The sequence below is a fragment of the Culex quinquefasciatus genome, chromosome 1, assembly GCF_015732765.1.
Source record: "Culex quinquefasciatus strain JHB chromosome 1, VPISU_Cqui_1.0_pri_paternal, whole genome shotgun sequence".
Lineage (NCBI taxonomy): Eukaryota > Metazoa > Arthropoda > Insecta > Diptera > Culicidae > Culex > Culex quinquefasciatus.
This window is the reverse complement of record NC_051861.1, coordinates 110,566,535-110,627,482: the sequence shown is the minus strand read 5'-3', so window position 1 is coordinate 110,627,482 and position 60,948 is coordinate 110,566,535. Positions and strand designations below refer to the sequence as shown.

Here is a 60,948-nt window from a genome sequence, read left to right as displayed (position 1 = left end):
TCCATACAAAAATGATGTATGAAAATTCAACAATCTGTATCTTTTGAAGGAATTTTTTGATCGATTTGGTGTCTTCGGCAAAGTTGTAGGTATGGGTACGGACTACACTGGAAAAAAATAATACACGGTAAAAAAAATTTGGTGATTTTTTTATTTAACTTTTTAACACTAAAACTTGATTTGCAAAAAAACACTATTTTTAATTTTTTTTATTTTTTGATATGTTTTAGAGGAAATACAATGCCAACTTTTCAGAAATTTCCAGGTTGTGCAAAAAATTGTTGACCGAGTTATGAATTTTTTAATCAATACTAATTTTTTAAAAAAATCGAAATTTTGGTCGCAAAAATTTTTCAACTTCATTTTTAGATGTAAAATTGAATTTGCAATCAAAAAGTACTTTAGTGAAATTTTGATAGAGTGCACCGTTTTCAAGTTATAGCCATTTTTATGTAACTTTTTTCAAAATAGTCGCAGTTTTTCATTTTTTTAAATTAGTGCACATGTTTGTCCACTTTTGAAAAAAATATGTTTGAAAAGCTGAGAAAATTCTCTATATTTTGCTTCATCGGACTTTGTTGATACGACCTTTAGTTGCTGAGATATTGACATGCAAAGGTTTAAAAACAGGAAAATTGATGTTTTCTAAGTCTCACCCAAACAGCCCACCATTTTTCAATGTCGATATCTCAGCAACTAATGGTCCGATTTTCAATGTTAATATATGAAACATTTGTGAAATTTTCCGATCTTTTCGAAAACAATATTTTCAAAATTTTCAAATCAAGACTAACATTTCAAAAAGGCCAAACATTGAATATTACGCCCTTTTAAAATGTTAGTCTTGATTTGAAAATTTTGAAAATATTGTTTTCGAAAAGATCGGAAAATTTCACAAATGTTTCATATTTTAACATTGAAAATCGGACCATTAGTTGCTGAGATATCGACATTGAAAAATGGTGGGCTGTTTGGGTGAGACTTAGAAAACATCAATTTTCCTGTTTTTAAACCTTTTCATTGCAATATCTCAGCAACTAAAGGTCGTATCAACAAAGTCCGAAGAAGCGAAATATAGAAAATTTTCTCAGCTTTTCAAAAATATTTTTTTCAAAAGTGAACAAACATGTGCACTAATTTTAAAAAATGAAAAACTGCGACTATTTTGAAAAAAGTTACATAAAAATGGCTATAACTTGAAAACGGTGCACTTTATCAAAATTTCACTAAAGTACTTTTTGATTGCAAATTCAATTTTACATCTAAAATGAAGTTGAAAATTTTTGCGACCAAAATTTCGATTTTTGAAAAATCAGTATTGATTAAAAATTCATAACTCGGTCAATGATTTTTGCACAACCTGGAAATTTCTGAAAAGTTGGCATTTTATGTCCTCTAAAACATATCAAAAAATAAAAAAATTAAAAATAGTGTTTTTTTGCAAATCAAGTTTTAGTGTTAAAAAGTTAAATAAAAAAATCACCAAATTTTTTTTACCGTGTATTATTTTTTTCCAGTGTAGTCCGTACCCATACCTACAACTTTGCCGAAGACACCAAATCGATCAAAAAATACCTTCAAAAGATACAGATTTTTGAATTTTCATACATCATTTTTGTATGGACAGCTGCCAAATTTGTATGGAAAATTTTATGGACAAACTAATGATGCAAAATGGCTTCTTTGGGCATACCGAAGGCACCAAAAAAGTTTCAGTCGGATTAAAAAATACAAAAAAAAATCGAATGACCGAAATCCTAGAGAACTGCTCAAGTATGGATGACGACTACAGAAAAAGTTTCACTGATTTTTTTTGTTACCAATTTATATCTTCGACCAAGCCATTATTTTTGAAAAAAAAAAGATATTTAGTTTTATTTTATAATGTAACCCCTCCCCCCTGCTTTACAAAATCTCCTTACAAAATGTAACTACTTTACATAATAAAAGAACGCTCCCTTCACCCAAATTTGCAATTACAAAGTATTTCAGTAAAAGTTTGATAAAGTGCACCGTTATCAAGTTCTAGTTTTTTTTAAAGATCCTATACACATATGAAACACAATAGCTTATAGGACCCTTAAAAAAGAGCTCTAGAGTTGTAGCAAAAGTAGTAAAAGGGTATTTTATATAAAAAAAAACATATTTGAAAAAAACGAATTGCCGGGAAAATTCCCTACATCTAGCTTTTTTAATGTATTCGATAGGGCAAAGATAAAAAAAATAGGAAAAATATATTTTCTCAGTGTTGCCCAATTAGCCAATTTTTTTTTGTATCACCGATACTTTGGGAAATGGTCCATTTTTCAATGTTAAAAAGGAATTATTTATAAAATTTTCTGCTCCTTCATTAAAAATAAATTAGATATTTTATAATTAAGAATAACTTTTTTAAGAGGCTAAAATATTTATTTTTTAAATACTAGGATTGATTGAAAGTTTCAGAATAATTTATTTACTTACCGAGGAATCAGCGATAAAAAAACGAGGGCCATATCTCAGCTTCAAAAGGCCGTATCAACAAAGTTTATATATAATAGAGTAAACCTAGGCCAGAGTGCGCACCAGTCTTTTCTGGCCTTAACTGCAATGAAAATTTCCAATATTTGGCTGGTGAATGTGTCTATGGGTATGCTATTTGTGCGTCGAAAAAAAGTTGAAAAAAATTAAATCGTTTTATTTTTTACGGGTAAAAATCATTTTTTCGCTATACAAGGTTTACAAAACCTTGTAACCAAATCAAAAAACCTAGTTTGCAGCTTGATAACTGTGGTTATTACGAGTAAAATTGTGTATAGATTTTATTTACTTTGTTCAAAAAAGTACTACGACCTTTTCAAAAAAAAATGTGTACGGGGCAAGTGTACGTACGCACTTAAATTTCCCATACAATTTTATATGGAGAAAACATAAAAGTTCCTTACATTGATTGATTTATAACAAAAACATGTTTCAATTATTTTTTATCTATCGTCGGAGTTGTTGTATTTTGATTGAAAAACAACCCCCTAAACTAAAATAGGGGAAATAGTTCATTAGCAAATTAGAATGCGCACTTAAAAAAAAACGCACAAAAAAATCATTCAAATGTAAATTGAATGGCTTGCAATTTAAATTTTAATATATTTTCTATTTCGTCGCCTTTTGCAAAAAACACATTTTTCAACAAAAAATCTTAGCTCCGCTCCGTTTCAACCGATGTTTAGCAGGGACTTAAAAAAATAGCTTGAAGTTTCAAATGTCTAGCCTAATATTTAAAAAAATCATAAATTTAAAATAATTCGGAATCAAAGTGACTATGTTTTAAATTTTTGTCGAATTGAATTCGAATTCCGAGGAAATTTTACATAGCAGGTCAAAAAAGCTTAAAAGTTTCATCAATAGGATTCCGAGGTAAATATATATTATTTTAAAAAAATCTGGGTTTTTCGACGCGTCGCAAATTCGCGAAAAATTAGACCATTTGGTTCGTACTATTGATTGTGTCGAAACATTGTCAAGTGTTAAATTCATAAACAACTTTGTCGAAGACCGCAACACGATTCGAGTTTACCTTGGAAAAATGTTGGCGATTCAATAGCGAACTTTTTTCTATAAAAATATTGTTTTTACAAACATTGACGCTCAGCAGTCACCCCTAAAATTTTGGCTCGATTTGGCTCATACTTAGCAGAAATACTTCGAGCAATGTTGTGTATGAGTAATTTTTTGTTGCCACCCTAAAGAATAATCATTAGTTTCTGAAGTCTAATTATAAAAATCATTATTTTCAATTTTTTTAAAGATCATATAAATAAAGTATTGGATTCTCTAAGTTTATAGGACCTTTGAAACTCTAGATTTGCCTTAAAATTTCCTGACATTACATTTATAGTACAAATTTGCATTTTTGCAAAGGTTCAGTAAACCCAAATTAAAGTTTTTGATTTTTGAAAACTCCCACAAAGCTAAACTCAATAATTTTGTTTCTTGGACTTTGAAAAAAAACGATAATTTGACACTTTTACCCAATTCGAAGGTAAGATTCAGATTCAGCGAAAAAAATCACATGGAAAAACATGAGTTGGACAATTTTCGAATTTCGTTAGGGTGGTCCCATACACTTTTCCCTTAAAAAATAAGACATTTTATAATTTGTTTGTAGGTTTTTTTTCTTGAACTTTTTCCTACTTGTGATTAGCCTTTAGAATAACCAATTGTGTCGAAAGACAAATTTATCAACACATAGCTGAAAGGACCTCCAAATCTCTATTAGGTTTAATTGCAAAGAAAATTGTGAATTGATTATTTACTTAATAAAAACTGAATTGAATTGAAAATTTTATAATTTAGATACTTCCAGTGTAAGGAATTGTTACTAGCCATGCACTTAGTTGATTATACTACCACATAACCACTATAACGACGTAAACGCTACAGGACACTAGATTGATTGTTGTTTATTCAAATCCTTTGTTTTCTTATAACATTTGTAAAGCACAAAATAAGGCTTAGGATTCGTTTTTAAGTTCAAAGTAACTTTAACTCTTACGTCCTATTTTTTTTCAGAGCTGAAAATGTGAATATCACTTTTCTGATGTCCAACTTAACTCTGAATTCCTACGTTCAAAAACATATTTTTGAGGGTTTCTCTGATGCTATCGACAAAACTAGTCGTAAAAGGCGTGGATTATGAGATAAAGTTTTGATGTCTTCGACAAAGTTGCTTGGATTGGCATGTTCAACAAAATGCTAAAAGAATAAAAAATCTCAAAAATATTCCTGGAAAGTTGTTTTTTTTCAGAAACACCAAAATCGTGAACCATCCTAATTTTGCCCCTTACTACTTGCAACAACTATTTAGAAATTAGCAAAGCTCCAAAACTTTCCCATTTTTCGGAAAATCTATTTTCCACTTAATTTAGCGATCTCGATTTTTGACGATCCGTGTCTTCGGCAAGTTTCATGTTGCTCGTGGTTGCATTCGAAAGGTAATTTTCTATAATATGGCCACAAATATTAATATTAGGGCCAGGTGACCTTCCCGATCCCGAAGTCCGGAGCATCCAAAAAGCTAATTTTTTATTGTTTTTCACGTATCATTTCACGATCGTTGAAATTGACCCATAAAACTTACCTAAAACATAAAATACGTTTGCCAAAATCACTCAGGAGTGCTAGTAGGTAGTTCCGGATAGTTTGGAACCTTTTCCCGGATACACAATGAACGACGCTTGACATTTTATTTTTATGAAACCCCATCATGTTGGTAATCATATTTCATGAGATTGAAGGATATGACAATTTATGGTGATGCCGTTCTTTGCTGACCCATCCTGACCACTCTAGAACCGGTTACCGGTGGCCCCTTGGGGACACTTCCGGAAGTAGCAAGATAACATATCATCCGACATATCAAACTTCATGAAATTGAAAAACATGATAATTTATGTTTACGCTGTTGTTCGCAAACCCATTCTGGCCTCTCTGGGACTGTAATATGCTAAAAATCATATCATCCGACATATCTAACTTCAAAAATAAAAAATAAAGTTTGGTCCAGTGATCTTCTATTTGCTCTTTCTCAGCATTTTTTGATAAATTGCAGCAAAATTTTAATTTTAAGCAGTTAGAAATATATACTCTCTGAATAGTTTTTTAAAATACTTAAATGAGAGCTCATACCTTCACATAGAAATAAAAATAAAACAGATTCAGAACACAATGTAATTGTAGGACAGAAAATGTATCAAATAAACTCAATTTCAACAATGTGTCAAAAACTATTAGTTTCACTCTAAGCCTTCAACGAATCATTAAACATTCAACCACTCAAATGGTTTGCCACGTGGCTTGTTCAAAATCGTAACCGAACCGACAGTGGTGGCGTGCACCAACTGGAGCTTTCCCACACGTGTTATTCAAATATGAATTTGTTATCACGTGTAACTCTTTCTTAAGTTTGTACATATTTAATTTTGGTACGATTTCTTCAAAACTCTTTGTTAAGGTTTTCTTTTCGTCTATTTTATTATTTCAAGATCACTATTTTCACAACTTTTTAATCTGGTTGAATTGGAATGCCCACAATAGCCGTTGTCACACGCACAAGAGTCATAATCTAATCTTGTGCAGTGGTCAGCAGCTGCAATGAGATTCAGGACCTTTTTGCGTAGATCGAACTCCACACACGTCCATCCTGCCGAGCCGCGTTCCGGTCATCAAATGGTGGCCGCCGCGTCCGAACTCCTGTGCCGGTTCGAACCCCGTCATAATTGAATTATTGATACCGGGAAGAAAGAACATCTGCGTGAATCGATCCGAATGACCTGGATCCCTTTCTTCGGCGTTGGTTTTTAAATATGCAAAATAACCGCCGACGAGGTGACTCCTCCTCACACTACTTGGCACCACCGGGGATCACCACAAACAAACTTTGCTAATAGACACTCTTGTTCCGCACACTGTTGAGGAGTCTTCAATTTTTAAACGAGTTTCCTTTCCATGAAGAGTCGCCCTTTGTTCGGCGTCCTTCCGACGCAACGGTTCCCGGTCGAATGACACTCGCTGCAGGCAGGTCGTCGAGGTTGCCACAGGCGGCCCTTCAACCCGGGGACACGTCCGAACCTCCACTGGGTATTCAAATCCCGTGGTAGCTTCTTTTTATAATTGCATGCAGGGAAAACATACAAAGTTTTTGTTTCTCCCCCAGCGCGGGAGTCCTTCCTTCCGTCCTCGGCTCGTCTATTGCATTCTAGAACACACACCTGAGGAAGCCCCCAAAAAGCTGACGCGTTCGGAGACATATGATCCGTAACCTGGGGGGGAAACAGAGACAGGACGTGAAAGTCGGAACCGAACGTGAAAATTAGACACACACACTAGCACACACTCACACGCGGACGACGGTCGATGGAAACCCTTAATTTAATATCGGTAATACGCGGGTGTCCTCGGTGTCTTCTCCGTCCAAGTCCAAGAAAGGGGAGGGGTGAGAGGTGAGGACTGTTGGCTTTTTTAATGTTTCAAACTGGAATAGTGATGATGGTGGGGGTGGAAGAAATTAGGGTGACCAGCATAAAAGTTTCAGTAAAACAAGTTATATTTTTTCCTAATTTCGCTGCCGGCCAGTGGGTATTCGGTTGATAGCACACACACAAACACTTGGGTAAAAAAACATTTTTTTTGCATTTTTGAAAAAAAAAAATAGTTACACAAAATTTCCCCTTTTTTACTTTAAAAAAAGTGATTGCGCAAAAAAAAATTAATCTCATCATAAGTTTTTCAAAATTCATTCGGAACTGTTACTAGTTTATCAAAAAACATGACAAAAAAAAACAATTAATTATTCTGATTTGTTTTTGTTTTATTGTAGAGACTTTACACCATTGTGCAGTCATCTCTTAAGGTGGATAGTGGAAGAGTAAATATTACAGAGTTTTAAATCACTTGTATGGCTATATTTTAATAATTACTACCATGCCTTTTTTCAAAAAAAATGTGGAAGTCGTCTTTCTTATAGAAATGCTCAAATTTGAATAAATTCACGCAGAAAAATATTTTGTAGAATCAGCCTGTACGAGGTTTGATTCAACAAAATTTTTGTTGAATATAATCAACGCCGATTTCGCGTTGAAACAAACCTTGATTTTCTCAATTCCACAAAAATCTTTTGGATTGGTGCGCTGGAAGTGGGGACGCGAAGTCGTGATTATGCAGGTTAATTTTTTTTGGTGTGCTTTTGTGTCGCTATTCGTTTGGGGTGAGTGATTGTGGTTATCAAATAATAGCATGCCTTACTGAATTATTTGTGTCTTGAGCGTTATTTTCGTTGAGTAATTGGTGTTTCATTTTTATTTTTTTTGTGATCTTAATTAATTGTTTTGTGATTTTCAAAGCCCTTCCTATATCATCGTTGATCGGAAGGCACGGCGTCGGGTAATTGGTATATAATTTTTTCGAATAAGGTTTTATTTTTTATGGTGAAAAAGCCATTTCTATATAATGATCGAAAGACGCACTGACATTTTGGATTAATTAATAGTGAAGTGAAATAATTGTGAGTGAGTGATTTTGTGTGTTAACCAGAAAGACCTTCCCATAGCATCGTTGCTCGGAAGGCTCGCCGACGGGTCTGTTATGAAAGTCCTCCCCATAGCATCGTAGCTCGGGAGGCATCGAAAAGCCAATACCTTGTCCTACTAACCCAAAAAAATAATAATCACGTGATGCTTGAAGGAGATGCTGTGGATTCAACGGTCTCAAGCGGTATCAACAAGTATATAGCGAAAAACTATGTGCTTGATGAGTCTGCAACTTCAACTATCGGACTAACATTCCTCCCTTTCGTTGAACTGCAGGCTTCTTGGGAGGGCGCCGGTATTGACTAATAAAGTAGGGATCTTCAGCATGAGCATGAGCATGAGCATGAGAGACCACCCATGGTTGTCCTTCTCCGTTGCTGAACAGGACCGTAATATCCCATCAGCACAACCGGTCACACGCTTCAACGATCAAATGATGTTTCCCTTATCAACAGCATGCATGAATGCGCTGAAAAGATAAAACATCATGATCATCAAAACTAGAGTCGGTGCGAACAGGAAACAGTCGTTGGCCACCAACGGCGCCCGCCATGTCAGTTTGTAGATCTCGAGGGGATGGGACGGGAATGTTAGTTAGCACAGGCTGCTACCAAGGGTGGGTTCTATACGATATCCACACCCCCGCGTGTGCCGGAAAACTACTTCTACTTGGGATTTTGTTAGTGGGGAAGGGTAATGACCAGGATTCATCATAGAGGATGATGATGTGGCCCAATAATCAATGAATTTCGTTAAATAAGGTGATGTATTATGTATTCTCAAGGCAAACAATGCGGATGAGACCATTCCCGGTTATTTGGTGTTGAGTTTAGCATAAATGATTCAATCTTAGACAGCCGACTGTGGAAAGATATAATCAAAATTATGTGTGTTTAAAAGGTGAAATATTAAACTCAGCGTTACATATTTACGTAGAGTTGACCTGAGACTATTTATACTTTTAAATTATTATAATATGAGCGACCAATAAATGACTGATGTGTTATGATGTTATCTGAAGGACTTGAACAATCGCGTTGAAACAATATTTGTCGCCGCGATTCGCGGGAAACGAATAGTCGAATTGAATGATAATTTTTATTTGGCTAACGCAATTTAAAACGAATCTTCCCGTGAAACAATTACAAATCATAGAACAAAGAAACCCGGCTGTGACGTGTATCAAATACATGACTAACGAGAAAAACACACTGACGACGATTATTGCGGGGAATCGGATAACCTCTTTTCAGCAGAGTGGACCAGTTTTACTTGGTAACTAACAGCTAAAAGCTAATGTTTATTATTAATTCATTGTTCATAATATTGTTTAGGTTTAACTTACATTTGGTTTCCTGATTTGCCTTTTTGATTAACCAACTACGTTCGCGATTCCAAATGCAGAAACTGTAGGTAAGTAATTTCCTAATTTAGCTCAATTCATTTTGCTTTTCTAACCTAACATTTGTAAACAAATACTAACTTGATATTTTCTCTCGTTTCAGGATTTTCCCAGCCCTACTGGAAGTCTACGCCGATCGCCTTTGCCGATCTCCTTCAGCCGCTGCCAACAACACGCTTCCAAACAAGCTAAATTTCAATAATTAGTATAAATTCTCACCATCGCGTTACTTTTTACCTTCGCGCAAGAAATCTAACTTTACGTTCTTCTCCCTTTGCAATGTTTACATTCGCCCATTCCGCCCTGTCAGTCATACATACGCATAGCATGCCTGACCGTTACCCACTTTTGGGTTCGGCCCGTACGAGGGGTGTTCGTACGAGGTATTTCAACCGAGCGCGACGTCTCAACATACCCCGACCCGTTAAGATGGTCCGGCACTTCCGGTCCAGGCTTACACGCCTAATCCCAAAGCGCGCTCGTTGTGCAGCTCGTGGAATCCGTTCCACTCTTTCCGATGCCGACTCCATGAACACATCCACAGGAAAATGCGCCCACAGCTCATGCAGCAAGTGATCGTCCTGCCCCTCGAAGATCTGGATCCTACTTGGCCATTCCGCCGGCGCAAGCTTCAATGTGCAGCTCCTCCGGAGTCTCTCGTTCTCCGCCATCTGCTGCGACCCGTCACAACAAAATGCGTAAATCGTTGCCAAACTGTTGTTCTTGCGAGTGCCGTATTCCTCCGCCTTCGACACGTTCCTACCTTGCGTAGGGTCAATCACCTCCGGCTCTAAAGCAGCTTCTTCTTCTTCCAGCGTCCGTAGTCCTAACTGCTGCCGATCCGATTCCGGCACGTACTCGTACTTTTGCTTACAGCGTCGATGCAGCAACTTTTCGTACCAGTCCCACACCGTGCTGCCACGACCTGCTACAGGCCCTATCTTTCTCCATCCATCGGTGTACCTCCACCCAACTGTTTCGCGCCACGGATTGCTTCGACGAGTTTTGTTGTGAGTGACGCTGGTTTCCTACCCATCATCAACCACCGCTCTTTCAGCAGCAAACTCCTTTCGCGCTCATCCGTGCGCACGATCAGCTTCTTCTTTTCGCTTTCAACCAGACCACCTTCTTCGCTGCACCTGAATATCCACACCTTCGACTGGTGTCGACAAACGCGCTGTCGATCTGTGTCTGGCCAAAGCGATTGATTTCTTCCTTCACTGTCGTTCCACAGCTCAGAAGTTGCCTAGATCCTTTTTCGGTCGTCGTGAGTCTGTCTTCTCCGGAATCTTGCAACGCATTGCTCTGCAACGGCTGACACGTAGGCTTCTGTGGAAGTTGTCGCGGCTGGTCTACAGCTTGTTGCCCTGAAGAAGTCCTCTGTAGTAGCGTTCCTTTTCCTTGCCCTACGAGTTCTTCTTCCTTCAACTTTAGCCGTCCTGATTTCAACCGAAACTCGTCCACATCCTCATCATGTCCGTCCAGCAATATGCACGATTCCTCTTGTTCCGGACAGCAGGAGTCTTTTGGCTTTTGCAGTGAAGCGTCCTGATACACCAGATCGTTCGCAAATGAATTCCCGGAAATGCCATTCGGGAAAATTGGTATCTCCGCAGGTAGAGCGTTTGGGGAAGATTCAAGTTTGAGTCCACTTCCAGATCCTGGTTGTACTGTCGCTTCTACCCAGTGAACTTCCAACGGGAGCTCCTCAGAATCGAAATGTCGAGAAAAACCGGCCAACGCGCGATCTGAACCAAATTTGCCAGCTGGTAGCTCCGTATCGTCCACCCCAGCGCATGATTCTGATGCCGTCACGAAAAGTTTTTCCGAAACAACGTTCATCGTCTCCGTCAGTTTCACCATCGTACTGCCGACCTCGTACCCTCGTACCCGATCTCGCAACTCATCCTTCCTGCTCTCCTCTTCCTGCTCCTCTTCTGCCTTGGTACTGTTCCCGGCCACGCCTTCGTAGCGCATCTCCCACCTCATCTGCAACTTTCTGCGATCCTGCTCAATCTGAGCCTGCAAATCGTTGAGCTCCTGCCGCTTCTTGAGCAAAGCTTCCTGCACAGCCAGTTTCTGCTGTCGTAGTCTAGCCAGACGTCCGCTGGAACTTATGTTGGTCACACCAGGGTTTTCCTTGGGAAGTTGATGTCCGCCCGGGCCCGCCGGAGGCTGCTCCGATCGCTCGTCTTCAACGCATTTGACGATCAACCCCGACCGGTATAGATAGTCATCCAACTGCTTGAAAAGATCTCCTCTAGAGCATCTTCGCCTGGTGGTGCTTGGCATCATAATTGGACAAATCTTTTAGATTATATTGCGGGGAATCGGATAACCTCTTTTCAGCAGAGTGGACCAGTTTTACTTGGTAACTAACAGCTAAAAGCTAATGTTTATTATTAATTCATTGTTCATAATATTGTTTAGGTTTAACTTACATTTGGTTTCCTGATTTGCCTTTTTGATTAACCAACTACGTTCGCGATTCCAAATGCAGAAACTGTAGGTAAGTAATTTCCTAATTTAGCTCAATTCATTTTGCTTTTCTAACCTAACATTTGTAAACAAATACTAACTTGATATTTTCTCTCGTTTCAGGATTTTTCCCAGCCCTACTGGAAGTCTACGCCGATCGCCTTTGCCGATCTCCTTCAGCCGCTGCCAACAACACGCTTCCAAACAAGCTAAATTTCAATAATTAGTATAAATTCTCACCATCGCGTTACTTTTTACCTTCGCGCAAGAAATCTAACTTTACGTTCTTCTCCCTTTGCAATGTTTACATTCGCCCATTCCGCCCTGTCAGTCATACATACGCATAGCATGCCTGACCGTTACCCACTTTTGGGTTCGGCCCGTACGAGGGGTGTTCGTACGAGGTATTTCAACCGAGCGCGACGTCTCAACAACGATCGACGAAAACGGAACACGAAAAAAAAAAAAAATGCGTCCCGACGGACAGGAACCACGAAACGGACTGGCTCAGCTCTGCTGTCATCGTGACAACCAGAGCTAGCCGCACACACACTCACGCACTCACCCGAAATACACACCGACGACGATCGACGAAAACGGAACGCGAAAAAAATGCGTCCCGACGGACAGGAATCGCGAAACGGACTGGCTCAGCTCTGCTGTCATCGTGACAACCAGAGCTAGCCGCACACACACTCACGCACTCACCCGAAATACACACCGACGACGATCGACGAAAACGGAACGCGAAAAAATGCGTCCCGACGGACAGGAATCGCGAAACGGACTGGCTCAGCTCTGCTGTCATCGTGACAACCAGAGCTAGCCGCACACACACTCACGCACTCACCCGAAATACACACCGACGACGATCGACGAAAACGGAACGCGAAAAAATGCGTCCCGACGGACAGGAATCGCGAAACGGACTGGCTCAGCTCTGCTGTCATCGTGACAACCAGAGCTAGCCGCACACACACTCACGCACTCACCCGAAATACACACCGACGACGATCGACGAAAACGGAACACGAAAAAAAAAATGCGTCCCGACGGACAGGCACCGCGAAACGGACTCTGACTAATAAAGTAGGGATCTTCAGAGGTTAAACAGTGAACGGATGGTTGGCTCCCACTGATCATTTTTGATTCATTGTTTAACTTCAGCTGATCTGTCAATAACGGAGTAGCAGCTCATTGGCAGTCAACCATGCTCATGCTCATGCTCATTTTGTTGTTTTGAAAAAGTTGCTTTGACGTTTAGCGTTGATTCAACAAAAATCTTGATTTTCAAATCAACAAAACATTTTGTTGATTCAAATATGCCTTATTTTTCTGCGTGTTGGAAAGGGAACATCCATAAACCCCGTGGACACTTTAGGGGGTGGTATGGCAAAAAGTTTTTTTTTGTATGGATAAATGTCCACGAAGGGGGGGAGGGTAAAAGATTCCCAAAAAAGTGTCCACGTGGTTTATGGACGGTCCCAAAACTGAATAGAAGAATTGGTTGCTTTAAGGGTACACAGCAACCAAGGAAGTTGTTGTCTTCTTGTTTTAAAATTGTTGAACTTACGGACCCAATCCTGAAATAATTTGATTATAAAAATTGACAAATTTTGTTGTAAATCGTTATGGAAATGGTAGCTTAGGGGATGAATAAAAAATTATATTGATATTTCCCGTAGTTTTGAAGATACCAAAATGTCTGTAACAAAAATCTGAGTGCAAAAGCTCTGGTTGATGTGCACCGTTAAGAACAATATTTTTTTTAGAAATCGCATTTTTTTAAAGAACTGCTCATGTTTGAAATAATTATCCCATTATTTCAAACATGATATTACACAATATTATTACAAAAAAATATTACAAGCGCTAATATTTTTTTAGGGAATGGAAAACATCTTCAAAATGGTTTGGAAGTTATTTTGCTTATTTGAAAAAAAAAAATCATTTCTAAAAGGATGGATAAATTCACAAAAAATCGGATTTGTTTGTAAGAAAACATTTTTTTCAAGAATATTTTAGAAGTTTATAATTATTATGATCTGTTTTATTATTTCACATTCGATCTTTTGTCTTTCCAACGTTTTGTTCATTCGACTTTTTTGTCCATTCGACCTTTTGTCGCACATCCATATTTATCGTGACTAGAAAATTCAAGGCTTTTTCGAGATGTACAGAAAACCTCGTTTTTATTGCGTATTTTTTCAGAGGCTTCATCTCAACAACCATTGGTCCAATCTTTTTTTTTTTAGCAAATTGACAAGAAATTTTCTATTCTCTTAGAAACAAATCTGGTGCTTTTTTTGAAAAAGTCCAATAAACCAAATTTCCAGTTTTTGCTTTTTGGGTGTTTTTGAAACCGCCTTGAGTCAGAGGTATTAAAAACACCCAAAAAGTAAAAACTGAACATTTGGTTTATTGAATCTTTTCAAAAAAAAAAAAAAAAAACTCCAGAAATCATGATTTTTAAAGGTAAAAAAGGCACGTTATGAAACAAAAAATCTATTTTAGTTTGATAAAACTCAAAAACGGTGCATGATATCTTTTCGTTTAAAAATTTGATTTTAGAGCTAAAAATAATGTCAAATTTTTTTTTTAATTTTTGACTCTAAAAATCATGATTTTTTTGAAACAATGGCAGCGCTGCCAAATAAATTTTGGCTAGCTTATGCCCTAGTTCATAAAAAATACATTTTTATTATCAAAAAATTCAAAATATTTAATTTTCATAAATGGTTATTTTGCGCAACCCTTAATTTCGTGTGAAAAGTGAAATTAAAAAAAAAGTTTTTTAAAGTTTAGTTTTTTTTCTGAGAGGCACTAAGCAATACCTGCCGCTTTGCCCAAGTCACCAAATCGCAATTCGCAATTCGCAATTTTCAGTGTAAGAACGGGCCTTGACCGATCTTATGCACCAGGTTCCCGACGAACACGCACTGCCCTTACACCTACATCTCACCCTTGCTCTGAGTCAGTACGAGCAACACGCTAGAACACGCTTTGAGTGTTCGTGCCAGGCATGCACACCTTCTTTTCCGGTTACGCATTTTAACTCGGCCGGGGGTGGTACATTACGTAGGGTTTGATGTAAGTATAAGCGCCTAACCATTTATAGTGTGCCTATCAATTTTCAGTAAAGCAAAAAACTGTTTAATTTTTAGTTTGAATTCAAAAACTAATTGTTATTTTACTGTGTATTGTTTTCTCCTGAAATCTTTCCTAGTGTTGAGTCGTGTTTCTCTGTTGCTATTTCTTCTGTCGCGGTGTTTTGTTACAATGTTTTGAACCTAAGCATGTTATTAAAAAGTTTACCAAAAGTACAATAACGTTGTGTGTGACTTTGATCATTCAATATATTGAGTAAGGACTCAAACCTTACTTGTTTGAAGAAAAGGGCGTAGATTAAAACAATAGACAATAAAGGAAAGCAAACTACATAAAGTTCGATACTGAAAGAATAAGTGTATGTTGAAGGAAAGAAGAGTAAAAGCTGTATGAAGTAGATTAAAAATATAGGCAATAATTTATGAAAAAGCTATCTGATAAAGGATAAATAATATCATATAAGCTTAGATAGCATTAATGACAACTTCAGGAGCCGATTGGGGATGTTAGGGAAAACACATAGCAGTTAAAACTGGCAAATAAAGTAGAGGAGACTTGACAGATAAGTGAAACAGGACTAAAGTAGTTGGAGATAAGAAGAAGAGATACTCCGAGTTGCGATGTTCTAGGTACATCCACAACAGTTCGTTCAACATGCTGTGGATCAAAACAATACCTTCTACAATCACAAATTACTTCCCTTTCCCACATTGCCGCTTATGATGTAGTCCATGCTCTGCAAAGAAAGGGATGTTAGTAAAATATAAACACTATAAAATATCGATACAGTTACTTTCGTGAACCTGAGTGACATCAGGGTTTCTTATGTTGTTGCTGTTGTCTCCAGTGTGATAATATCACTCCAAAGTGGTTGTCGTGGTGCAATCGTTCTCCAACCGCAGGCCCAGACACGACATGAAAATGGAAACAAACAAAAACAAAACAAAACAAAAAGATGCATTAGTATAAGAAAATAAGAGAAACGAAAGATTATGCAATCAAAATAAAATGGTGGATAGTAAACAGAAGCAGAATTAGAAAATCAGTTATACATAATAAAGAAATAGAAGATAGATAGTAGCTGAAAGTGGAAAGAAGAGAAACCCCGTATTGCGATGTATCAGGTACATCCACAACAGTTAACTCAACATGCTGTGAATCAAAACAATACCGTCTACAATCTTCCCTTCCCACATTGCGCATCCCTTTCTTTTGGCCGTCTCTACTCTGACCCTCGCTGGTCAAAGGTTTACGAGTTCGTTTCCACAGGCCACCAGCAAGGTCACGTGTTGTCATCATGATGACGAAACCAAGCCAACGTGGAGGTAAGAAAATGGGTAACTTGCAAGGAACCAGAGCAGCTGTTTTGACCAAGGTCTAGGTCAGCTAACAGCACTACGGGTGTAGTTCCGCTCCTTCCAGGATGTTCCTCACCGGGTGTCAACCGAAAAGGTATCATTTCACCCTTGGCCTGCGCTTTGCCCAAGTCACCAAATCGATCAGAAAATCCGTTCTTAAGATACAGACTTTTGAAAAAAAAAATCTAGCCTTTTTGTAAAGACACCTGCCAAAATTGCATGAAAATTTGAATTTACGAACGATGTGAAACTTCTTTGGTCGTAGAAACAGCACACTCAAAGTTTAATTCAAATAAAAAAAAAATATTTAAATTAAACTTCCAAGAAAAAATGTTCATGAAAACATGCTTTCTATTAGAATTATTAATTTATAATATGTAACTTTTATAACTTTGACAAACTTTATGCTTATCGATTTTTTTCTTCAATTTTTTTTATGTTTAAGTTGAGTGAAAGTGCCCTTAAATTGTCTTATGCCTCTAAAATATTTTTTTTTTCAGAATTTTCAAACATGATTAACATTTCAAAAAAGTGTCATAAAAAGTTTAAAGTTTGTTAAGGATGAGAAAATTCAATAAAGATTTTATTTTTCGACATTGAAGATCGGATCAATAGTTTCCGTAATCGTCGATGATAAAATAGAAAATTGTAGAGAACTTGTCACCTCCCATTTCCAGGGAAAGTGCGAGCATGAGACAAGATGGAGGACTATTGAATAGCAGGAGTACTATTTCCTGCACAGATGCAAAAGAACACAGCAAACAATAAAAATGGGTCGAATTCCAACAGAATCCCAGATAATCAACCAGCCCTCCCAAGACAAGGATAAATTCAACCTACACAGAAATAAAAGAGGGATTTTAGCGTACTTACATCTATATTGACGAATTAAACCTAGTTGGCGTCCTTAAAACTAGAGTTGCGGGTGTAAACCTGTGTGTGTGTGTGACCCCGTGTATCCCTCGACGATCCGGAACAACGTTGCTGCCCGGGCAGAACCCAGCTTGGTCACCGGCGAGAACGCCGGCCATCCGGTGCATTAGCCCCGCCGTCCAGTCGGCAGGAATGCACAGCAGCGCACTGCTCCACACCACGGCTCCAGCCATGATGGAATTCAGCTTGTGAAACAGGAAATGAAGGCCTGCACAATGGCAGACAATAGAAATTAGCACACATTTCAGGGACGAAGCACATTTTGGGACTTATTTTAGAGACGGTTTAGCAGCTTTTTCTTACCGATCTCAAGTACTCCTATCTACTCCAGCATGGCCATGCTTTCCATGCTGATCGTAGACGCCACCTCACTAGCACACAAAAAGTACAAAAACTCAAATTAACACCAATTAAGCACACGAGGGAGGGTCGCCACTCTACCTCTCCACCACGACCAATTTACGGTGTCGCGGCACCTCGCACTCCAGTGCGGTTATTATTCCACGCCTTGTTCTTCCTCCTAGGCGAAACAATCAAAATTACATTTAAATTTACGCTCACATCACAAAATCCGCAAAAAATTACACTGGTGAGACGGTTTTCACCACAGAAATTCCTCGAACTAAACTTCTTCTTCAGGTCGATCGTCTGGCGGAAAATATATCGGGTTGACGATCGACGCGGTCTCCTTTACGATAAACCAGTGACTGATGATGATCCGCGGGCGACGATCGGCTATATTGCCTGACCGATCGCGCCTCGCTTTATCACTCACGGCTCTAGTTGGCGTCGGCCGATAAGAGATTGGAGAGTGAGTACCGGGGCGTCGCCAGGGTGGCTGCTCGACTTGATTTCCCCAACGGGAAATTAGTTTGATGCTGGCATGGTTGATGTCGGTCCGGTATGTTGATGTGATGATGAGCATAAACATAATCGGTGGATGTGCATGTTGTGTTTTGTGCTAGGGTAATCATCCAACGATCGGCCTTCGGTTTTGAAATTGCCCAATATCTAGTGCATACGTGCCTTATGTGCGTACGGTTAGCTGGGAGATCACGCACTCGCGAGAGTAAGCGCGCAATCGGCATCGATCGGCTGCTGGGAAGCCGCGATCGATGATGATGATGGTTCTTGGCTTCTTGTTTGTGTTGTAAGTGTAGTGGTTTTATAAAAATTCTAGAAGACAAAAGATTAAATTTTGCCCTGATTGGGATGGCTTAGGGCATTCTTCTTGTTATTCGCAGACTCCTACTGTTGCGATGGTAAACTGCAGCAGGCAGGTTACAATACCCCCACACCAGACAGAAATATGGGATTAGTATCAACCAAAGGAAGATATCTAAGACCAGTATTGCTGTGGTCGCTAGACACTCCTCGTAACCCACTCTCCCACAACAGACAAGCGGAATCCAATTTAATAAACTCACAGTTAAAACAATCCCAGTGTCTTATTATGATACCGTTCTTTTCTTTTTGATAGTCCATTTGTTCATTGATCATAAATTGGATTCTTGATTCAGTACATTCAATTAGGTTTCGATAAATACATTCTTGGTACACACAGTCTTTCAAAAATTCCTAGGTAAAATTGAATTCATCCCATTCATTCAAAGTCGTTCATGCAACACTTTAAAATAATAAATTAAACTTTCACACACTTTAAAATCAACACTAAATCACTTCAATCATTTTTATCCAATCACTCTCACTATCAAACAATCTCACTCATTAATTGGGTGGCCAACCCTCATTTATACTATCAATCATCCTACATCACACTAATTTCACTTAAATAAATAATCACAACACATTAAAATTGAAACCTAATCAGTTAGTACGAATCTATGCGGGTATTAAATCCTGAGCAGCAAAAATACCAATATTTCTTCCTTCTTCATCGGCTAGCTCATAAGATGAAGCGCCTTTTCTCCCAATCACTTTACATGGAACATAAACTGGGCCCAATTTAGCTGCATAATTATCTGGGGCACTTGAAATTTTGAAGTTCTTCTTATACACTTTTTGACCAACACTAAATCCCTGCGGTACAGTTTTATGTTTGCTATCATAACTCTTTTTGTATTTATCAAATTGTTTTCTGTTATTTTCAATCACTTTTTCATACAACGGACCAAGCACTGCCCTTCTCTGCTGGACAAATCGGTCAGGTGATGGGTCAGAAGTTTGACCACCTTGATGATGATCTCTCCCATCTAGAACCGACTCAAAACCATGCGCTAAGAAGAAAGGTGTAAATCCGGTTGAATAATGTTTTGTATTGTTAATTGCAAATTCTATTTCTGATAAGCGACTATCCCACACTCGGTGATCTTCCTGGCAGTACGTTCTAATACAAGCTAATATAACTCTGTTGACGCGTTCTACAGGGTTGTTTTGACAATGTCTCCGACTATTTTTAAAATGATGAACATGATATTTTTGTAATAAATCTTGAAATTTGTTGCCTAGAAACGTCACAGCATTATCCGATATCACAACTTGCGGAGAACCGTATTTTAAAAACCATTCTTTTTCTATAATTTCAGTTAAACTCTCAACACTTATCTTTCTCACAGGAAATAATCTGACAAACTTTGTAAAAATATCTAAACAAACTAACAAATCCATATTACCATGTTTACTACGAACAAAACCACTTATGTAATCTAACGCGATCATTTGAAAAGGACGAGTAGCATTTTTATGCTCCCCATCGGCGGTACAGTTGCAACAGTTGGATATTTTGCTTGTTTACATTTAGCACATTTAGACAAAATTCGTTTCACATCTGATTTCATTTTTGGCCAGTAATATTTTAATTTGATTCTTTCTAACGTTTTATCAGTTCCTAGGTGCATTAGTTGCTCATGTTGTTCTATGACTAACTGTGTGACTTTGTCTGGTGGAACAACTAACTTCCACTCAAACCGGTTACCTTCAAAGTCTGATCTTGCCGCGATGAATTTGTGTAAATCTCCATTCTCAATTTTGAAATTCGGGTAGTCTTCGGGGTTGCTAGTTACTTTTTGTTTCAAATTTGTGAACCAAGCTGACGTGGAATCAGTGAAGATAGCACATACCGCTCGGCTCAAAGTATCACAGACAATATTCTCCTTACCTTTCCTATGCTTAATGGTCATCGCATGGCCTTGCAGTTGCACTGACCAGCGAGACAACCGTGACCCTGGCCTCCACTTAGAATCTCGAATGTATGTTACCGCTGAGCAGTCTGTAATCAATTCAAAATGTGAACCCTCAACATATGTTCTAAAATGATCAATTGATTCAAGTGCAGCTAATCCTTCCTTTTCTGTCGCAGCATATTTTTTCTCACACGACCTCAACTTCCTGGAAAAATAGGCAATAATATGTTCCTTCCCCTCAACCTCTTGCGTTAAAATACCTGCAATGGCAAGATCACTTGCATCAGTTTGAATTTTAAATTCTTTCGACCAATCGGGATTAGCGAGAACAGGTTCAGACATGAGACATTCTTTTAGTTTAATAAAAGCATGCTCAGCCTGATCGTTCCACTGAACCTTCTTGGGTTTACCTTTGAGCAAATCTGAGATTGGGGCCGAAATCCCGCCAAAATTTGGAATAAAATTACGATAATATCCTGCCATTCCCAAAATCTGCGAATCTCCTTTGGAGTTTGCGGTCTAACAAACTTGGAGATCGCTGCTACTCTCTCAGGGTTGGGTTGATAGCCCTCTTCAGAAAGAATGAAACCTAAATATTTGATTTTACGCAGACAGAATTTACATTTATCAATATTCACAGACAGATTTGCTTCACGTAAACACTCGGACACAATTTTTAAATACTTCACATGATCTTCAAAAGTCTCTGTCGCAACAATAATGTCATCGAGATAGGAAAAAATATATGGCTCGAACATTCCCTCTTTCAAAACTTTATCTAAAATCCTGGACAAAGTTGCACTACTATTTATTAGTCCAAATGGTAATCGTTTGTATTGGTATAAACCTCTTCCTATTATTTTGAAACTACACAATCTTCTAGACTCCTCAGACAACATCACTTGCAGAAACGACTCCTTCAAATCTATCACAGAAAAGTATTTGTTTTTGCCTAAATTACTAATTATTCTCATCGTACTAGCCAATGGATAAGCATCTCTAATTGTTTTTGCATTTAATTTTCTAGCATCAAGACACAGCCTCATTTCACCGCTTTCTTTCTGAACTGGAACAACATGCAAAGCCCAGTCAGATCTTGAAGGTTCTATAATTTCCATCTTAAGTAAACGATCAATTTCTGTATAAACTTTCTTTTGAATCGCAGGTGAAAATGGGTGTGGATTAAGATGAATTGGAGTGCTATCACTAAGTTCAATTGTGTGTTCCATTACATTACACGTTTCTAAAGTCCCTGGTTTTGACACCTTAAATGAATCAGAGATTACTTTCAATTGCTCTGCTTGCTCAGCAGTGAGGACATGAGAATCGGGATTTAGATTTTGACTAGATTCAGTATTGTTAACAAAATAAGTTGACTGCTCAATACAACACACATTATTACGATCACAACCAGAAAATGACAAAGTAATATTAAACAGTTTAAAAAAATCCATCCCTAGTATGCACCTGTTGTCTAACTCTGGTACAACTAAACAAGGTAAAATTTTAGTAACTCTATCCACATTAAAAGGTACATCAACAAAACCTAAAACATCCATCGGATCACCACTCGCTGTCGAAATTGAAATCTCATTCTCTAACGGTTGAATCTCCAAAAAGCTAGTAAGATTTCCAAAATTTTCTCCTACAATTGACACATTACTACCACTGTCTAACAATCCATGCAGTTGCAACCCTAAAACATTGAATTTTAGAAAATATCGCTGATCGCCACTAAAATCAACACAAACTTCATTCACACTTTCAAATGTCCTTTCATATTCCCTATCAGAATGCTCTGAATCAGATGCACACTCTCCACCCACATCAACTTCATCTGCTATTTGCTGAAATAAATCTATCATCGGTTCAGTTCTACAAACTGGAGGATTTGCGGGGGAGGGGAAAACCACCTCCTTCAATTTTCCCTTCGCCTGTTTTTTTCTTCACAGAACGGACACTCCTCATAATGAAATTCTGGCAAACCACAAATACAACAAAAAACATTACGACGAGAATAACAAGTACTAAAATGATGTCCAAACTTACGACAATTTAAACAAATACGACCATCAGGTTGTTTGTAATAGTGCAAAATTTGTTCCCTATTCAACGATCTCCAACCATTCTCTGGATAGAACTCTTCTTGCGTTCTTCCTCTTTCTTGAGTACTTTGATTTCTGTTTGTATTCTGGTAATTTTGTTGTTGTTGCTGGTTGTTTCTATAGTTGTTTTGATTGTATGAACTTGACTGACCTGTATTTGATTGATTTTGGTTAAACTGACTATTTCTTGTGGCATTTTGGTTTGTTTGATTGTATCGGTTACTATTTTGTTGATTTGTTTGATCATTTCTTGTTGTTGATTGACCTACATGACTATTCTCACGACTTTGATTAACTACCTGGCTCTGATTTTGTTGATTTTTCCTACGCTCATGAGGTTCTTGCGGTTTGTAACTCGTAGATGGTCCTTCCGTAATGATTTCGTGAATATTTTGGTTATCAAACGACTGTACAAGACGATTCATCAACCCTTCATTACAATTATCAATTCTGCCACACAGATCTTCCAGCTCATTGATGCTCATTCCCTTTCTCTTGATTAGCGCCAACCTGTCCCTGTAGTGCCACTTCATGGTGTGCCAAATAATATCAAATTTGTCCTCTTCAGCTAGTGGTGTAGTTCGGCACAAAAGAACTGCTCCATCCTGACCAAAAAGTTTGAAAAAGTTTCATTTTTGTTTTGTGACATAGAAAACGATCTCACTTTGATGTAATGATCAATGTTGTTCGGTAGGTATTGATGTCTCAAAGCATGAATGAAAAAATCCCAATCTTCATTCCTAAAAGTCGGCCACTTCGAGACAAACCAATCCTGAGCTGGCCCAACCAGTAACAAATGTGCTGACTCAAAAAGCTCTGATTTAGTCACCCGCTCAGAATGAGCAAAAAATTCTACTCTGCGCAAAAACAAATTTAACCCTATACCATTGTCTGTGCCACTGTATTTGATGGGCCACTGCGAAATTGGTAAAGTCTTCTTATTCGCCCTACCAGAAGTGTTCATGTTGTAAAACAACGGATTATTTGAAAAGTTAACATTATCAAAAGAAGCTGATTTTATGTTAAATCCAGGTGGCAAAAGTTTTTCAGAGTCATCCGGCTTAACATCATCTAAATTAGGTGGCTTATCAAGGTCTAAATCAGGTGCACCTCCCTTATCATCTTTAGATTTCGATTTCTTCTTACTCTTCTTCCTGACTCATCTTCCTTCTTCTTGTTCTCCTTATCTTTGGATGGTTTTGATTTTGATGATTCGGGTTTTTGAGGATCAGGTTTTGGGGGATCGGATTTTGGGGAATTTGGTTTAGGTTTTGGTGGTGGCGGGGGAGGATCAGGGATGGGACTCTTCTTCTTTGCAGGATCATCTTTTTCGCACCTTTTCTTCTGCTCTTGTGATTTGCTTGCATAAACTTCAGATAACTTCCTCATAAATCTCGGCGAAATTGTCAACCTTTTGATCTGCTTGGTGTTCATTTTCTTAATACTCATCACCGGACTAGAACTTTTAACACTTTCACCCGTACTATCACTACTTTCGGTTTCGCTCTCACTACCCGATGATTCCGTAGCACTGGTCTCAGATGAGGTCAAGAAAATTTCCTCTCCTTCTTCAGCCATAGTGTCCTTTTTCACTTAATCTTTCACAAGCACAATTTAAAAAAAATAAATAAATAAATAAGATAAAAATGATTGAATAGATTTCCAAATCACTCACACAATAAATTAAATTTTTCCAACAAAAACTGTTTACATGAACGATACTTTGAGAATCGGCCTTCATCCTGCTTCATTTTCAAATCCACCATTTACTAGAATTAAAATAATAAATATTCATGCAAAATTCTAAAAGTTCTAATGTTTTTTGGTAAGAATCAGTCAGACAAGAATCAACCTCCGATAAATCGTTACTCCTCGGGGTCATAGGGCGTCATCGTCAGTGACTCAGCGCTGTTTCCAGGTTATCAAGACCGAATTCGAGATCCAATCAAGATCCTATTACTGACCGTCATCGTCTTGGACTCAAGTCTCCAGCGAGGCCGGTTTCATCCTGCAAAACTTCCTCTTTTTTATGTTTTCTTCTTAAAATAGTTAAAATTCATGCAAGTTCAAATTCATCATTTATTTACAGCCAAAAATTCATATATACAAATGTACAAAATATACAACATTTCCTCCCATCACTTCTCGTATTGAAAATATATACAAAAATTCTCATGATCACTTCAACCTCAACTACATCTGGGAGAAAAATCAAATTAATCCCAAGCAAAACGATCTATTTACAGTTTTATGTTTCAAATTTATCACTTTTCATCAATTCTTGTGTGTGTACACTATTCCATCGTTGGCGATCTCTTGAATTGATCACATAATCCTAGAAAATCAAAATCAGGAGAAAATATATGATTAGTTCAAAATTATGTACAAAATTTACAATTTTTTTCACGTTCAGGGTTATTTACAATTCCAATTGCAAATTATTTACAATTATAACTAAATATTAGTATATTATTTACAAAATTCTAAAATTAATGTATTATTTACAAGTTTCTAAAACTAGGGAAATTATTTACAAAAGTCCAAAAAATGGGAAAATTATTTACAACAGCGAAGAGTTAGAAGATTACAAACTAAATGTACACAATCTTCTTTTATTTCACAAAAAGCAACGCTGAAAAATCCTTTTCAAAATGGCTGATTGTTCAGAAGACACTGGTAATTGATTCTGCTGTACTTTTATTAACGTTGGGCGCCATTTTGTCACCTCCCATTTCCAGGGAAAGTGCGAGCATGAGACAAGATGGAGGACTATTGAATAGCAGGAGTACTATTTCCTGCACAGATGCAAAAGAACACAGCAAACAATAAAAATGGGTCGAATTCCAACAGAATCCCAGATAATCAACCAGCCCTCCCAAGACAAGGATAAATTCAACCTACACAGAAATAAAAGAGGGATTTTAGCGTACTTACATCTATATTGACGAATTAAACCTAGTTGGCGTCCTTAAAACTAGAGTTGCGGGTGTAAACCTGTGTGTGTGTGTGTGACCCCGTGTATCCCTCGACGATCCGGAACAACGTTGCTGCCCGGGCAGAACCCAGCTTGGTCACCGGCGAGAACGCCGGCCATCCGGTGCATTAGCCCCGCCGTCCAGTCGGCAGGAATGCACAGCAGCGCACTGCTCCACACCACGGCTCCAGCCATGATGGAATTCAGCTTGTGAAACAGGAAATGAAGGCCTGCACAATGGCAGACAATAGAAATTAGCACACATTTCAGGGACGAAGCACATTTTGGGACTTATTTTAGAGACGGTTTAGCAGCTTTTTCTTACCGATCTCAAGTACTCCTATCTACTCCAGCATGGCCATGCTTTCCATGCTGATCGTAGACGCCACCTCACTAGCACACAAAAGTACAAAAACTCAAATTAACACCAATTAAGCACACGAGGGAGGGTCGCCACTCTACCTCTCCACCACGACCAATTTACGGTGTCGCGGCACCTCGCACTCCAGTGCGGTTATTATTCCACGCCTTGTTCTTCCTCCTAGGCGAAACAATCAAAATTACATTTAAATTTACGCTCACATCACAAAATCCGCAAAAAATTACACTGGTGAGACGGTTTTCACCACAGAAATTCCTCGAACTAAACTTCTTCTTCAGGTCGATCGTCTGGCGGAAAATATATCGGGTTGACGATCGACGCGGTCTCCTTTACGATAAACCAGTGACTGATGATGATCCGCGGGCGACGATCGGCTATATTGCCTGACCGATCGCGCCTCGCTTTATCACTCACGGCTCTAGTTGGCGTCGGCCGATAAGAGATTGGAGAGTGAGTACCGGGGCGTCGCCAGGGTGGCTGCTCGACTTGATTTCCCCAACGGGAAATTAGTTTGATGCTGGCATGGTTGATGTCGGTCCGGTATGTTGATGTGATGATGAGCATAAACATAATCGGTGGATGTGCATGTTGTGTTTTGTGCTAGGGTAATCATCCAACGATCGGCCTTCGGTTTTGAAATTGCCCAATATCTAGTGCATACGTGCCTTATGTGCGTACGGTTAGCTGGGAGATCACGCACTCGCGAGAGTAAGCGCGCAATCGGCATCGATCGGCTGCTGGGAAGCCGCGATCGATGATGATGATGGTTCTTGGCTTCTTGTTTGTGTTGTAAGTGTAGTGGTTTTATAAAAATTCTAGAAGACAAAAGATTAAATTTTGCCCTGATTGGGATGGCTTAGGGCATTCTTCTTGTTATTCGCAGACTCCTACTGTTGCGATGGTAAACTGCAGCAGGCAGGTTACAAACTTTCTCAGCTATTTAAAAAAAAATCAGATATGATCAACAAAAGACCATAGTTTTTTAAATTGGAAAAACCACAAATTTGTTGAGAAATTAAACCTAAAAATGATCATAACTTTTGAAAGCGGAGCAATGAATCAAATTTTCACTTTACATCCAAAAATGGCTTTCGTTTCAAACATTATTTGACATGATTTGGCCACCATAGTTTAGAAGTCAGCCTTTTTGGGCTAAGTCATATAAACAACAAAACAATCGAAACAATGAAATTAGGTCATTGCAAAGTTAATTTCAAGTTTTTGTTCTGGAGGCAGCAGAAAATGTTACCCTAAATTTGAATTTTCTTTAGAAAAACATGTCAAACAGATTTTTTTTTTTTGCATTTTTAGTAAAATGAAGAATTTTTAATCACTTCAGAAATGTTTGAATTTGGAAAACACAAATTGTAAAAAAAATAAGTTACGTTTGTAGCATAATTATGTATCAAGGATATTGCATTTGATTCGACATTTCGAAAATCAGACCTTGCACTCGCCATTCATATTTTTTTTAAATTTTGTCACTTACGACTAAACGCAAATTTTTTTTCTCGAGTGATTTTATAACGATATCCTATAAAAAAAAAACAATTTCCTCAGTCCCTTGAAGTTATAAGTTTTAGTTTCCACATTCAGATCAACGCACTAATTGACCATTCAAACTTAATTGTTATAAGCTTATATCCCAAAAAATGCATAAAACCCCTCACCGCCTAACCCAGCCAATCAACCAAATCAATTTCGAATAAAAAAACTCCCCGTCATAAATATATTTATTCCCATCACCTAAATCACCTGTTTTCCCTTGAGACGACTGCATCGCATGTCCTGTTTTGTTTCCTTTTAGTGCACTTATCCCATATGAATATGAAAACGGTGGAACGCGAGGACTAATTGAAACTCGATAGTCCTTCTTGGTTTCAAAATCGGTTCTCGAGGAGAAAGCTGGCTTCCCCTCACACGTTAAGGTGCAACCCACCACCAGGTAACCGCGCTCATTTTTTTAACAGGCTCGTGCCAGTTTAACACAAGCTAGTGGGATTTCTTCCGTTTTTCCTTTTCTTTAGAAGTTCTTGTCCGTCATGACGATGACATCGATACTGAAGGGTTCTCGGGTTCCCAACTACCGTGTGTGGAGGGGTCCGGTTGGATGACTTGATGAGCTAGACTGGACATTTTTGATTAGGAAGTAATATTTTGGACTGAGGGATTGCGTACTAGTCTTTTAGACTGCTCAATTTATAATATAACAATTTAGGCCGATGCGAACATTTTTCAAAGTTTTTGTCCCTTTAAATAAAATTTGTACCAGCCTTAATTTATATAGATATCAAATTATCACAAAATGTTGAAAACTCAAGCTGCTATCAAAAGTTTTCTTCTTTAAAACCCTTAAAACATTTTTTAAGATTAATTTAGTTGCGTTCTGTTTAAAAAAAATAAACGGTAAAAAAATTACAAATTTTCTCTGAAAATTTTTCAAAACAAATCAAATTCTCCAAAAACAACTCTGAAAAAAATAAGTTTTTTTTCCAAGTCCTTGAAATGTACTGAAAAGCATAACAAATAATTTTGTTGTAGTACAAAAAAAATATGAAATGCATAAACAAATTTTCAAAACAGTCAAAGAAATAAGAATGTGGAGCAACATTCGAAACGGGCCCATTAGCATTTTGACAGTTGGAACAATTTTGCAAATTCCCAGGCACTATAAGTATCATATAAGAATGTTAGTTTTAAAAAAGTTCTTTTCAATAGTAAAGTAAAAATAGTTTCGGTTCGACTTTAATAGTTACTGCGTTTCTTAAAAAGTTCAGCCCAAAAGTGTGCAAAATGATCATAAGAGCAATTCTCTACAAAACCGGCCGATTTCGACCATTTTTATTTTTTGTATTTTTTTATTTGGCTCAAACTTTGTGGGGGCCTTCCCCATGACCAAAGAAGCCATTTTGCATCATTAGTTTGTCCATATAAATTTCCATACAAATTTGGCAGCTGTTCATACAAAAATGGTACGTAAATATTCGAAAATCTGTAACTTTTGAAGGAATTTTTTGATCAATTTGGTGTCTTCGGCAAAGTTGTAGGTATTGTTAAGGACTATTTAGAAAAAAATAGGTACACGGAAAAAAAAATTTCCCGATTTTTTTATTAACTTTTTTTTCACAAAAACTCAAATTCCCAAAATACGTATTTTTTGATTTTCGAGATTTTTTGATATGTTTTAGGGGACAAAAATCCGCAACTTTTGAGCTATAGAGAAACATGGTCAAAAAATCTGCCGCCGAGTTATGATTTTTTTGAAAAACTGGTGATTTTTGGAAAAAATCTAAATTTCATATATAAAATTTTTTTGACCTCATTTTTTTATGCAAAATTGAATTTGCAATCGAAAATTACTTTACAGATTTTTGGATAAAGGGCCCCGTTTTCAAGTTATAGCCACCGAAAGTTTGATTTCAGCGAAATATTTGCAGTTTTTCGATTTTTAAAAATAGTGACCATGAGTGACCATTTCTGAAAATATTTTTTTTGAAAAGTTCAATATTTTGAAAAAAATTAAATCAAGACTAACATTTTAAAAGGACCAAACATTGAATATTATGCCCATTTAAAATGTTAGACTTGATTTAATTTTTTTCAAAATATTTTTTTCGAAAAGATCGGAAAATTTCACGAATGTTTCATATATTAACATTGAAAATTGAACCATTAATTGCTGAGATATCGTCATTAGAAAATTGTGGGCTGTTTGGGTGAGACTTAGAAAACTTCAATTTTCGTGTTTCTTTTTCTTTAAGCCGCTGTATCTCAACAACCAGAGGTCCAATCTTCAATGTCTCTTAGACAATTTTATAGCAAATTTTCTGAACTTTTAAAAAAAAAATATTTTCAGAAATGGTCACTCATGGTCACTATTTTTAAAAATCGCAAAACTGCAAATATTTCGCTGAAATCAAACTTTCGGTGGCTATATCTTGAAAACGGGGCCCTTTATCAAAAATCTGTAAAGTAATTTTCGATTGCAAATTCAATTTTGCATAAAAAATGAGGTCAAAAATTTTATATATGAAATTTAGATTTTTCCAAAAATCACCAGTTTTTCAAAAATCATAACTCGGCGGCAGATTTTTGACCATGTTTCTCTATAGCTCAAAAGTTGCGGATTTTTGTCCCTAAAACATATCAAAAATCTCGAAAATCAAAAATACGTATTTTGGGAATTTGAGTTTTGTAAAAAAGTTAATAAAAAACCGGGAAATTTTTTTTTCCGTGTACCTATTTTTTTCTAAATAGTCCTTAACAATACCTACAACTTTGCCGAAGACACCAAATTGATCAAAAAATTCCTTCAAAAGTTACAGATTTCCAAATATTTACGTACCATTTTTGTATGAACAGCTACCAAATTTGTATGGAAATTTATATGGACAAACTAATGATGCAAAATGGCTTCTTTGGTCATAGGGAAGGCCCCCACAAAGTTTGAGCCAAATCAAAAAATACAAATAAAATCCATTTCCGGTTTTGGTAGAGAATTGCTCATAAGTAAGTTTACCTTGATTTTTTTATTTGAGAAAAATACAACAGCATGTTTGTAAGTTGAAAGAAAAAAATAAATAAATAAAAGTTATTCAAAATTGAGGTTTTATATATAAAATATTCCAAGTTTAATTACAACTCATGAGCAATTGTTTAATTTTTTCATAAAAAAAATAAATTTTTTTTGTCACTATGGTTTGTTTTTTTTTTTTCAAATTTACTAAGAAACTTGTTTTACCTAAAACTTGAAGATATTTTTTAAATCTGTTTCAATAGCACTTGAAACTTGTAACTAAAGAACTTATAAAAGCTGTTGTTAGTGTGGAATTTTCTAAAGAATGAGTTACAGTTCGTTTTTAGAGTCGAACTTATTTTTATCGAGAAAAATATGACACTTTGCGAGTATTTAAATTATCAACCATGAAAAGTTTTATTAAAAAAATCAGCTTCCTGAATTTTCAGGTTCCTTTCTGGGGAAAGGGCATAGCCATAATTAATTCTTAAAAAATACAGCGATTTACAGGTTATTAATGTTTGTAAAAGTGTTTTGAATTTTAAATTTTTTTCAAAATGATTTTCTTGTCTTTGCAATACTATCACTTATTCATTATTTTCTACTAGATTTTTTTTTCAAATCAATTGTTAAGAGTTTGAATGCTTTCATTAAAATTTGGACATTTCCTGACGTATTCAAATTCGTTGATTTTAAAAGTATTTTGTCCACATTTTTTAGTAGCCAATTGCAGATCTTATTTTTACCATTTTCATTTAAATAGTTTTGTTTAGCAAATAATTTATCAACATGTTGATAAATTGTTAAAAATTTATAAACATGTTGATAAATTGTTAAAGATCAAAAATATCATGGTTATTGAAGAGATTTTTATAGAGATTTTCATATAAAATATTTTGCCTAATAACTACAAAGCCAATATCTAAACATAAAAAAGTTGACAATTCACGATTATATTTTAAAAGGGTCTTATCTGCCTAGGAAATCCATGACTCATAGGTTGTTTTGAAAATTTACTCTAGAATTAAAATAAACTTTGTTTTTAATTAAGTGCAAAAGCCTTGAAAAATCGCTAAACTATTTCCATTAACTTTCTTGCACTTCTTCCGAACTAAACCACACCAACTTTACGTAACTTCCGCATTTCTTCCCTGACGTCACGACTTTCCAAAACAGGGTTACCAGAACACGCACCAATCCCAACCACGTTCCACTCTACACTGCAACACTGCAACGATCACTCTGCCCTCTCCGTGACGTCATCGGAAATTGGGTCAACTCGGCGCTGCACAACTCCACCATCTAACAAGTGGTTTTTGTTCCAAATTTGCCATTAATTTCACAAACACACGAACACACACGTTTCGTACGTCACGCGGCGCGGCCTCCTTTGTTGCACTGCACACGCACAAAGAGTGCAGCGGGTGACGTCACCGTCGGAAAATAAGGTCAATCCCCCCTTTTGAGTTTGCCGAAAAAAAACAACAAGAAGTTGGTCAAATGCATTGACGTCACTGCGAAAACGATTTTTTGACAGTTTAACGGGGGGCTTTGTTTTGATTTCGCGCTGACGTCAGGTGCAATTCCGGCAGCGGGAACCGCTGAAGATGCACTGGCCGGATGCAGATTGCCGGAAGCTGGGGAGAGCGCGGAGGCAAGTCTCGTCCGCTTCGGGGGAGAGAGGGCTCGGTTTGCGCACGACTGCTCCGTCATCGTCGGAGGAGGAGCGGGATGTTCGGTCGGGGTTGCGCGGAAGAGGACTCCCGCCGCAGGAGGGTATTATTATTGCGAATGACGTCATCGGGGGCGAACTGCGCCGATAGGGGGCCAGTATTGAATAGTTGCGGTCAAGAAGTAGGTCATGGAGCTTGGGCGCTGCGCGCCAACGGGCGAAGGGTGACGTTTACGGGCTTAAGCTGTCAAGGACTGCTGAGATGAAGTTTGTGAAGAACTTCTTTTTGGAGGAGGATTCGATTTCAATTAGGGAGCGCTATTTTTAGCGGACCGTAATTTGAAATAAAATGTCTTTGGAGCTATTTTTAGAACTGGTGAGCGAGAGAGAGAGAGGAGGACTAACGAGCGAAGAATTTTCCACAAGAACCTTGGGTTCTGAACGGGTGGGAGGGAGCAGGAGGAGCAGGGTGGGGAAACATTTGGGGGTACGGGCCCACCACTACACACGAATCGCTATAGCAACGTCGTCGTTGACGACGACGACGACGATGAAAAGCTCTCGATGACGTCAAAGCCTGGAATGACGTAGATTGCGCGAATCAGCTTGGAGGGGTTTGCTGCTACTTTGTTTGGAAACAGGATTTTTTCTATGAAAAGTTTGATTCGGTAACGATTTCTGGCCGCAGGAAGGTGACCCAAGCACTGACTTACCTGTGCGAGCTTATCCATGTCCGCGAGCGATCATGGCCTGCTGCACTTGGCGATGCACGGTCTACTGATCCAACAGAACTGTCACTTGGCTAATGAGTCTAATCAAGGGGAAGCACACACACAGGGCAAACCACTTCTTCGCCACAACGGTTCTTCCTGAACACAAACACGGTTCCGGACGGACGGAACGTTGCGTGCAGTCCAACGTCCACCGAAGAACTGATGCTGTGCTGTTGTCTAACTTTAGGCGATATCTTCGCCAGCCAGTGGGAACTCACGAGTGCGACGGAACTCATCGTTCACAGCGCCACGGTTGTAGTGGTGCGCGGATGAACTCTCCTCTTTGACCATGTGCTTCTCGACTTCTGGAGGCCATGTGTGGGGCTTGGCACGTGGGGCGCCCGGACATGCGCAGCGGTCTGCGGAATAAATTTTTGAATGGAAACGCGCTTCCTGGTGTGTTGCTGTTGCTTCCTCTCTCTCTCTCTTGTCGCCAATGTTTTCAGAATTGGTCGTTAACTCCAGCGATGACGTCATCGATAGTTTGTCAATCGGGCCCAATCCTCCAGGTCATCCGACAGATCCTCCGGATCTTCAGAACTGGTACAACTTCCTACCCTCCAACTCCTTCAGGAAACTTCGAATCATCCCGGAAACCATCAACCGCAGCTTCCCGCTGCCGCGGTAGGTCAATAAACCTTCATCATCCGAACCTTCTCTCAATCCTCTAATGTCCTTGCTCGCTCGCTCTCCCGCTCCGGAGAGCTTCCGTCATCAGGACCGATTCCTCCGTGGTGACGACGGCGCACGTTTCGTCATCTCGCCCACGCAACTTTGGCTCAGCGTCGTCGAGGCCGTTGGAGGGTGTGTACGAGGACATCTCGGTCAAAACAAGCGACGGTTGAGCGTGGGCGGGTTTGGCGAATGTAGGTCACCGGGCTTCTAGGGCTTTGGGTTAGTGGGATGGACCGGCGCGGACGGAGCTTTGGGGCCAATGCACCCCGGGGGGGATGCAGTTTGGATTGGGGTTGTGGAGTTTAGTTTTGTTTGAAGAAAATTTTAGCTATTTGACCCTTTATTTTTAAAATTTTACAGGCAAAATAATGGATTCAAATTAAAAGTAAGGACACTTTTACAAAAACCTGAGCTGATAAACTTATTCAAGCTACCGCAAATTTGGGTACTCCGACTCCTCCGACTCCGTTTCTGGCTTGGAGACTGAAGATTCTGGACAAAAGGGTTACATATTCGACCAAGTGGTGTACAATGCTTGGAAAGGAAATTTATCGCGAAAGGTAACAGCGAATTATTTAAAAAGTCCTCATTATTATTTAACCCACATTTTTAAAGTTCAAAATTCCATTCAAATATCCCAGATTTGACGGTACTAAAACTAGGTAAGTTAGTAGATTCTGCTAAATTACCAGTTGCAAAAATGCTGTCAGTTTTGACATCTTGTCATTTTACCAAGTCTTTTGACTGGATTAGCTTGTTTTTCTGTTAATCATGCTAGTTTTTTTGGTTAGTCTAACTAGTTTGTGAAAATTTCTACAGATGTTTTATGCTATTTTACAGAAATACAAAAAAGAAGTATTTGGTTTATTGTATCACCTTCTTTCTTAAACATTTGCCTTTCTGGTTTTTTTTCTTCATATTTTTCCAGTCTTTTTTTTTAAGAATATCCAAAGAATATTATTCAAATAGTTGTCTGAGAAAATAGCAAAATTTATTGCAATTTTCGCTTAAAATATAGAAAACGTTAGTAAAAAGATTTAACCAAAACCCCTGAAAAAATATTATTTTTGAAGCATTGGCAAAGTCACATAAAACTAGTGAAATTCCAAACCCAATATTTTCTAAACTTATAAGAGTTCTTCTTTCCAAAGCTTTTTAAATATCGTCTAGAGAATAGGATTTTGGAAGGTTAATATGTTTAAAAAACCTGAAATACCATCATCAGGGGTGACATTGGGTCTGGGGGTGAGATTGGGTCATACAAAAATGCTGAAATTTGTACGACCCAATTTCACCCCCCAGACCCAATGTCACCCCTGATGACGGTACTTAAAATAATTACTAGTATAAAAAATATTAGTATAAATTGCATATAAATACTAAAAATACTAAAAATACTAAAAATACTAAAAATACTAAAAATACTAAAAATACTAAAAATACTAAAAATACTAAAAATACTAAAAATACTAAAAATACTAAAAATAATAAAAATACTATAAGTACTAAAAATACTAAAAATACTAAAAATACTTAAAAAACTAAAAATACTAAAAGTACTTAAAAATACTAAAAATACTAAAAATACTAAAAATACTAAAAATACTAAAAATACTAAAAATACTAAAAATACTAAAAATACTAAAAATACTAAAAATATGAAAAATACTAAAAATACTAAAAATACTAAAAATACTGAAAATACTAAAAATACTAAAAATACTAAAAATACTGAAAATACTAAAAATACTAAAAATACTAAAAATACTAAAAATACTAAAAATACTAAAAATACTAAAAATACTAAAAATACTAAAAATACTAAAATACTAAAAATACTAAAAATACTAAAAATACTAAAAATACTAAAAATACTAAAAATACTAAAAATACTAAAAATACTAAAAATACTAAAAATACTAAAAATACTAAAAATACTAAAAATACTAAAAATACTAAAAATACTAAAAATACTAAAAATACTAAAAATACTAAAAATATTAAAAATAATAAAAAGAAATAAAAATTCTAAAACAAAAAAATACAGCTGTCCTTACAAAAATTTAAAAAAAAAATACTTTAAAATCAGTATTTTTGGAGAATTCCTGATCGGTTTAGTGTCTTTGGCAAAGTTTCAGGTATTTATGAGTTCTATTCAGAAAAAAATAACTATACAGTCCAGACTCGATTATCCGAAGGCCTCGGAAAAAAATCACTTCGGATAATCAAAACTTCGGATAATCGAATCACGAAAAAAAAAAAATTTGTTGTCTAATTTTTGATAGTCGAGCTTAAGTATGCCCCTCCTAAGGGAGCGTTCTTTTATTACGTAACGCAAAAAACGGATTTTTAGACCCTCTCCAGCCCCCCCTCCCCTCGTAACAACATTTCCATACAAATTTTAAAAATTTTGTATGAAGCGTAACACGGCCTCCGACCGCCCCTCGCCCCCTACTGCGTTACGTAATAAAAGAACGCTCCCTATAATACGTTAAACTGATTTAGAATTTTTAAATCCGAGATGGCGATCAAAATGGTGGTGACGAAATATTGAAAAAATGCATTTAATTATTTAATAGGCAATCAACTATTCAAATTTGACTAAAATGGGGTTGCAGAACTCGAATTGGATGTTTAAAACAAGAAAATGAAAAAACGAAAAAAACATTTTTTTGTTCATGATTCGATTATCCGAAGGAGGAGGCTTCGGATAATCGAGTCTAGACTGTACAGGAATAAATATTACCGCATTTTAAATTACTTATATTTTCAAAACAGAAAACAATTCCCAATGTTCCGAATGATATGTATTAAGGCTGGTACAAATATTTTAAAAAGTTTTTGTCACCCCTCCCCCCTCCCTCCAAAATTGGCCCGAAAAATCAGGAGGCAAAAAAATATTGCTTAAAAAAACTTCAAAATTTCAATGGAAATTGAAGTGCAATCAGCTGAAATTAATTTAAAACGCATTCATCTGCGCTTAGAATCATTTTTAGCATGTATGGGTTTATTCAAAAATATTTTGATCTTTTGAAAATTATCGGTGTACCGCTAAAAGTTTTTTTTCCAATTTTTTTGTTTTCGTCAAACATTGTCAACATTTTTTGAAAACTAATGATTGTAAAACGGCTGAACTAGTGTAATATGAATTTTATATCACTTTTTTATTCAAATGTTGCAACTATGGCTTTTATTAAATTTTTATTTTTTATTTCCCCCTCCCTCGACCCCGGCCAGAGCCGAGGGACAAAAACTTATTTAATTAATATTTAATATTATATATTTAAAAAAATAAAGCAGCTGAAAGTATGATTTCGGAAAAAAATGTTTTTAATTTTTATAAACTGTTTTTATGAGTGTTAATTTCTTACAATATTTTTTTCGATGATATCACAATATTTGCTTCAAATTTGTCTAAGAAACATTAAACATTGGACCTCTGCGGATAAGAAAAAAGAAACAGGAAAATTGAAGTCTCATCCTCATCACAGCCACCCATTTTATGATGCCAATTTCCCAGCAACTTATGGTCCAATTTATAATGTTGAAATAATTGTGAAATTTTCTGATCTATTCGAAAAAAAAATATTTTGAAAATTTTAAAATCAAGGCTTAAACGATATAACCTAAAATCTCAATATTACGCCCTTTTGAATTTCCAAAGTATTTGTTTCGAGTTAAAATTTACCTGTTTCTCAGGTGGGTTAAAAATAAACCCTCTAAATACTTTGCTATCAAATGGACCTTGGCAGCGTAAAAATACATAACGAGAAAAGTGCACCTGCAAGGCTCGTTTCCATCTCCGTCGTCGTCGTTGTCATCGTCATCATCATCGCAGCAGTTAAAAATCATTGAAGCAGCTGTGAGTGTGGATGACTAGGAAAAATATCAATTTAAATTAGATCACAATCATAAATGTGTGTCATCAAACTTGTTAATTTGATAAAAAAAATAAATATATTCGGCATCTTTAAGAATAGCATATTTGAATATTTATCTATTCGAAAAAATAATAATTTAAATCTGCTCGTGCATTTCCCATCACCAACTAACCAACAAAACTAACTAACTGATCATCGTCTTCTACTGTTCCATCTGCTGCAGCAGGTGGGAAAGCAAACTCAACGATCTTCAGCTTCACAAATACAGCTACACCAAACCACCAAGTGGGTGTTGAACGAGTGGGTGGATCATCATCATCATCGTCATCAGCCGTCATCGAGGAAAAACCGAGGAAAAGAGGAAAAATTTTCCCTTCTTTCATTTCAAACTTACACAAGTGCACACGGGAATCGAGTCTGAGGCAGAAGCAAGAAACTCTACCGACTTGGGCCAACTAGTGTGTGTTTGTGTGTTAAAACACCGCGCACCAAGGAGCTATTTTTAGCGGTAGTCATCACACCCAACCAGCCCGACCACCTTCCCAAAACCAGCAGTGCCAGTGTGGAAAACATTTTCCTCTTCTCTCTTTGGACTCGATTATGATATGCACACGTCGCGACGACTAGTTGAAGTTGACTATTTTAGTTGCTTTGAGGTTAAAACTTGAAATTTTGCAGTTTTAACTTGATTTTGAAAACGAATAAAATCTAAAATTGGAATGACTGTTCCATTATTTTGTAGCCTTAAAAACTGTGTGGACGTCTTATTACTGATTTGATGTTATTATAAATCTAAATTTTTCTGTGCAATTCTTGGTCTGATTTTCCATGTAAAAAAACAATCTTTATTGAAAATATGTTCAACATTTCAAAACCAGATCATTTTTAATTTAATTTTCAAAACATATTTAAGAGATCTTAAAAATTATTTTCTTTTTTTGACATTCAAAATGCATGTGAGCAATTTCTATGTAAATTTTATTTTTATTTTTTTTTAATTTTGGTAAAACTTTGTGTGCCCTTTCTATGACCAAAGAAGACATTTTGCTTCTTTGGTTCGTTTATACAAGTCCCCACGCAACTGGTCCACACAAACAGCTATAATAATATTTAAAAATCTTCATATTGTAGATATTGGTTAGTGCTTCTTAGACAAAAATGTTAAAACTAAAAAAAACCCAATTTTTTAGTCCAACTTTTCACACAAGATATTGAATTGTGAAAAATAACAATTTTTGAATATTTTCTAACTATTGAGCTATTGTCAAAACTCATCTGGTAGTGTTGTAATTTTTTTTTCATAAAATCATCATTTTTGAAAACCGATCGTCGGCTTAATTTTAAATATAATTTACAATCAACACGTTTATCACAAAAAAATAAAATCGTATATTGTTCTCGGTAAAGCAACTTAAATTGATTTTTTGTTTGAAGCGTGACTTTTTTATCTGTAGAAGTCATGATTTAGCTTGACCATCTCTGAAAACAAAATTCGAATAGATCAGATTCCACTTCCTTTAAAATTTCTTACAGGACATTGAAGATTGGCCCAATGCACAGTGGGCAAAATCAGACTCAAAATCGTACTTAATTTAACGCGGCTGGTTCCCATGTCAAAAAAAAAAAATCAAATTATTCGCTCTACAGCATTGCCTTGGCGTTCTCGATTGCGAGATTCCTACTCGAAACTAGGTGTTCGAAGGCTTGATTGTTGAGGCAATTGCAAACCTCTTTTTACACCTTACCTTCCATCCACCCCGGGATTCGAACTGACGACCTTTGGATTGTTAGTCCAACTGCCTACCAGCGACTCCACTGAGACAGGACCCAGGGAGACGACTCCTACACCTGGATTGAGCTAACGACCTAACCTTTTTAGGTTAGTCCGGGGCCAACATTTACTTCCCGTCCGACGGAAGGCGTGATCAGACAAATCTCGTCTCGAAAAATGCCACTGGGACCGTATGGGATCGAACCCAGGCCGACTGGGTGAGAGGCAACCACGCTTACCCCTACGCCACGGTTCCCATGTATGAAAACTTTTATCCACCACACAAAACGGCCACCTAAAATACACTTATCTTATGTGAAAATGTCCCAGGAATCCAGTAAAAATAACGACTTGCACCGCAAAAATAACCTAGGGCCCATTTAACCCCAATTTCGTTGTAAAAGCATTTTTGGACGTTTTGAAATGTTCGGTCAGTTTTCAAAAATCTGGAAATATTCAATATTACGCCCTTTTGAAATGTTAGTCTTGATTTAAAATTTTTGAAAGTATTCTTTTCGAAAAGATCGTAAAATTTCACGAATGTTTCATATCTTCACATTGAAAATCGGACCATGGGTTGCTGAGATTTCGACGATAGATCATGGTGGGTTGTTTGGATGAGACTTAGAAAACATAAATTTTCTCGTTTTTAACATTTGCATGGCAATATCTCAGCAACTAAGTGTCGTATCAACAAAGTTAAAAAAAAGCTAAATATAGAGAATTTTCCCAGCTTAAAATAAAAAAAAACAAGAATGGGCAAACATGTGCACAAATTTAAAAAAATGAAAAACTGCGACTATTTACAAAAAAGTTACCTGAAAATGGCTTTTACTTGAAAACGGTGCACTTTATCAAAATTTAACTAAAGTGCCTTTTGATTGCAAATTTGATTTAACATCGAAAAATGAAGTTGAAAATTTTTTGCGACCAATATTTCATTTTTTTTTTAAATAAGGATTGATTCAAAAATTCATAACACGGTCAATAATTTTTTTCACAACCTGGAAATTTCAGAAAAGTTGGCGTTTGATGTCCCCTAAAACATATAAAAAAATAAAAATAGTGTTTATTTTGCAAATCAAGTTTTAGTGACAAAAAGAGAAATTAAAAATTACCAAAATTTGTTTTACCGGGTATCATATTTTTTCAGTGTAGTCCTTATACATACCTGCAACTTTGTCGAAGACACCAAATCGATCAAAAAAATCCTTCAAAAGATACAGATTTTTGATTTTTTTTTGAAAAAAATAATGGTTTCAGCTGGATTTAAAAAATACAAAAAATAAAATTTAAAAAATACCGATTTCGTGGAGAATTGCTCACATGGAAACCAGCCGCGATTAATTGAGTACGATTTTGGGTCCGATTTCACCCACTGTGCAATGGTTGTTGAGATGCAGCCCACAGTGGGCGAAATGGAACCCAAAATCGGACTTAATTGAACGCGGCTGCTTCCCTGGTATGAAAAATAGTGTTTCTTATGTAAAAAAATCCGGGAAATCGATTGGTGATGGTTTTATCCACCGCACGAAACGGCAAAGGGTCCATTTTGCCCCAATTCCCCATTTTTTCTACATTTTTCTTGAAAATCGGTCTGTATTTAGAGCGGAGGCTTTATGCGGCCATCCAAAATGCACTTAACGTATGTGAAAATGTCCGAGGAATCCAGTAAAAATAACCACATGCACCGCAAAAATCATCTAGGGTCCATTTAACCCCAATTCCGCTATAAAGGCATTTTTGGCCGTTTTTAAATGTTAGGTCAGATTTTAAAAATCTGAAAATATTTTTATCGTAAAGATCAGACAATTTTACATAAAAATGACGATTTGCACTTGATAGTTTGAAACATTTATGTTGATAAAAATAAAAATTATGTAAAAGGCAGTTTATTCTGCGTTTGGGAAAATTGGCACAAAACTGATTCTTAATTTTTTTTATTTAGTTTAATTTCTATATCAATATAAATGTTTCAAACTATCAAGTGCAAATCGTCAATCTTATGTAAAATTGTCTGATCTTTACGATAAAAATATTTTCAGATTTTTAAAATCTGACCTAACATTTGAAAACGGCCAAAAATGCCTTTATAGCGGAATTGGGGTTAAATTTATCCTAGATGATTTTTGCGGTGCATGTGGTTATTTTTACTGGATTCCTCGGACATTTTCACATAAGTTAAGTGCATTTTGGATGGCCGCATAAAGCCTCCGCTCTTAATACAGACCGATTTTAAAGAAACCATCACCAGTCGATTTCCCGGGTTTTTTTACATAAGAAACACTATGTTTCATACCAGGGAAGCAGCCGCGTTCAATTAAGTCCGATTTTGGGTTCCATTTCGCCCACTGTGCAGCCTCTGAAAGAAAAGCAAAAAGGGAAAAAAGCGTCAATTTTTTTAAAGTGACAATAACTCAGCAAATCAAAAAAAAAATAGGCCAACAAAAAAAAAAAAATCCACTCTCCCAAATTTTCAAATCATTTCAAGGGTTGACTCTTATTTTCTACCATATCACAGTTACACCCTGAAATATTTTTTTTAAATATATTTTAAAAGTTAAAACCCTTATAATCATCTATTTTTTGTATATTTGTCATGTTATGTGACTAAAAAACCAATTTTTGAGCCGCAGAGAAGCATGGACAACATTTTTACATAGATCTAGTTTTATAAAAAACATGTTTTTTCAATAATATTGAAAATGTAGTCTTAACAAGTTTCAGAAGTATTTTTTAAATTTAAGCTTCAATTTTTCAACTGACGACAGCTCGGAAACTATTTTGTAATGCTTAAAAGTGAAATTTTAAAATCTCTAGATTTGAAATATTAGCAAAAGTTTAAAAATTTCAAAAGGGACAAAGTTTATGTTTTTATACTGTTTTTTGGGAATCAAACTTTTAGTGAAAAAGAAAATAATAACAACATCGCTGAAGACATCTTAAAGATCTGAAAATCCCGAAAATCCCCCCTCCTCCTCCCCTGTTTTGCGAATATTTGCATGCCATTTGTGTATGAGCTAACATTTTATCGACTAACCAATGATGCGAAGCGTCTTTCTTTTGTCATAAAGAAGCCCCACCAAAAATTCTGTTAAATACAAAATTCATAAATAAATCAGTAACAACATTTCAAAAGGGCGAAACCTACGATCCTGCCATTTCGGGAAAATCAACATTCAATATTTTGCAATTCCGATCAATTCCTATTTCCACAAAAAAGCATGAAAACCATCAATTTTGTCAAAACGTAATAGAAAATAGCAATAATTTCATCATAGAGAGCAATTTGAAATTAATTAAGGTGTTTTTGCTATTAAAAATTGAGAAAAAGAAATTACGCCTTTTTGAAGAGCGTGCCTCCATTTTCGCCCCACCGTATTCGCCACCCACTCAACCAAAACAACGGTTTAGCCCGTCAGGTTACGCCGCAAAGCAAAAGTAAACAACAGATTCGCCCTTTTGTTTTTTGTTCATTTTTCGGGTTTTTAAAGAAAAAAGTGGTGAAACAACTATTTTATCATTGTGAAACGTTACAGTCAGTGATAATACAGTGATATTTGCAACCTCAGTGATAAAAAAATTGGTCTAGAAAGCCTTCAGAAGAAGTCCGATTCAGGCCAAGAATTGTTGAGCCAGGATACACTGTAAGTAGCAAGTTGGTTTGACGATGTGGTTCCTCCTAAACCTCCCTACACTAACTTTTTGTCCTGCAACTGCTCGACCCAGAATCCCCGGATGTCCCAAGAACCGGTAAATTATGGACCATCATATCTAGATTCTGAATCCAGACCAGATCCGATACTACAATAATTGAAATTAAAAAGTTATGTATTTAGGATCATACAAATCTGTGTTTGTTGTGGAATTGTGGTCAGAGACATCAGAAACATACATTTTGATCCATTTTGAGGATTGTCAGGTTAAAATTCACTAAATTATAACGAAAATTTGGAGTTTCTAAATATACGTCGGAACTTGCAGAAAACACTACATTCGCCCCTCGTGATTGGATGAAAACACAAGGGCGGAAACTCAATTTGGTTTGTTTTGATTGATGTTGTTGATTAGCCCTTTTGTTTTTGCTTGTAAAACTACGTATTTTCGGAATTTTGTGATGATGGAGGGTGTTTTAGGATCAGTTTTGTTCGCTTTATATGGTTCTGACAAAAACTCAGTTTGTTTACATCTGAGGGTTTCGCCCTATTGAAAAGTTGTTACTGAAATTATAGTTTGTATCGCCCTTACATGAATTACTTTACTTTTAAAATGGTAAAAAAATCCCTAAGATTTAACAGATTTCAATAATTAAAATCTATTTTATAACCCTCATGAAATTAATATTCATGGAATATTGAGTTTGTATAAAAAAAAAACAAAAACAACAGGCATATGCCTCAAAGTGGTAGGCGATAATTTAATTGTGCCTTGGCGATAAAAATTGTATGAATTTTTGTTGGACTTTGTAAATATTGAAAAGAAAATAAACTACTTCCAAATAGTATTGTTTTTCATTTTTACATTAACATTTTTTCTTAATGTTATTAATAATTGATCTAATCTTGAGAGTTTAAATTTATTTTTCTTGAATTAAACAAAAAATTTTTAGAAAATTGTGTCCAATCACTTATTTAGTTCATTAGTAATTAAAACTAACTTCTCAGCACTGCGGATAATAATCCAATAAGAACAAAACTACAAATTTACCAAAGTTGATGTTGAGAAAAAAAATCCTCAAAACAACTAAAACATATTTCAATAAACTTTCGCATGCAAAGCAACCCAGTTTCTATGCAGCTTTCCGAGGGCCTCCTCGTCCATGATGATGCAACATAATTAAACCTTCGGCGTATCGTTTATCAATCGGTTTTTGTTTAAAAATAGCATCTCTCCCACAGGTTTGCGTTTGCCCCCCTTCCCCTCCTACCCTCCGTAAATCCTTGCACAATTCCGCAACACCTCTCCTCTTCCCCCCTGTCCCACAAATTCACAGTGATGACGTCAAAATGAAAATTTTCAAGCTGCATATGCGCGCGCTCTCTCTTTCTCTCTTTCGATCCTCTCGTTTTCTCTTCGAAGTAACAATTTTCCACCTGCCGTTTCCTCCTGCCACTTGATTCTCTGGCGAAAGGAGATTTACTGGCGAGTGCACACTGCAGTAACTGTTGCCACCCTACGCCGCTCTCTCTCTCCGGTTGGGGACCACCCTCACCCCACCTGATTGATGTCATAGCTGATGTGGGGAAAAGTGCATCAAGATCGCTGAGAAAGGTGGTGATATGATTTTTTTACAATACGAAATGTCTTTAATTAAAACAGTTTATTTTTTTAATTCAAGGACTTGTAATTCTAAGGTTAGGCCATACAAACTATAAATCCTTGAAACATTTTGAAAATTTATGACAATTTAATACTTTTAATAATTAAAAATTTAAATGATCTGCTAAAATTTTCATTTTTCAATTTAACCTGATTGTTTCAACCTTTATTACAGCATCTTGCCGATAAACCTGCTGCATACGCACGAAACTCGACTGACGTCATTGCTGGTGTCCTCCCAGTTCCTCCTCCTCCTCCCCCCCCCCATTGCATCCTGAATCCAGCTCCCCAGAATTCACTGCACTTCTTCAGCTTACCTTCGTCATCGTTGAAAGTTCACCGCGAGTGTAAACAGAACTAAACTCTGCAGCAACTCCAGGAAAAGGTCATCGCCGTTACGTAAAGAACCTCAACCGGGTTGACGCGATGTTCTGGATATTGGTGACCAACTGGCGTCATTCGTGGGGTTCTGCACAACACAACACCTTCACCGATGACGTCCTAAAAGTTCTTGGAGGGAAGCTGCGCTGATGCTACTGGGTTACGAGTTCTAGGTCAACTGGGATGACGTAGAGGGTGACATTTTCGGTAAAATTGAAAAGATATTAATTAGTCCAGAAGCTGCAATAATGTGAGTTCTTCGAATTCAGAAATCGTAGATTTTATGTTTGGTTAAGGGAAAAAATATTCAAAAAGATCATTGTTCCAATATTCTGAACATTGCAATATTTATTATATATATTTGTCCTTTCAAAAAATTTAAACGTCTCGCAAAAAATGATTTCATAATGTGAATTTTAATTTAAATACGAAAACTTAGTTTGGCACATAAAATATAACTAGGGCTAGTGTTTTTTCACGGCCTAAAAATCCAAATTTCGCGGCATGCCAATTTTAAAAGTGAAGAATTTTACGGAACGGTATTCTAAAATCTGCTTAAAATAATCGCAAAAATGTGTTTTTTACATAAAATGCACCGAACAGGGTCATAAAAGTCAGCAGTAGATTAAGATAAAAAGTAAAACCTCATGACACAAATTATTTATAGGACAAAAAAATGGTTCAATTAAATAATTCTGAAATTTTAAATTTACTAAGAGTTAGGAAATCTAATTTAAAATATGTCAAAAAGTTTAGTAAAATTTTGTGTGTTTTTGTAAATTTCAGCATAAAAGAAATTAAAGTATTTCAAAAAAGTTTTGCAGAGAATCATTAATAGCTGTTTTTTTTACTTTTATTGATAAATATTTCCAGAAAATTATAATAGATTGCAAAATGCTTAATAAATTTGATTTTTTTTGAGGATTTTTGGAAAAAAATTTGCTTTGCGTTTTCCTTTGTTGATGTTTTCAATAATATTCTTTTACATTCCTTTTGGATTTTTTGGACTAAAGAAATTTTGAACTGAAAACTGAAGCATACAAAAATTATGTATGAAAATTCAAAAATCTGTATCTGTTGAAGGATATTTTTTGATCGATTTGGTGTCTTCGGCAATGTTGTAAGTTTGGATAAGGACTACACTGAAAAAAATGATACACGGTAAAAAAATTGATGATTATTAATTTAACTTTTTGTCACTAAAACTTATTTTTATTTATTTATTTATGAGACATAAAATGCAAACTTTTCAGAAATTTCCAGGTATTGCAAAAAATCTTAGACTTTTTTCTCGACCCTCTCCGATTTCAATGAAACTTTGTAGACATGTTATCCTAGGCATATATAAGCAATTTTTGTGTATATGGAGTCAGTTACACTCGATAATGACCTTTGAGAAGGGCGTAAGTGTTTTAAATATTTTTGTATTTCGTAATTTAAATATTGCTGTATCTCGAAGCCGTTGCATCGTATCAAAAAGTGGTCAAAGACAAACTTGTAGGAAATTTCCCTATATCTGTAAGCCCATAAATCCAATTGAAATGTGGTCAAAGACAAACTTATGGGAAATTGGACGAGCTTTCCGGTAAAAATATTTTCGAGACTGAAAAATCAAGTCTGTCATATGGGTCATTCCATCTGAAGCGGAACAGCATTTGAAAATTACCCTCTCCGATCCTGCTCAAATTTGGCAGAGCTGTTGATACTATCAAAACATGCAAGAATCCCGAATTTCATCCAAATCGGACCACCCCCTCCATTTTTGTACCTCACCAAAAAATCGACTTTTTGGCAATTTTTGACCAAACCTCCTAGTTTCCAACGACGATAACTCAGGAACCACAAATCTTAGAGGGTCGGTCTTCGAGTCAATTTTGAAGGAAATTGGACGTAGAATCCATTTCCGTGATCAAAATGTTGATTAATTTATTTTTTCTACCTGTATTGCGCAATTGAAAACTTTAAATGGCCGTATCTCAAAACACCCCAACTTATTTTTTTTATTTGACCTCACCATCGTGTTCCCCGGCCAATTTTACATAAGAATCACTTATCGACAGAAATGAACATGTTTCGTTCCAGAGATATCGAATTTTAAAGTTTTGTGTTTTCGAGATTACCTACATCAGCTTCATTCGCCGCATCTGTTAGAAGCACACAGGCGGGCTGATCAATAACTGCTACCTGGTCATTTATTGAAATAATATTTCATCATAAATTATTTATCAAATTGGGCAAAAATTAACTGTATAACACTGTAGGAAACTGGAGTTAAATCGCGAATGTGTGTTAAAAAAAAATTAATGAAGTGAATTTCTGTGCTAACCCATAGGACAGAGCAATAACGACACACAGTAAAGGGCAGAATTGGATTCCGACGGAGCGAGCAGAAAAATGCAATTAATCTTGTTAGTAACACTGAACAATAAGTGCACGATACATTATTGAGTAAAAAATATGAATTAAAATGAATAAAATTTGTTGATACGTTGTACTCTAGTGAAGGACAATCACAAGGAGTAGGAAAAGGATTTCTGGAAAGTATAAAACTGAAAAATATAAGAAAATCACAAAGTTTGATCTGCTGCAAAGCGGCTAATTCCCCAAATTTAGTTGCGATGATTTCGACACCGTCCGAACCACAGTGTTTTTTTCTTCTATCATTCTTGGATTCTTGGAACACAGTACGGCTGCTGTCCACACGTATAAGGATTTTTTTTAATTAAATGTACCTTGGCCAAAATCATCTTTTAATCAAATAGGCTCACAGTATAAAAATTGATTTAATATGATCAATCTTTTAACCCATAAATCGGATTTGCCAAATTATGGTAAAGTGTCAATAATAAACTATAATAATAATAATAATAAAGCAGGTTTTGGGGTTTTTGCTGAATGGCACTATTTTGCTACCGCCCATGATAAAGGCCCTAGTCATGGCCTCGGAGGTACTCTAAAACGGTTAGCAACATGTAAAAAACGGTGCATTCAAAATAACCCAATAAATATTCCTTTCACAAAAATAGATTGATCAAGGTAAGGGAACAGCATCTAATTCCAGCGTTCCTCCAATGTTGCCATATCAGCGCTTTGGCATTCAATTACAGCTGATTAAAAGCGTTTTCAACGGAAATCGAGTGATAAATAGCTCAATAAGAAGTGAACAAGCAAGTGTCTATCAAAAGTTTTGCAACATTTGTTGTTTAAATAGTGAAAATGAGCAAATTGGACGAAACTATGACTTAACCTGCCAAACATACGAGAATTTCCCCTATTTGCCATTTGAATAAATATTTGCGTAAAATCATAAAAATATAAATAAAATTAATCATCTCCCAGAACACCAGGTAGCAGTTATTGATCAGCCCGCCTGTGTGCTTCTAGCAGATGCGGCGAATGAAGCTGATGTAGGTAATCTCGAAAACACAAAACTTTAAAATTCGATATCTCTGGAACGAATCATATTCATTTCTGTCGATAAGTGATTCTTATGTAAAATTGGCCGGGGGAACACGATGGTGAGGTCAAATAAAAAAAATAAGTTGGGGTGTTTTGAGATACGGCCATTTAAAGTTTTCAATTGCGCAATACAGGTAGAAAAAATAAATTAATCAACATTTTGATCACGGAAATGGATTCTACGTCCAATTTCCTTCAAAATTGACTCGAAGACCGACCCTCTAAGATTTGTGGTTCCTGAGTTATCGTCGTTTGAAACTAGGAGGTTTGGTCAAAAATTGCCAAAAAGTCGATTTTTTGGGGAGGTACAAAAATGGAGGGGGTGGTCCGATTTGGTTGAAATTCGGGATTCTTGCATGTTTTGATAGTATCAACAGCTCTGCCAAATTTGAGCAGGATCGGAGAGGGTAATTTTCAAATTTGCACTTTTTCGTGCACAGTTGAGATGGAATGACCCATATAGAAATTGCCAAAAACCATAAAAAAACTTATTTTTTCATTGTTTTTATTTTTAAAACCGCTGTAACTTCACAAGGATTGGACTTAGGACTTTTATGTAAAATTGTCTGGAGAATCGATTCCTGTATTCGGTTTTTGAAAATTTTGACGTTAAGAGCACTTTTCAAAAAAACAGTTCCAGTAAATGATTTTTGTATTTTTTAAGTGAGTTGCTCCATCCTCCATTTTTCGTAAGTCTTTTTGTAACATCTTAGGCTATTTACACAACAAATTTGAACGAAAAAAAATCGTGGGCTCACCTTCAAATTTGGCTTTTAAACTTAAAAATCAAAAAATCTCATTAAAGTGGAGTGTTTTTTTCTTTCAGTGTATTTTCTTTTTTCGGAAAGCCCGTCAAATTTCCTACAAGTTTGTCTTTGACCACTTTTTGATACGATGCAACGGCTTCGAGATACAGCAATATTTAAATTACGAAATACAAAAATATTTAAAACACTTACGCCCTTCTCAAATGTCATTAACGAGTGTAACTGACTTTATATACACAAAAATGGCTTATATATGCCTAGGATAACATGTCTGCAAAGTTTCATTGAAATCGGAGAGGGTCGGGTACAACCGATTCCCTATTTGACATGGAATTGCTCCTCTATATTTTGCTTTTTTGAACTTTGTTGATACGACCCTTAGTTGCTGGGATATTGCCAGGCACAGGTTTAAAAATAGGAAAATTGAAGTTTTCTAAGTCTCATCCAGGGCTTGCGAAATTTCGACTTTTTTGGTGATAGCTGACAGAACACTCCAATCGTCTTCACCACGACAACCTGATTTTTACATTCTACTTTCGTTCGTTTCACACACAAAGGAATGAGTGCTACGCAAAGTCACTCACACAATCATTGACTTCCCTCCAGGAGAAAAATCGCTTGAAGAGCGTTCGTTTGACATTCTACCGAGATTCCGATCAACTCTCCAATGATAGCAATCATATGACTCCTGTCACCACGCAGCATACATTAGGAAGAGAGAGACAAAAACGAGAGAAAGAGAAAGAGCACGTTGTCTCGTTCGGGCGGCTGCTTGAGTTTGAGGCATTTTTCGTTCGTTTCGTCTACGTGTTTACGTTCACTGACCGTCGCCAAGCAACGACTGTCATGATAGGCGTTGTGTGTCAGCGATCAAATATCGTTTTGGGAAATGATCGCTGACAGAAAGTTCTATCGAATATCGAGCAGTCCCATTCAGTGATAGATCCCCTTTCAAGCATTGGCTCATCCAAATAACCCACCATTTTTGAACGTCGATATCTCAGCAACTTGTGGTCCGATTTACAATGTTGAAATATAAAAACATTCATGAAATTTTCCGATCTTTTCGAAAACAATATTTTCCAAAAAAATTAATCAAGACTAACATTTCAAAAGGGTTGAACATTCAATGTTACGCCCTTTTTGAAATGTTAGGCTTGATTTAAAAATAATAAATAACACTATTTACAAAAAAAATCAAAACTCGGCAGAATTGTTGACCATAGTTTTCTATGGCTCAAAAGTTGCGGGTTTTTGTCCCCTAAAACATATAAAAAAAATTCTTGAGAATAAAAAAATACGTACTTTGGGAAATTGAGTTTTTTGAAAAAAAAAGTTAATAAAAAAATCGACAACTTTCTTTTTCCGTGTACCATTTTTTTCTGAATATTCCTCAACAATACCTATAACATTTGGTCAGAAAACTCATTCAAGAGTTATAGATTTTCGAATATTTACGTACCATTTTTGTATGGACAGCTGCCAAAATTGTATAAGGGTCATTCCATCTCAACTGTGCACGAAAAAGTGCAAATTTGAAAATTACCCTCTCCGATCCTGCTCAAATTTGGCAGAGCTGTTGATACTATCAAAACATGCAAGAATCCCAAATTTCATCCAAATCGGACCACCCCCTCCATTTTTGTACCTCCCAAAAAAATCGACTTTTTGGCGATTTTTGACCAAACCTCCTAGTTTCAAACGGCGATAGCTCAGGAACCACAAATCTTAGAGGGTCGGTCTTAGACTCAATTTTGAAGGAAATTGGACGTAGAATCCATTTCCGTGATCAAAATGATGATTAATTTATTTTTTCTACCTGTATTGCGCAATTGAAAACTTTAAACGGCCGTATCTCAAAACACCCCAACTTATTTTTTTTATTTGACCTCACCATCGTGTTCCCCGGCCAATTTTACATAAGAATCACTTATCGACAGAAATGAATATGTTTCGTTCCAGAGATATCGAATTTTAATGTTTTGTGTTTTTGAGATTACCTACATCAGCTTCATTCGCCGCATCTGCTAGAAGCACACAGGCGAGCTGATCAATAGCTGCTACCTGGTGTTCTGGGAGATGATTAATATAATTTATATTTTTATAATTTTACGCAAATATTTATTAAAATGGCTAATAGGGGAAATTCTCCTATGTTTGGCAGGTTATGTCCTCGCTCGTAGTTTCGTCCAATTTGCTCATTTTCACTATTCAAACAATAAATTTAGCAAAACTTTTGATAGAAATTTGCTTGTTCACTTCTTATTGAGCTATTTATCACTCGATTTCAGTTGAAAACGCTTTTAATCAGCTGTAATTGAATGCCAAAGCGCTGATATAGCAACATTAGAGGAACGCTGGAATTAGATGCTGTTCCCCTACCTTGATCAATCTATTTTTGTGAAAGGAATATTTATTGGGTTATTTTGAATGCACCGTTTTTTTACGTGTTGCTAACCGTTTTAGAGTACCTCCGAGGCCATGACTAGGGCCTTTATCATGGGCGGTAGCAAAATAGTGCCATTGAGCAAAAACCCCAAAACCTGCTTTGTTATTATTATTATTATTATTAAAGTTTAGTATTGACACTTTACCATAATTTGGAAAATCTGATTTATGGGTTAAAAGATTGATCATATAATATCAATTTTTATATTGTGAGCCAGCTCCATTTGATTAAAAGATGATTTTGGTCAAGGTACATTTAATTTAAAAAAATCCTTATACGTGAGGACAGCAGCCGTATTGTGTTCCAAGAATCCAAGAATGATAGAAGAAGAAAAAAACACTGTTGTTCGGACGGTGTCGAAATCATCGCAACTAAATTTGGGGAATAAGCCGCTTTGCAGCTGATCAAACTTTGTGATTTTCTTACATTTTTCAGTTTTATACTTTCCAGAAATCCTTTTCCTATTCCTTGTGATCATCCTTCACTAGAGTAGAACGCATCAACAAATTCTATTCATTTTAATTAATATTTTTACTCAATAATGCATCGTGCACTTATTGTTCAGTGTTACTAACAAGATTAATTGCATTTTCCTGCTCGCTCCGTCGGAATCCAATTCTGCCCTTTACTGTGTGTCGTAATTACTCTGTCCTATGGGTTAGCACAGAAATTCACTTTGAGCAGATAAACATTCGCGATTAAACTCCAGTTTCCTACAGTGTTATACAGTTAATTTTTGTCCAATTTGATAAAGATTATTTATGATGAAATATTGTTTCAATAAATGACCAGGTAGCAGCTATTGATCAGCTCGCCTGTGTGCTTCTAGCAGATGCGGCGAATGAAGCTGATGTAGGTAATCTCAAAACACACAAAACATTAAAATTCGATATCTCTGGAACGAAACATATTCATTTCTGTCGATAAGTGATTCTTATGTAAAATTGGCCGGGGAACACGATGGTGAGGTCAAATAAAAAAAATAAGTTAGGGTGTTTTGAGATACGGCCGTTTAAAGTTTTCAATTGCGCAATACAGGTAGAAAAAATAAATTAATCAACATTTTGATCACGGAAATGGATTCTACGTCCAATTTCCTTTAAAATTGAGTCTAAGACCGACCCTCTAAGATTTGTGGTTCCTGAGCTATCGCCGTTTGAAAATAGGAGGTTTGGTCAAAAATTGCCAAAAAGTCGATTTTTTGGGGAGGTACAAAAATGGAGGGGGTGGTCCGATTTGGATGAAATTCGGGATTCTTGCATGTTTTGATAGTATCAACAGCTCTGCCAAATTTGAGCAGGATCGGAGAGGGTAATTTTCAAATGCTGTTCCGCTTCAGATGGAATGACCCATAAAGACTTGTATGGGTGAACCAATGACAAAAAAAAGCTTCTTTGGTTATAGGGAAGGCCCCCACAAAGTTTGAGCCAAATAAAAAAAAAACACATAAAAATTGTCGAAATCGGCTGATTTCGTTGAGATGTGCTCCAATATCAAACAAGAAAATTGTAGAAAATTTTCTCAGCTTTTAAAAGTATTTATTTCAGAGTTGCATAAAAATGGACAGCATAATTTAAAAAATAAGGAAAATGTAAAAAAAATGCTAAAAAATGATTATGAATTGAAAACGGTGCAATTTATCAAAATTTTACAGAAGTACTTTCAATTGCAAATTAAATTTCACAACTTTTACAAAAGCAATGTTTTTTAAAAAAAATGCCGAAATAAAAACGTCCGTCATGCACTAGCTCAAAAAGTGGCTTTTTCAGACCAGGACATATTTTTTAAAACGAAAGAGATAAAGTTGGTCAAAAACGAGATTTTGCATTTAAAATTTAGTTTAAAAAAATGAGAGTTCATTTTTTTCTTAAAAGTCCTAATCATCACCTTAAACTTTGCCGAACATATCAAATTGATCGGACAATTGCTTCTCAAGCTACGGGTTTTCAAACCTTTATTAAGCGCTTTTGTATGGACAGCTCTCAAGTTTCTATGGAGAAATCCATGATTCAAAATGGCTGATTTTGTTATAAGCAATCGATGGACAAAGTTTCATCCATTTTGCGGAAACGTAGATATAATTGCTCATTCAGAGAGTTTTTCAATAAAATTTATTTAAGCAATTTATTTAACCTGAAAAGTCACTGACAATTTGAGGGTTTTATATTATTTCTCAGTAATTACTGTTTTCACTCCAAGGGATTTCACATGAAATGTTTATCTTTATTTGTATTTGGATTACTGTGAACAATTCGTTACCCAACTTTTCTCAAAAATGCTCCAGAAAGTAATAAAAATGATTTCCGGAAACTTCCCGAAAGTCCCTTACAAGCAAACGGCACGTATTCCCTTTCCCGGGAAATCCCTCAAAGGGGTTCAAACTTCCGTGTCATTTCTTCGAAGTGACCAACCATCCAAAAACCACCTTTACCATCAGTCAGTTGGAAGGAAGCTTTCCCGCGCCAAAAAATTCATTCATCACAATTCTGGCGCCGTTTTCATTCACTGTTCGGAGCTGAGGTTTCGGATTTTGGAATTTTCCATTCCCGAAAAAAAACCGAGCCTTCCCCCAAAAGCAAAGAAAAAGCTCGAAGGACGCTTTTTCAGCCCCAAGTGCCAATAACAAGCTAAAGCAGCAGCAGCACTGGCCAAGCCCAAGAAGACAATGACCTTCGTGCCTTCCATCTCACACTCCCTTTCTCTCTCTCTCTCTCTCGCTCCCAGTTCGGGTTCATTCACTCTTCTTCAAAGGAACACAAGGACTTGCCCCGTGTTTACTGCCGAAATTTTGTCCTGCCCCAACTCCCTCCCTCTCTCTCTCTCTCTCCATTTTCCACCCTCATCTCAGGGTCGTTGCTGACGTCAGAACAACTCCCAGTTTCTATTTTTAGACACACGCAAAACTGGGAATATTTAAGGAGCGCAGCGACGGGGGTGGGGGGAAGGATGCGATACGCATGTTTTTTGGGGGGCAGGTTTTGGGGATAAAGAAAATGGAAAATTAGGTGGAAATTTCAGTTATTAAGAATTAAGAAAAAAACATAAAAAAACATAATAATGTTACAAAAAATAACTTAAATATAAGTAAACCAAAAGTTATAAGAAAAGACAAAGTAATTAAAAAAAAGGAAAAAATAAAAAAAGAAACAAAATATTTATGAAAACTAATTGATGAAAAAAACAATCCAAATACTCAAAAACGTTTCAGAATATGAAAAAATCAAACATAATTATTATCTAACAATCTTCCCAATCCCCACAACAACAAAAATTGCTTTTACTTCTCAAGGTCTTTCGCCTTATCCAGAAATATCGAGCTTATGCGCAAAGTATCCTGTTTTGGCCTTGCTGAGCAACACTGGTTCACAATTTAAAAAGATTAAAAATAAAAAAATACACATAAGAGCAATTTTAACAATCTTAGTAATTTTAGTAATTTTAGCAATTTAAGCAATTTTAGCGACTCCAGCAATTTCAGCAATTTTAGCAATTTCAGCAATATTAGCAATTTTAGCAATTTCAGCAGTCTTAGCAATTATAGCAATTTTAGCATTTTTTAACAATTTTAGCAATTTCAGTAGTTTTAGCGACTCCAGCAATTTCAGCAATTTTAACAATTTTAGCAATTTTAACAATTTTAGCAATTATAGCAATTTTAGTTATTTTAGCAATGTAAGCAATTTTAGCTGTTTTAGCAATTTTAGCAATTTTAGAAAATTTTAGCAATTTTAGTAATTTAAGCAATTTAAGCAATTTTAGAAATTTTAGCATTTTTTGCAATTTTTGCAATTTCAGCAATTTTAGCAATTTTAGCAATTTTAGAAATTTTAAGTAATTGTATCAATTTAGGCAATTTTAGAAATTTTAGCAATTTCAGCAATTTTAGAAATTTAAGCAGTTTCAACAATTTTAGAATTTTGAAATTTTGCAATTTTAGCAATTTAAGCAATCTTAACAATTTAAGAAATTTTAGCAATTTTAGCAATATTACCAATTCTAGCAATCGTAGCAATTTTATCAATTTCAGCAATTTTAGCAATTTTAGCAATTTTAGCTATTTTAGCTGTTTTAGCAATTTTATCAATTTCAGCAATTTTAGCAATTTCAGCAATATTAGCAATTTTAGCAATTTCAGCAGTCTTAGCAATTATAGCAATTTTAGCATTTTTTAACAATTTTAGCAATTTCAGTAGTTTTAGCGACTCCAGCAATTTCAGCAATTTTAACAATTTTAGCATTTTTTAACAATTTTAGCAATTTCAGTAGTTTTAGCAATTATAGCAATTTTAACAATTTTAGCAATTTTAACAATTTTAGCAATTATAGCAATTTTAGCTATTTTAGCAATGTTAGCAATTTTAGCTGTTTTAGCAATTTTAGCAATTTTAGAAAATTTTAGCAATTTTAGTAATTTAAGCAATTTTAGAAATTTTAAGTAATTGTAGCAATTTAGGCAATTTTAGAAATTTTAGCAATTTCAGCAATTTTAGAAATTTAAGCAGTTTCAACAATTTTAGAATTTTGAAATTTTGCAATTTTAGCAATTTAAGCAATCTTAACAATTTAAGAAATTTTAGCAATTTTAGCAATATTACCAATTCTAGCAATCGTAGCAATTTTATCAATTTCAGCAATTTTAGCAATTTTAGCAATTTTAGCAATTTTAGCTGTTTTAGCTGTTTTAGCAATTTTAGCAATTTTAGAAAATTTTAGCAATTTTAGTAATTTAAGCAATTTAAGCAATTTTAGAAATTTTAGCATTTTTTGCAATTTTTGCAATTTCAGCAATTTTAGCAATTTTAGCAATTTTAGAAATTTTAAGTAATTGTATCAATTTAGGCAATTTTAGAAATTTTAGCAATTTCAGCAATTTTAGAAATTTAAGCAGTTTCAACAATTTTAGAATTTTGAAATTTTGCAATTTTAGCAATTTAAGCAATCTTAACAATTTAAGAAATTTTAGCAATTTTAGCAATATTACCAATTCTAGCAATCGTAGCAATTTTATCAATTTCAGCAATTTTAGCAATTTTAGCAATTTTAGCAATTTTAGCTGTTTTAGCAATTTTAGCAATTTTAGAAAATTTTAGCAATTTTAGTAATTTAAGCAATTTAAGCAATTTTAGAAATTTTAGCATTTTTTGCAATTTTTGCAATTTCAGCAATTTTAGCAATTTTAGCAATTTTAGAAATTTTAAGTAATTGTAGCAATTTAGGCAATTTTAGAAATTTTAGCAATTTCAGCAATTTTAGAAATTTAAGCAGTTTCAACAATTTTAGAATTTTGAGATTTTGCAATTTTAGCAATTTAAGCAATTTTAGAAATTTTAGCATTTTTTGCAATTTTTGCAATTTCAGCAATTTTAGCAATTTTAGCAATTTTAGAAATTTTAAGTAATTGTAGCAATTTAGGCAATTTTAGAAATTTTAGCAATTTCAGCAATTTTAGAAATTTAAGCAGTTTCAACAATTTTAGAATTTTGAAATTTTGCAATTTTAGCAATTTAAGCAATCTTAACAATTTAAGAAATTTTAGCAATTTTAGCAATATTACCAATTCTAGCAATCGTAGCAATTTTATCAATTTCAGCAATTTTAGCAATTTTAGCAATTTTAGCAATTTTAGCAATTTTAGCAATTTCAGCCATTTGAGCAGTTTTGGCAATTTTACAAATTTTAGCAATTTTAGCAATTTGAGCAATTTTGGCAATTTTTAGCAATTTGAGCAATTTGAGCAATTTTAGAAATTTGAGCAATATTAGAAAATTTAGCAATTCTAGCAATTTTCAAATTTAGCAATTTTCAAAATTTGAGCAATGTTAGCAATTTGAGCAATTTTAGAAAATTTAGCTTTTTTAGAAATTTTCGCAATTTGAGCAATATTAGCGATTTTAGAAATTTTAGCAATTTCAGCAATTTTAGCAATTTTAGCAATTTTAACAATTTTAGAAATTTTAGCAATTTTATCAATTTTAACAATTTCAGCCATTTTAGCAGTTTTGGCAATTTTACAAATTTTAGCAATTTTAGCAATTTAGCAATTTTAGCAATTTTAGCAATTTTAGCAATTTTAGCAATTTTAGCAATTTTAGCAATTTTAGCCATTTGAGCAATTTTGGCAATTTTAGCAATTTGAGCAATTTTAGAAATTTGAGCAATATTAGAAAATTTAGCAATTTTAGCAACTTTCGCATTTTTGCAATTTGAGCAATTTTAGCAATTTTAGCAATTTTAGCAATTTTAGCTGTTTTAGCAATTTTAGCAATTTTAGAAAATTTTAGCAATTTTAGTAATTTAAGCAATTTAAGCAATTTTAGAAATTTTAGCATTTTTTGCAATTTTTGCAATTTCAGCAATTTTAGCAATTTTAGCAATTTTAGAAATTTTAAGTAATTGTAGCAATTTAAGGCAATTTTAGAAATTTTAGCAATTTCAGTAATTTTAGAAATTTAAGCAGTTTCAACAATTTTAGAATTTTGAGATTTTGCAATTTTAGCAATTTAAGCAATTTTAGAAATTTTAGCATTTTTTGCAATTTTTGCAATTTCAGCAATTTTAGCAATTTTAGAAATTTTAAGTAATTGTAGCAATTTAGGCAATTTTAGAAATTTTAGCAATTTCAGCAATTTTAGAAATTTAAGCAGTTTCAACAATTTTAGAATTTTGAAATTTTGCAATTTTAGCAATTTAAGCAATCTTAACAATTTAAGAAATTTTAGCAATTTTAGCAATATTACCAATTCTAGCAATCGTAGCAATTTTATCAATTTCAGCAATTTTAGCAATTTTAGCAATTTTAGCAATTTTAGCAATTTTAGCAATTTTAGCAATTTTAGCAATTTCAGCCATTTGAGCAGTTTTGGCAATTTTACAAATTTTAGCAATTTTAGCAATTTGAGCAATTTTGGCAATTTTTAGCAATTTGAGCAATTTGAGCAATTTTAGAAATTTGAGCAATATTAGAAAATTTAGCAATTCTAGCAATTTTCAAATTTAGCAATTTTCAAAATTTGAGCAATGTTAGCAATTTGAGCAATTTTAGAAAATTTAGCTTTTTTAGAAATTTTCGCAATTTGAGCAATATTAGCGATTTTAGAAATTTTAGCAATTTCAGCAATTTTAGCAATTTTAGCAATTTTAACAATTTTAGAAATTTTAGCAATTTTATCAATTTTAACAATTTCAGCCATTTTAGCAGTTTTGGCAATTTTACAAATTTTAGCAATTTTAGCAATTTAGCAATTTTAGCAATTTTAGCAATTTTAGCAATTTTAGCAATTTTAGCAATTTTAGCAATTTTAGCAATTTTAGCCATTTGAGCAATTTTGGCAATTTTAGCAATTTGAGCAATTTGAGCAATTTTAGAAATTTGAGCAATATTAGAAAATTTAGCAATTTTAGCAACTTTCGCATTTTTGCAATTTGAGCAATTTTAGCAATTTGAGCAATTTTAGAAAATTTAGCTTTTTTAAGAAATTTTCGCAATTTGAGCAATATTAGCGATTTTAGAAATTTTAGCAATTTCAGCAATTTTAGCAATTTCAGCAATTTTAGCAATTTTAGCAATTTTAGCAATTTTAGCAATTTTAGCCATTTTAACAATTTTAGCAATTTTTGCAATTTCAGCCATTTGAGCAGTTTTGGCAATTTTAGCAATTTTAGCCATTTTAGAAATTTTAGCAAAATTAGCAATTATAGCATTTTCAGCACTTTTAGATTTTAAGGACAGTGTTCAACTCCCTTTTCCTTCAGGAGAACTGACTACATTGCACACAGAGGCTAATGTTTGCCTTTCCACTGCGCGGGAAGGGGGAAGTAAAGATTGGCGTCCAACTTTCAGAAAACACGGCCGAGGTGTGGTGGCCAGCCATCCAGTATGTGGCCAAAAATAAAAACACAGCGTCGATGTCGTCGTCGTTGGTGGAAGGACCCAAAGTCGTGCCTCCTCGTTTGCTGCTGCTATTTCCTGTGCCTCGTACTCCTCGGAGGTCGTGGAAATTGGGAGGCTCGGTTTTGTGACGCACGTACCCACCGTGGAGGGATTAGGGTGGTTAATTTTTATGAGTATTCAATATTCGAAAAAAATGTAACAATTTTGCACAAAAAAAAGTCAAAAATGACAAAAATGACAAAAATGACAAAAATGACAAAAATGACAAAAATGACAAAAATGACAAAAATGACAAAAATGACAAAAAAGACAAAAATGACAAAAATGACAAAAATGACAAAAATGACAAAAATGACAAAAATGACAAAAATGACAAAAATGACAAAAATGACAAAAATGACAAAAATGACAAAAATGACAAAAATGACAAAAATGACAAAAATGACAAAAATGACAAAATGACAAAAATGACAAAAATGACAAAAATGACAAAAATGACAAAAATGACAAAAATGACAAAAATGACAAAAATGACAAAAATGACAAAAATGACAAAAATGACAAAAAAGACAAAAATGACAAAAATGACAAAAATGACAAAAATGACAAAAATGACAAAAATGACAAAAATTACAAAAATGACAAAAATTACAAAAATGACAAAAATGACAAAAATGACAAAAATGACAAAAATGACAAAAATGACAAAAATGACAAAAATGACAAAAATGACAAAAATGACAAAATGACAAAATGACAAAAATGACAAAAATGACAAAAATGACAAAAATGACAAAAATGACAAAAATGACAAAAATGACAAAAATGACAAAAATGACAAAAATGACAAAAATGACAAAAATGACAAAAATGACAAAAATGACAAAAATGACAAAAATGACAAAAATGACAAAAATGACAAAAATGACAAAAATGACAAAATGACAAAAATGACAAAAATGACAAAATGACAAAAATGACAAAAATGACAAAATGACAAAAATGACAAAAAGACAAAAATGACAAAAATGACAAAATGACAAAAATGACAAAATGACAAAATGACAAAAATGACAAAATGACAAAATGACAAAAATGACAAAAATGACAAAATGACAAAAATGACAAAAATGACAAAAATGACAAAATGACAAAAATGACAAAATGACAAAATGACAAAAATGACAAAATGACAAAAATGACAAAAATGACAAAAATGACAAAAATGACAAAATGACAAAAATGACAAAATGACAAAAATGACAAAAATGACAAAAATGACAAAATGACAAAATGACAAAAATGACAAAAATGACAAAATGACAAAATGACAAAAATGACAAAAATGACAAAAATGACAAAAATGACAAAAATGACAAAAATGACAAAAATGACAAAAATGACAAAAATGACAAAAATGACAAAAATGACAAAAATGACAAAATGAC

The 60,948-nt window shown here is 35.3% G+C and overlaps 2 long non-coding RNA genes across 2 annotated transcripts; both read right to left on the bottom strand.

The window, feature by feature from the left end:
* Positions 1–17,306: 17,306 nt before the first annotated feature.
* LOC119765669 lies at positions 17,307–18,508 on the bottom strand. The gene is made up of 4 exons (XR_005276891.1): positions 17,928–18,508; positions 17,784–17,862; positions 17,646–17,713; positions 17,307–17,550 (listed from the first exon to the last, which is right to left on the bottom strand). It is a non-coding gene; the product is annotated as an uncharacterized LOC119765669 (long non-coding RNA).
* A 5,819-nt stretch (positions 18,509–24,327) lies between these two features.
* Positions 24,328–26,800, bottom strand: LOC119765045. The gene is made up of 5 exons (XR_005276467.1): positions 26,171–26,800; positions 26,027–26,105; positions 25,890–25,957; positions 25,525–25,794; positions 24,328–24,925 (listed from the first exon to the last, which is right to left on the bottom strand). It is a non-coding gene; the product is annotated as an uncharacterized LOC119765045 (long non-coding RNA).
* Between the last annotated feature and the right edge of the window lie 34,148 nt (positions 26,801–60,948).